The 72089-nt window shown below is 46.7% G+C and overlaps 1 protein-coding gene and 1 pseudogene across 2 annotated transcripts; both read left to right on the top strand.

The window, feature by feature from the left end:
- Window positions 1-39643: 39643 nt before the first annotated feature.
- On the top strand, window positions 39644-41425 carry LOC311070007 (trace amine-associated receptor 13c-like; the record flags this gene model as incomplete). The annotated part of the gene is made up of 2 exons (XM_084093636.1): window positions 39644-39690; window positions 40387-41425. 2 exons carry the CDS (start codon window positions 39644-39646, stop codon window positions 41423-41425), a joined length of 1086 nt encoding a protein of 361 aa, XP_083949762.1.
- A 10462-nt stretch (window positions 41426-51887) lies between these two features.
- LOC311070005 (trace amine-associated receptor 13c-like) lies at window positions 51888-54021 on the top strand (annotated as a pseudogene). The gene is made up of 3 exons: window positions 51888-52089; window positions 52183-52280; window positions 53023-54021. The product of its transcript is annotated as a trace amine-associated receptor 13c-like (transcript).
- Window positions 54022-72089: the final 18068 nt, after the last annotated feature.

Below are 72089 nucleotides of genomic sequence, written 5' to 3'. Positions count from 1 at the left end.
TTATATATATGTCATACACACAGTTCAACATTCGCAACAACAACCCCAGTCACAAGTGGAGATCGCCGGAGTGCCAGTGAAGGTCGTCATCGATTCTGGTGCAAGCGTGAATATTGTTGATGACACTACATATCGCAAAATAAAACAAAATATTGCATTAAATCCATCAGATGCAAAGATTTTCGCCTATGGCTCTTCCACTCCCATTCCACTGAAAGGAAAATTTCGAGCCAAAGTCTGCTTCAACAACACGGACATAGCAACCACGTTCTATGTGATTGATGGTCACTCAGGTTCTCTGCTGAGCTACAACACTGCAACACAACTTGGAATTCTTCAAATAGTTAGTGCAGTGTCGGACACACCAGCTGAAGCTACAGCTCCAACTGTGAATCAGTTACTTGAAGAGTATAAAGACCTTTTTGAAGGAATCGGAAAGCTAAAAGACTTTCAAGTGAAGTTACACATAGATGAGTCCGTAAAGCCTACAGTACAACCACACCGACGAATTCCATTCCATATCAGAAAGAAAGTGGAGCAAGAACTCGAAAAACTTGAACAACAAGGTATCATTGAAAAAGTCAGCGGCCCGACACCATGGGTTTCACCTATAGTTGTTGCACCAAAACCAAAAAACCCTGACAGTGTGCGCATATGCGTGGATATGAGACTGCCCAATTGCGCCATTCAAAGAGAATGACATATCACCCCAACGGTGGATGATCTGATACATGACTTAAATGGAGCTGTACTCTTCACAAAACTGGATCTGAATGCTGGATATCATCAGCTTGAACTAAATCCTGATTCCAGGTATATAACAACATTCACGACTCATGCAGGTCTCTGGAGGTACACTCGTTTGAATTTTGGGATTAGTTCAGCTGCTGAGGTGTTTCAAAACACAATTCAACAAGTCCTTCATGGCATCCCAAACGTCAAAAACATGAGTGACGACATCATAGTTTTTGGCAAATCGCGAGACGAACACAACGCCTGTCTGCAAGCGGTATTCAAACGACTTAGAGAGAAAAACCTCACCCTCAACAAAGATAAGTGTGAGTACAGTAAGACGAAACTAGACTTCTTTGGATATGTGTTTTCAGACAAAGGAATCTCTGCAGACCCAAAGAAGATAACAGCCATTAAGAACCTCCCAGCCCCACAGAATGTGTCCGAACTACGCAGTCTGCTCGGAATGACAACATACTGTTCGCGTTTCATTCAAGACTACGCAACAACCACACAGCCACTGCGTGAACTCATCCGGAAAGACCACTCATGGAATTGGGGGCCAGAACATCAAGCAGCACTGGACAAGCTTAAATCTCAACTCATCCAGCATGCTACAATGGCATACTTCGATCAAAAGAAGAAGTCCACACTACTTGTTGATGCAAGTCCGGTTGGTCTTGGTGCCATACTAAGTCAGCCAGACACAGACAGTTCCGGTAACAAAGTAATTGCGTATGCCAGTAGAGCGCTCACAGCTGTAGAACAACGCTACTCGCAAACTGAAAGAGAAGCTCTAGCAATAATCTGGGCATGTGAACATTTCCACTTATATCTCTATGGTTCACACTTCATAGTAATTACGGATCACAAACCACTGGAGCTCATTTTCAATAACCCTCGAGCATCCTCACCAGCCAGACTTGAACGCTGGAGACTGAGACTGCAACAATACACATTCACAGTCCAATATAAACCCGGGAAAGACAATCCTGCCGACTATATGTCAAGGCATCCTGTGGATGGACAGCACACAGACAACTGTTCAGAAAACACAGAACAACACGTCAACTTCATAATTGACAACACAGTCCCAAAAGCGATGACTTTAGATGAAGTACGACATGAAACGATGAAAGACTCTGTCCTACAAACAGTGATAAAAGAGTTGAAAGGTAAAGCCTGGACACATTTGAAGCAGACGATGTCAGGCGCATGCCACGCAAAACTGAAGGCATTTCATAAGCTGAGACATGAGCTCACAGTTAACACGTCACAAGACATTGTCCTCAGAGGGAATAGACTTGTTTTACCTACCTCTTTGTATCAAAAAGCCATCCAACTTGCACATGTAGGACACATGGGCATTGTGAAGACCAAACAGCTGGTCAGAGAAAAAGTATGGTTCCCTGGTATCGATGCAGAAGTGGAAAAAGCTGTGCAAGGATGCATTCCATGTCAAGCAGCCACGCTCCAGCATCACTCGGAACCCCTCAACATGTCTAATCTGCCAATAGAACCATGGTCGGAAGTCTCTGTGGATTTTACTGGTCCATTTCCCTCTGGTGACTATTTGCTGGTAGTAGTTGACGATCACTCCAGGTATCCAGAAGTGGAGATAGTCAAGTCTACGGCAGCCACTGCGGTGATCCCCAAACTGGACAAGATATTCTCAACTTTTGGCATACCCAGGACAGTCAAAACTGATAATGGCCCACCATTTAATAGTCACTGTTTTGCGGATTTCAGTTTATATCTTGGTTTCAAACACAGAAAGATAACCCCGTACTGGCCTAAAGCGAACGGTGAAGTAGAACGATTCATGAGAACACTTAAAAAGACAGTCATGACCAGCAATGTAGAAGGTAAACCATGGAAGCAGTGCCTGTATAGTTTCCTGAGAAATTACAGAGCAACACCACATGGGACCACCCAAAAACCACCAGCAGAACTACTGTTCGGAAGAAAGATTAACACCACATTACCTTCAAATCCACAGAACGCACCAAAAACTGACCTCAGCAACACTGATAATGTTGCTAAGCAACGGATGAAAAGGTATGCAGATCTTCGGAACAGAGCAAAAGAATCCAGTGTCGAGGCAGGTGATGTTGTACTCTGCCGACAACCCTCGACAGGAAAGCTGACGACTCCATATGAGATAAAACCCTACAAGGTAATCAAGGTCAAAGGGTCAATGGTGACAGCGAGTCGTTCAGGAAGATGCATTACACGTAATTCCTCATTTTTCAAAAGACTCCCATCCCATCTCTCAGTTGAGCAGAACACAATCTCTGATGACGAAGATGAGGTTAGAGGACAAGCTCCAAATTCAGACGTGTTTCAGGACAGTATACCACAAAGCACACGGCACACTACCGCCGGTCCAAGACACTATGACTTTTCACATGCCCCTCGATACGACCTGAGACCAAATCGCAGGGCACCAAGATATTTGATTGAGGAAATGTGAAATGTTGTTTTCAACATGTTTCAACCAATAGTCCACAAGTATTCACATATTTTGCTAAACGTTCCTGTTTTCAGGTTTTGACATGTTCCAACAATGACAGCATGAGGTAACTTAAGGACCTTAATCTTAGTTTGTTTTGCTTTTTCATTTTTCGTTTGATTATACATAATATGGCATACTTTAAAATCTTATGCTGTAGGTGCATCTTCATTTTGAATAAGGGAGGAATGTAGTGTTCACATGTAACTCCTGTTCCATGTTTTCTGTTTAACGTGAAACTGTGACGTAAGCACATCATGAGCATGTCATGTGGTACGGAAAAGAAAAGAAAGAAAAAACAGTAAACCGTAAGTTCGAGAACAACTCTTCCTGTGTATGAGTGTTTTTGTTCATTAAACAAAACAAGACACTACAGGCGTTATCAGAAATCTCCACTTTGGCCAGAGTTTTTAGAAATAATCGCTTTCTGTGATAAAAACTGGGTTTTTGTGTAAGTGAGAGGCCAAACCGCCGGGAAATATCTGTGTCTTCCCTTCGTGTAAACCGGGCCTTATTCTATTGTTCTAAAAATCTATTAATGCCTAAAAATAAGATGAAAGCACTATGGCAGGGGTGTCCAATTTTTCCAGCTGAGTTTATCTCCATCCCTAATTAAACACACCTGAAGCAGCTAATCAAGGTCATTAGGGTCAATGAAAACTTCCAGGCAGGGGTGTTGTAGCGGAACTCTTCATGAGTTATGGCCATTACTATAAACTATATTTCAGTTCATTTTCCATGAAACTATGTTGGATTCAAGTAACAAGTTTATCTTGAAAAATAAAAGAGCTCAGTTTTTTGTGCAATGAAAATTGTTTAAAGGGATAGTTCACCCGAATATGAAAATTCTGTCATCATTTACTCACCCTCAGGTTGTTCCAAACTTGTATGAGTTTCTTTCTTTTGATGAACACAATAAAGAATGTTGGTGACCAGACAGCTGACAGTAGCTGTTGATTTCCATAGCAGGAAAAATACTATGGATGTAGTTGAATACAAATTAGTTACATTCCTCAAATGTAATAGTGAATCAGGAATATGAATGATTACCTGATTAAGCAGAGATAAGGCACAGGATAGCATCATGTTTCAGGTCAAGTGACTACGCTGTTGACAACAACTCATTGTATAATCAATATCAGCATTATCAGGAGGGTGCTTCAACTTTTTTTAAAAATTCAATTAAATTTAAGTTTTTAAACTTCATCTGCCTTCACTCCTACTAATGGAGCAATGTGCTCTGCAAGCACTGATGGATGAAGACATGGGCTATGTGTGCAGTGTGACATTCTTGCTCATGTTCATGTCTCCTGTACTTCAAGAAATCTGTTAAATTTTATGTTAGAACTTTATTTAGGAAATTCCTAATAAACTTTACTAAAACAAGATTCAAACACTTTAATAAATGTTGTTTTAATGTATCTAATTACAGTCAGTAACAATATAAATCAATCCCAAATAACAAGCACCCAAAAGAAAAGGAACAGAGAAAAAATAAGATAGATGCACCATTGTTTGAAACTGTGCTGGAGAAGTTATGTAAGTATGTCAGGCTCTTCAACAAACTAGACTTCTGTGTAGGATGCACCTGTGTTTTCTCTCTAATGAGGATGCATCAATTAAACCACTGAGAAGTGCACATGCAAAACCAAAATGAGCGTTTACCAATCAGTGGCTAATTTCAAGCTACAACTGACGTTTTTCAACCATTTTTAACAGACTTTCTAAAATCATAAAGGCCCACCCCTAAACCAAGCCCCCAGTGGATTAGAGCAAATCGGGTAAACCGGTTGAAAATGCCCCTCGTGTTTGAAACGCCCCACTGATGTGTTCTGCAGAGATACATGCCTGAATGATCTGTGCTCATCAACTACAAATCACTGTTAGTTCAATGTCACTGTCTCCACCCATGTGTGCTGTTGACTTTCATCAAAGGCATTACATTAATCCGGATACATTTGAAAACTGTGTTTTCGTTTATAAACGCTCTCTGTCCACACTAGCATTTCAGGCGTTTTTGTTTCAGTGTGGATGAGAAAGTTTTGAAAAACGCCTGAAAACGTCTCGGGTTACGACTGTAACCCTTGTTCCCTGAGAAAGGGAATGAGAACTGCGTCGAATGACACTTTGGGGGAAACGTCCCTCAGCATAGCGCCTCTGAAGTATGAATGAAACTAAACCAATCCTGATTGGTGTTGTGTCATGACGTAATGTGTGACGGCATATGCGGAAGCTACAAAAGGACGCCGGCACACAACAGAGATAGCATTCTGTAATGAAGCAAGCGCTCCCAGGCCTCACGAGCCTGGCTAGAGTGAGCCCTCACGGCCAGAGGTGAAGGCAAATTGCGCACCTGGTAGGCCATAGATATAGCATGGACAATACAGTTGCTAATGGTCTGTTTTGAAGCAGGAAGCCCCTTCTTGGGCGACCCGAAACACACTAACAACTGGTCTGACTTCCGCCATGAGGAGGACCTCTGGATATATATTTTGAGCGCTCTGACAGGGCAGAGCAGATGAAGTCTCTCCTCATCCGCCGTCATGTGAGGTGGAGGATGAAAAGCCTGCAGAACCATAGGCCTTGCCACATTAGATGGCACCTTAGGCAAATAGCCCGGCCTAGGATGTAGGATGGCTTTGATGTTCCCTGGAGCAAACTCCAGGCACCCGTTGGAAATAGAGAGCGCCTGGAGATCTCCTACCCTCCTCAAAGAAGTAATGGCCAACAAGAAAGCCACCTTTAGAGAAAGGTTCTTGGCCTCAGCCTCAACCAACCCTTCGAGAACCACCGCCAGGTCCCAAGTGGGAATCCTGGTACGAGCCGCAGGTCTCATCCTCCAAGCCCCACGGAGGAAACGTACGACCAACTGCTGTCTCCCCAGAGGCCCATCACTCAGAGGAGCGTGGAAAGCCGAAGTGGCAGCCACGTACACCTTGAGAGTGGACGGGGTAAGACCAGCTGAGAAGCGATCTTGGAGGAACTCCAGCACTGAAGCCACCGGGCAGTTAACTGGGTCCACCTCACGCTCTCTGCACCATATGGTGAAAACATTCCATTTTAGGCTGTACAATTTCCTCTTGGAGGGAGCTCTAGAGCTGAGTATGGTCTCCACTGCTCCTGCTGACAGGCCGGCCTCTCGGTACTGTGCCCCCTCAGGGGCCAGACCCACAGTTTCCATAGTTCGGGCCGAGGGTGAAATATTGAGCCCTCTGCCTGAGTCAGCAGGTCCCTCCTGATGGGAAGCTCCCATGGAGTCTCGTCCAGGAGTAATATTATGTCTGAGAACCATACTCGGGCCGGCCACAACGGGGCTACCAATAATAGACTGATCCCGTCGCGACGAACCCTCTCTAGAACTTACGGGAGCAGAGCGATCGGGGGAAATGCATACAGACGCAGCCTCGGCCATGTCTGTACCATGGCATCCAACCCCAGTGGGACTGGATGTGTGAGGAAGAACCACAGTGAACAGTGAGTCATCTCTCGAGACGCGAATAAATCCACTTCCACAGGGCCGAACCTCTGACATATTGACTCCACCACCTCGGGATGGAGTCTCCATTCCCCGGGCCTCAGCCCCTGCCTCGACAGGATGTCTGCTCCCTGATTCTGATTCCCTGGGATGTATGTTGCTCTGAGAGACAACAATTTCCCTTGGGACCACAGGAGGATCTGATGCGCCAATCTGCATAGAGGGCGAGACCTCAGACCCCCTTGATGGTTTATATAGGCCACCACCGACATATTGTCCGTCCTCACAAGGACGTGATGACCCTTGAGGTCCGGCAGGAAGCTCCTCAGAGCTCGGGACACTGCCAACATTTCCAGGCAGTTTATATGCCAGGAGGAATGATGGTCCTGCCATAGACCTCTCGTAAAGCGGCCATCCATGACCGCACCCCAGCCCGTGAGGGAGGCGTGTGTCAAGACGGCTTTCCGGCGACATGACGCTCCCAGCAAAGGACCTTGGGACAGAAACCAAGCTTTCTTCCACAAAGAAGGCATCTGCGCGTAACCCTGATCATGCGAAATGGGTTTCCCCTCGGGGAGAACCCCTTGGTTTTCAACCACCACTGCAGGGGCCTCATCTGCAGGAGACTGAATGGAATGATATTGGATGCTGCTGCCATGAGACCTAACACTCTCTGAAAATGTTTTACAGTGATGGCCTGGCCTAGCTTTATCCTGGTCACCGTGGCCAGGATGGATTAGATCCGTGCAGGAGACAATTGTGCCCGCATCGTGACTGAATACCACACCACTCCCAGGATTGTGGTTCTCTGGGCGGGTGCCAACACGCTCTTTTTCATGTTGAGTCTCAACCCAAGGCTCTGGATGTGGGCAAGGACGACATCTCGATGCCGAACTGCCAGCTCTTGTGACTGGGCCAGAATCAGCCAATCGTCGATATAATTGAGAATCCTGATACCCTGAAGCCTCAGCGGTATTAGAGCTGCGTCCATACATTTTGTAAATGTGCGAGGGGAGAGAGCTAGGCCGAATGGAAGAACCCGATATTGGTACGCTTCGCCCCTGAAAGCGAACCTCAGGAACTTCCTGTGAGATGGAAGGATGGAAATGTGGAAGTATGCGTTCTTCAGATCTATCATGACAAACCAATCATCGGATTGAATTTGGTTCACGATGATGGGAATAGTGAGCATCTTGAACCTGAATCTCCTCAGAGACCGATTCAAGTGCCTGAGATCTATTATCGGACGCAACCCCCCATCCTTCTTGGGAACTATGAAGTAGCGACTGTAAAACCCGGACTCCCTGTCTGGAGGAGGAATATGTTCTATGGCCTCCTTTACCAGCAGGGAGTTTACTTCTTGTTCCAATACGCGACTCTGCTCTGGGTCGACTACAGTCCAGACCACCCCGTTGAACTTTGGTGGGCGGGAACCGAACTGTAGTCTGTACCGCTTTTGAATGGTGCGCAAAGCCCAAGGAGAAATATTTGTGAGATTTTTCCATGCATCGAAATACTCTACTAAGGGAACCAGCTCGAGGCTGGCTTCGGGTATTAATCGGGATTTGTTCTTGGCTCCCTGAGGCGTCCCGAAGCGCACTTGGCGGCAGGAAGTCGACATCGATTTCCTGCGGGCTTCGCGGAGGAGGCGGCCTCGATCGCTCCCCCACGGGTGGGGCCGCGGGAAGAGGACCTAGGCTGGCTAGGACCTCTTTGTTGAAGCCTTTTTCGCCTGCAGGACGGCCCTCAGGTCGCCCTGCTTAGGCTGAGGCTTCGGCTGAGAAGCGACGCTCTCTTTTTGCGCCTGTCTGTAGGCGGAGGAGCTGGCGGATGGCTGCGGCTGCCCACTGGGGGCAGGCTTCTTAGGCTTGGAGCGGTGAAGGAGATATTGCCTGAAGGTTGCAGATTGTTTCTTCGCCTCCTGAAACCTGTCGACGACGATGTTAACTGAGTCGCCGAACAGGCCAGAAGGCGAAATCGGGGCATCAAGGAGGAAAGCCCTGTCCTTCTCCTTGATGCCCGACAGATTTAACCATAGGTGCCTCTCTGAGACCACCATTGCCGCCATGGAACGGCCGATAGCACGGGCCGTCTCCTTGGTGACTCGGAGAGACAAATCTGAAGCCTTCCTCAACTCCGCAATATCTTCCGGAGTTGGACCCTCGCCCTCATCAATGTCCTTAAGAAGGTCGGCCTGGTACGCTTGTAGTACTGACATTGTATGCAGACTAGCACCAGCCCGACCTGCAGCCATATAAGCCCTGCCCACTAATGATGATGTTTCTCGACATGGTTTAGTGGGCAGCACCGGGGTTTTTAGGGATGATGCAGACTCGGGGGCTAAATAGGTGGCAAGCGGCTGTTCCACCCGAGGCATCATCCCATAACCGTTCTCTCGCGCCCCCAAGATGTTACTGTAGTTTAAAACAGGGGGGTTGGACACGCGAGATGAGTGTGGATTTTTTCATGATTTACACAACTCATTATGCAAATCAGGAAAGAACGGTAAACCCCTATGGCGAGGTTGCTCTCTGTGCTGCAGAAAACGCTCGTCCAACTTGCTTTTAATAAGCGTTTCCTGCCTCTTATGTGGCCAACTGATATTAAGACGGGCCACTGCACAAGAGACAACCTCCACCAGCTCCTCATATGCGGGGACATGGGGTGGCGAGTCATCCCCAAAATCCCCGCCAGATCCATCTGCGAGCCCCATGAAGAGCGTCCCGCACCACGGGGCTCACGAGCCTGGCCATCCTCATTGAAAATGGCCAGGCGGGAGCGCAGCACACGGATTGGTAATCTCTCACAATCCTCGAGAGCTGCCCACGCATGCTGCGCTCCCAAACAGTGTACACACATACGGTGTGTGTCCCAACCCGTAATGTAATGTGGGTAGGGATGCACACATCTCATGTAACTGCTCGCCATAATATTATATATGTGCTTGTGTTTTAGAGACAAACAACACCAAATAAGACATACAAGTTCAGACAGAGAGCGCTTTGCTGAAGAACAGAAAGCTATCTCTGTTGTGTGCCGGCGTCCTTTTGTATCTTCCTCATATGCCGTCACACATTACGTCATGACGCAACACCAATCAGGATTGGTTTAGTTTCATTAATACTTCAGAGGCGCTACGCTGAGGGGCGTTTACCCCAAAGTGTCATTCGACGCAGTTCGAGTTCCCTCGAAAGGGAACGCTAAATTCACCTTTACTATGCATGCATAAAACCCCACAAAAGATCATTGAAATGATTCAGATGGAAAAATAAATAATGAAGTTATCGCACAATTCTTCTGACAGGATTATTTTATTTAGTAAAATATCTCATTCACTGATGCGGTCCAGGTCGCACGCAGTCACCATATGTTTGGTCTAAAATGCGACTGCTCTTATGTATTGCCGCAGGACAGCAAATGTGAGTAAATTCTGTCATCTTTCCAGTGATATGAAGAGTGTGCAATGTAGAATATTTTTAGCAACAGTGTGAAAGTGAATAGCACATAACAGGCACAATACTGGTATAAACATGAATATCTATTGGTACAATATTCGTCACATGACTAAATTTACGTCATTGTTTTTAAATACCACCGGTTTCTCAGTCCACACTACAACGTGAAAACAGGGTTCCCTTTCGTTGTCACTCCGAGTTACGTCGGATGATGACGAATGGGGTTTCGCTTAGAAATCCTATCATCTTCGAGTATTAAAACACGAGCCAATGGCAAAGAAATGCCATGGGTCTGCGGAATTTGCATAGCGTAACTCCGCCCCACCCTGGGGGTATATAAGGAAGTCGCGAGCAATATGCAGATATGTTTTCGCTTCGGAGCCAAGTTGATGTACTTCACTCCACAGCCAAATCCTGAGTTTATCTCTTCATCTCTTCGAGACGAGCCTCTCTCCAGGTGTTGGTGTGACAGCGAGTTCCAGCGAGTGCACATTCCCTGCTGATCTGTGCAGTGATTTGCCAGAGTTTGTGTGTTCTCTCCCTGGTCGCTTCAACACTCTGCGGAGAAATCTCCTTTCACAAAAGAGCATTGCACGCGGCACGTCTTTTTAAAGATGCCTCGCCCGTGCACTTCTGGTTGCGGTCTATTCGTGTCTGACTCTGATGGGCACAATCGCTGTCTTGTGTGTCTGGGTGTTGAGCACGCTAAGGCAGCGTTTGTGGATGAGTCATGTTCCCACTGCGGGAACATGCCCATCGCACGGTTGAGATCGAGACTCAATGATCTTCATGTGAGAGTCCCCTCATCCGCACCCCGATCTACTGGTCCCGAGAGGGCTGGTACTTCGGCTGGCGGCCAGGGTGATCTGAGGGTTACAGTGTGGAACAAAGTGCCGACTATTCCACGCTCCACACTTCCCTCTGTTCCCGTGCAACCCGCGAGTGTCCGCGTGGAAACCGCTGTACAGTCCTCTGACTTGCCGCGAGTTTCATTCGGCGCTCCAGAGGATGACGTGATGTCGATCGCTGCATCACAAGGTGGGCAGGAGTCCTCGGGAAGTGAGGATTCGGCTGTGCTGCCACCCTCGGGTGCCCCAGCATTGTCCGAGTCTGATCCCGAGATGACGGCCATGCTTTCCCGGGCAGCCGCAGCGATCGGTCTTGAGTGGTCCCCGCCACCTGGGCCGGTTCGTTCGCGGCTGGACGATTGGTTTTTGGGTGCGGCTGCTGATCCGCGTCGGCGGCCAACCCCAATGCCTTTTTTCCCGGATGTGCATGAGGAGGTCACGAGGTCCTGGAAGGCACCATTGTCTTCCCGTGATCGCTCGGCGACCGCCTCCGCCTTGCCTCCCCTTGATCAGGCGGCTGCCAAAGGGTACACTGGGGTTCCCCAGGTTGAACGCTCTGTTGCGATGCAGTTGTGTCCTCAGAGTGCTTCTTCCCGCGGGGACCCAAAGCACCCCTCCAAGGCCTGTAGGTTCTCCTCCACCCTTGTGGCGAAGGCCTATAGAGCTGCGGGGACGGCGGCCTCCTCACTGCATGCCATGGCGACTCTGCAGGTCTACCAGGCCCAGATGTTGCGTGATATGCACGAGGGGAGGTCTGACCCAGCACTCTTTGATGAGTTGCGTGCCGCCACCGACCTTGCTCTCCGAGCGACAAAGGTGACCGCACGCTCGCTGGGTCAGGTGATGGCCACTTCGGTGGTCCAGGAGCGACACCTATGGCTAAACCTGGCTGATATGCGGGAGGCCGAGCGGACCCGGTTCCTCGACACCCCCATATCCCAGGCTGGCCTATTCGGCGGTGCAGTCGAGGACTTTGCCCAGCAGTTCTCGACTGCTCAGAAGCAGACTGAGGCTCTAAAACATGTCCTGCCCCGGCGGCCCGCTGCTTCGGCGGCGCAGCCGTCGGCACAGGTGCCTCAGCCTGCTCGCCGCCGAGGGCGCCCTCCTGCGGTTCCCGCCCCTCCCGATCGGCCCCAGCAGTCCGCTGCTCCCGGGTCGCGTCGTCGAGGAAGCCGTAGGAAGGCGCCACAGCCCTCTCCCGCCCCGCGCCCCGCTAAACGCCAGGCTAAGCGGCGCTCCTGAGACGGGCTGCTCAGAGATGGCGATGAGTTCTGCACAGGAGCCGGTAGCAGGGCCGCTCCTTCCCCCGGTGGAGGGCCGGGGGAGAATCCTTGGTTTTCCCATTCCCGCTGCTCGTCCCACGACGGGCAGCACCCTAAAATGGTTAAAGAAAGAACTCACTATCCCATCTCTGAGCACACGGAGTGTGCGGATGAGAGCACGCGCCGCCCACGGGCCACGCTCCTCTCATCCCCCTCTGTCGCCAGACCCTTGCCAGAGCACGCCCCCGTGGGACGCTGGTCCTCCACTGGCCTCCTCTGGCAGGACGCGGCTAATGACCGTGCCCCCGCACCGGGCCGCTATGCCACCCACGCCTGGGCCGGTCATTCCGCCTCGCTGCACCCCCGACGGTACGTCTGTGGTTCATATGACCCCGCTAGTGCACTTTCTGGAAGCCTGGCTAGAGCTTCCCAGACTGTCCCGCTGGGTCGCGAGAACCATCAGGCTCGGCTACGCGATTCAGTTCGCGCGATCTCCTCCCCGCTACAGCGGAGTCCGCTTCACTATGGTCGGTGGCAATGCCCCGGTCATGAGAGCGGAGGTCGCCACCCTACTGGCGAAGGGTGTGATCGAGATTGTCCCTCCAGCCGAAATGAGGTCCGGCTTCTACAGCCCTTACTTCATTGTTCCGAAGAAATCGGGGGGGTTACGACCGATCTTGGACCTGCGCGTCCTGAACCGCTCCCTTCACAGGCTGCCGTTCAGGATGCTCACGGCCAAACGCATTTTCGAGTGTGTGCGGCCACAAGATTGGTTTGCAGCGATCGACCTGAAGGACGCCTACTTCCATGTCTCCATTTTACCTCGACACAGACCGTTTCTACGGTTTGCTTTCGAGGGGCAGGCATACCAGTACGCGGTTCTCCCTTTCGGGCTAGCCCTGTCTCCTCGCGTCTTCACGAAGGTTGTCGAGGCAGCCCTTGTTCCCCTCCGGGAACATGGGGTTCGCATCCTGAACTATCTCGACGACTGGCTGATCCTAGCTCACTCTCGAGACCGGGTTTGCGAACACAGGGATCTGGTGCTCCAACACTTAGCCCGTCTGGGCCTTCGGGTCAACTGGGAAAAGAGCAAACTTTGCCCCGTGCAGAGGATCTCTTTTCTCGGTTTGGAGAACGACTCGGTCGCCATGTGCGCGCAGCTTACGAGCGAGCGCGCGCAGTCACTGCTGACTTGTCTTCGCCAATTCGAGGGCAAGAGTGCGGTTCCACTGAAATTATTTCAGAGGCTCCTGGGGCATATGGCATCCGCAGCCGCAGTAACGCCGCTCGGATTGCTTCATATGAGACCGCTTCAGCTTTGGCTTCGCGATCGAGTCCCGAGGTGGGCATGGCAACACGGCAAGCTCCGGGTCCCAGTGACTCCGACCTGCCGTCAGACCTTCACCCCGTGGTCGAACCTCAGCTTTCTACGGGCCGGTGTGCCCCTGGAACGAGTTTCCCGGCATGTTGTTGTCTCAACAGATGCCTCCACCACGGGCTGGGGCGCCATGTGCAATGGACATGCTGCCACGGGCTCCTGGACAGGACCCCAGCGCCTATGGCATGTCAATTGCCTCGAGTTGCTGGCTGTACGTCTCGCCCTGCACCGCTTCCATGCGCTGCTCAGGGGTCAGCACGTATTAGTCCGATCAGACAATACCGCGACAGTAGCGTACATCAACCATCAAGGTGGTCTGCGCTCCCGCCGTATGTCACAACTCGCCCGCCACCTCCTCATATGGAGTCAGAAGCATCTGAGGTCGCTTCGAGCCATTTATATCCCGGGACACCTGAACCAGGCGGCCGACGAGCTGTCTCGAGTTCGGCCTCTCTCTGGAGAATGGCGACTCCATCCCCAGACGGTCCAGCTGATTTGGGATCAGTTCGGCGACGCACAGGTAGACCTGTTTGCCTCCCACGACTCGTCCCATTGCGACCTGTTTTATTCCCTGTCCGAGGGCACGCTCGGCACGGATGCACTGGCGCACAGCTGGCCGCGGGGCCTCCGCAAGTATGCGTTTCCCCCAGTGAGCCTTCTTGCGCGGACCCTGCGCAAGATCAGGGAGGACGAGGAGCAGGTCATATTGGTTGCCCCATACTGGCCCAACCACACCTGGTTCTCAGAACTCATACTCCTTGCGACAGCACCTCCCTGGCCAATTCCTCTGAGGAAGGACCTCCTTTCTCAGGGACGGGGCGCCCTGTGGCACCCTCGTCCCGGTCTTTGGAACCTCCACGTGTGGCTCCTGGACGGGACGAGGCAGGTTTGAGTACCCTACCACCAGCGGTGGTGGCTACCATCACTTCCGCTAGAGCATCGTCCACGAGACATGTCTATGCGTTGAAGTGGAACCTCTTCGTCAACTGGTGTTCTTCTAAACATCAAGAACCCACAAAATGCCCCATCAGTGTCGTGCTTTCCTTCCTGCAAGAAGGGTTGGAGCGAAGGCTGTCTCCCTCCACCCTGAAAGTGTATGTTGCCGCCATTGCCGCACATCACGACGCAGTTGATGGTAAGTCCTTGGGAAAGCACGACCTGATCGTCAGGTTCCTGAGGGGAGCCAGGAGATTAAATCCTCCTCGTCCTCCCCTCGTACCCTCTTGGGACCTCTCAGTGGTTTTAACTGCCCTGCAGAGTGCTCCCTTTGAGCCTCTGCAATCAGTGGAGCTTAAGTTCCTGTCAATGAAGACAGCGCTCCTGGTTGCATTGGCCTCCATCAAGAGGGTAGGGGACCTGCAGGCATTTTCGGTTGACGAAGCGTGCCTGGAATTCGGGCCGGCTAACTCTCACGTGATCCTGAGACCCCGGCTTGGATACGTGCCCAAGGTTCCTACCACACCCTTTCGAGACCAGGTAGTGAACCTGCAAGCGCTGCCCTTGGAGGAGGCAGACCCAGCCTTGGCACTGCTCTGTCCAGTACGCGCCCTTCGTGCTTACGTAGACAGAACGCGGTGTTTCAGGACCTCAGACCAGCTCTTTGTCTGTTATGGTGGGAAGCTGAAGGGAAGGGCTCTCTCCAAGCAAAGGTTGTCTCACTGGATAGTGGACGCCATTGCTTTGGCTTACCAGCAGCAAGGTCGACCGTGCCCCCTTGGTGTGACGGCCCACTCCACTCGGAGTGTGGCATCCTCTTGGGCTCTAGCGCATGGCGCCTCGCTAACAGACATCTGCAGAGCTGCAGGCTGGGCGACACCTAACACATTCGCGAGATTCTACAATCTCCGAGTAGAGCCAGTTTCTTCTCATGTACTCGCTTCAACTAGCCGGTGCTAGATTCTGCTCAGGTGTCTTCGCTTGCTCGCCATTCCTCTCCACGGACGGGATACGTGCGATATTCCTCAGGTGAGCCTCATAAGCCCTGAGTCTCCTCCAGCACTGACGACGTCAACGCCAGAGTTATGCCACTGGCAGCTTTCGCGCTTGGCTAGGTGTCTCCATGTGCATGGTTCCCTTCGGGCGACCCCCACATGTGTATTCCACTGTAAGCCTCTTTGAGCATGTGTCTTTCCCTTGGCAAGCCACCTTGCCACCCCTGGGGTTGAAATATTCCACCTGCGGCTGGACACCCCAGTGTTGCTCCGTATGCAGCCCTTCGGGGTCATATGTGTATTCCAAGTCCCCCCCTTCGGGTTGGGCATGATTGCATATTTCCACTGGACATGCTTCCCAGTGTACCTTGGTATTCCTGTGTTAAGTAGGACTCCTTCGTCCGTGCTAGTCTCACGACAGGGAGCTCAGACTTACGCAGGGCACTGGAAGACAGTCGAGAGGTGGCGTGATTATACGGGAACCCCATTCGTCGTCATCCGACGTAACTCGGAGTGACAACGAAAGGGAACGTCTCGGTTACGTATGTAACCCTCGTTCCCTGAGTAGGGAACGGAGACGTTACGTCTCCCTGCCACTTCCGCTGTACCGCTGGAACGCCTGAGTTCAGTCTCGGCTCCTCAGCGAAGACATATCTGCATATTGCTCGCGACTTCCTTATATACCCCCAGGGTGGGGCGGAGTTACGCTATGCAAATTCCGCAGACCCATGGCATTTCTTTGCCATTGGCTCGTGTTTTAATACTCGAAGATGATAGGATTTCTAAGCGAAACCCCATTCGTCGTCATCCGACGTAACGTCTCCGTTCCCTACTCAGGGAACGAGGGTTACATACGTAACCGAGACGTTTTCAAATGTATCCACTTTGGAGTGCGTTTTCAAAAAAGCTTTGTTTTCATTAATAAAAACGCCGTCTCAGTGTGGACGTAAGGCCAAAACGGAGAGAAAAATATACGTTTACAACTGAAAATGTATTAGTGTGGACAGGGCCAAAATGTCAATGCTGATCCATCATTCTTAAAGCACTCTCTCTCGGCCCTCGGCCTCGTCCTGCTCGCCACAGTATGTTTCTCCGGAATCAACCAGCGCGAAGGACATCTATATTTATTTATTTATTTATTTATTTATTTATTTATTGCACAAGTCATACATAACTTCATTCATTCATTCATTCATTACATGCATGAACGAATAAAAGAAAAAAAAGAAAAGGAACAGGAAGAAGAAAATCTTATGGTACCTGTCGCTTATTTGTGCACATCAAAAATAAAAAACAGCTACTTTATAAATGAATCAACCCCAATCCTCACCCCAAACACCAAGTATTTTCAGTAATACCTATCTTTACACTTAATTATCATCATTTTAAGCGTGTTTAGTCATCATTTTTCTTGTAACATTCCTGTATTTTTTTCTTATACAAATTCTTACATTTACAAACACTTTTGCAGCACTTCAGTTCATTGTCCAAGGTGTTCCATAGTTTAACTCCATATATAGACACACACATCTGTTTTTGTGTAGTACGTGCAAAAAGAGTTTTAAAATGATATTGTCTTCTATGGCCATCTTCCTCTGATACAAAAGTAAATAAATTTTGTAAGACCATAGGCAAAACTCTCTGCTTAGCTTTCCACATAAAAATCAAAATCTTCAAGTCAACCAAATCTTTGAATTTTAGAAGTCGAGACTTTACAAATAAACTATTAGTGGGTTCTCTGTAGCTTGTCTTGTTGATAATCCTTAATGCTTTTTTCTGTAACAAAAACAGAGATCTTGTGTTACTAGGGTATGTATTACCCCAGACTTCTGTGCAGTATCCAAAATATGGGAGTATTAGGGAATTGTACAACATGTGCAATGAAAAACAGTCTAAAACATCTTTAACCTGATACAAGACCCCAATACTTTTACAAACTTTACTCTTAATATAAACTATGTGATCTTTCCAATTCAATTTATCATTCAAAATAACACCTAAGAATTTTATCTCATTAACTCTTTCAATTTCATTTCCTTCAATTGCTATTCTTACATTTTCATTCTTTTTACAATTACCAAAAATCATGTATTTTGTTTTCTCCCAATTTAAACATAATTTGTTTTTGTCAAACCACTTCTTAACTTTTCCCATTTCTGAATTTATATTTTCTGTAATTTCTGACAAATTATTTCCAGAATAAAAAAAATTGGTATCATCGGCAAACATCAAAAAATGTAATACTTTAGAAACTTCGCAGAGGTCATTAATAAACAAAAGAAATAGTAATGGGCCTAAAACGGACCCTTGTGGAACTCCACATATTATATCTTTTAAATCAGACCTTTGACCATTAATTTGAACAAACTGCTGTCGATTGTTAAGATAACTTTTAAGCCATTGATGAGCTGGACCCCTAATGCCATAGTTGTATGATTTTGACAATAGCAAACTGTGATTTATGGTGTCGAATGCTTTGCTTAAGTCGATGAAGACCCCCACTGTGTGTTGCTTATTCTCAGTTGCAGATGTTATTTTATCTATGAGTTCAATTAATGCCAAAGCTGTTGATCTTTTTGCTCTAAAGCCATATTGTTCCCCTTCGAGGGAACTCGCACTGCGTCGTCGTCGTGACGACACTTTGGGGAACGCCCTCAGCGTAACGCATCTGAAGCATGAATGAAATCTGTCCAATCCTGATTGGTGCTGCGTCATGACGTAGTAGATGACGGCATAACCGGAAGATACAAAGGGACGCTGGCACAAACACACATCAGCTTTTTGCTCTTCAGCAAAGCGCTCTGTGTGAAACTGTTTGTCCTATTTGGTGTTGTTTGTCCTATAAGAATTGTCCCAAATAACGTCTGCATTGCAATATAGAATCTAGTGGCTCGGATCTCGCGTTTGCCGAGGCAGCGCGTAGGTTGCGGGTCTACTGTGCAATAAAGATTCTGTGACTCGCGTTGCCGAGGCAGCGCGTAGTTTGAAGGTCTGCATTGCAATACAGAATCTATAGTGGCTCGGATCTCGCGTTTGCCGAGGCAGCGCGTAGATTACGGCTACTCTGCAATAAAGATTCTGTGACTAATCTCGCGTTTGCTGAGGCAGCGCGTAGATTATGTCTGCATTGCAATACAGAATCTATAGCTCGGGTCTCGCGCTTGCCGAGGCAGCGCGTAGATTACGGGGCTACTCTGCAATAAAGATTCTGTGTGGGTGCGAGGCATGCACAGTCAGCTCCTGAGGGTGCTGGCTGTGTGTTCATTGAGAAATATCTTGACGCACACAGCCGTGCGTTCCGGGTGTTTCAACCTCGCGCCCGTTGGCTTTCTTCTGGAGAGATGAAAGCCAAATATATTGTGAACACTCGAATCTCGCGTTTGCCGAGGCAGCGCGTAGATTACGAGTCTGCTATAAAAGGGACACACACGGTCTGTGAAATAATACTGTTTGGGTGCGAGGCATTCACAGTCAGCTCCTGAGCTGGCAGTTCATTGAGAAATATCTCGGCACGCGTGCATAGAAAAAAGCCGTGCGCTGTCGAATGTTTCAACCTCGCAATTGTTGACTTTCTTCTCGAGGGATGAAAGCCGATATATTGTGACGACGGCTCGAATCTCGCGTTTGCCGAGGCAGCGCGGAGATTACGAAACCGTTTAAATAAATATTAAACTAAACAAACAGTATTTTCTGGTGATTATGGCTGCATTTAATTCTTAATGGAATTAAATGATGGAATATTATCTGACCTTGAGAAGTTAGATATTTTAATTCAGCCTACCATCCAGACCGTGTTTCACTTATCTAGTGTTTTTGGCTGCATTTAATTTTGAGGAATTAAAATGTTGAGCCTCGCACCGACAGGTGCAGAAAGAGTGTCGCCTCCCGCGCCCCTCCCGAGGGAGCCTGGCAAAGGAGACGGCGCTCTTGCGGCAAGCCTTCTGAATATATCTACGTGGGCCCTGCGTACTGTAGAGCTGGGTTACAGACTGCAGTTCAGCTCCCCTCCCCCGAAGTTCAACGGGGTGGTCTGGACTGTGGTCGGCTCAGAGCAGGTTTGGGTTATGGAACAGGAAGTTCAATCCCTGTTGGTCAAGGAGGCCATAGAACGTGTTCCTCTGCCAGACAGGGAGTCCGGGTTCTACAGCCGGTACTTCATAGTTCCCAAGAAGGATGGGGGGTTGTGTCCAATAATAGATCTCAGGCACTTGAATCGTTCTCTGAGGAGATTCAGGTTCAAGATGCTCACAATTCCAGCCATCGCGAGTCAGATCCAGTTCGAGGACTGGTTCGTCACGATAGATCTGAAGGACGCATACTTCCATATATCCATCCTTCCATGTCACAGGAAGTTCCTGAGGTTCGCTTTCGGGGGCGAAGCGTACCAATATCGGGTTCTTCCCTTTGGTCTAGCTCTTTCCCCTCGCACCTTCACCAAGTGCATGGATGCAGCGCTGGCTCCGCTGAGACTCCAGGGCATTCGTGTACTCAATTACATCGACGACTGGCTAATATTAGCCAAGTCGTACGATATGGCAGTTCGGCATCGAGATGTCGTTCTGGCCCATATCAGGTGCTTGGGGCTGAGACTCAACACAAAGAAAAGCGTGTTGACGCCCTCCCAGAGGACTACGTTCCTGGGAGTGGTATGGGACTCCACGACGATGCGGGCACAAATGTCTCCTGCACGGGTGGAATCCATACGGGCGATGGTCTCCAGAGCAAAGCTAGGCCACAACCTCACTGTGAAGCAGTTTCAGAGACTGCTGGGGCTCATGGCAGCAGCGTCCAACATCATACCTTTTGGCCTACTGCACATGAGACCCCTACAGTGGTGGTTGAGAGCCAAGGGGTTTTCCCCGAGGGGAAATCCGTTCCGTATGATCAGGGTAATGCGCAAATGCCTTCGTTCTCTCGTCATATGGAAGAAACCTTGGTTCCTGTCCCAGGGACCGGTGCTGGGAGCATCATGTTGCCGGAAAACCGTTTCAACAGATGCCTCCCTCACTGGTTGGGGCGCGGTCATGGACGGCCGCTTTGCGAGAGGTCTGTGGGAGACCCGGCATTTTTCCTGGCACATCAACTGCCTGGAAATGCTGGCGGTCTACAAAGCTCTGAGGAGTTTTTTCCCGGACCTCCGCGGCCACCATGTCCTTATACGCTCGGACAACACTTCTGTAGTCGCGTATCTGAATCATCAGGGGGGTCTGAGGTCGCGCCCTCTATGCAGACTGGCACACCAGATCCTTCTGTGGTCCCAGGGGAAACTGTCGTCTCTCAGAGCGATGTATGTCCCCGGAGACCAAAATCAGGGAGCAGACGTCCTGTCGAGACAGGGGCTGAGGCCTGGGGAGTGGCGACTCCAAGCCATGTGCGTAAGATTCGGCCCAGTGGAAGTGGATCTGTTCGCGTCTCAAGAGACGTCCCACTGTCCACTGTGGTTCTCTCTCAGGCATCCAGCTCCGCTGGGGCTGGACGCCATGATGCAGACGTGGCCGAGGCTGCGTCTGTACGCATTTCCCCCGATCGCTCTGCTCCCGGGAGTCTTGGAGCGGATTCCGCCGGGAGGGGATCAGTCTACTTTTAGTAGCACCCCGCTGGCCGACCCGAGTATGGTTTTCGGACATTGTAGCACTGCTGGACGTCCTTCCGTGGCAGGTCCCTCTGAGGAGGGATCTGTTGTCGCAGGCAGGGGGCACAATATTTCACCCCCGGCCAGGGCTGTGGAACCTCTGGGTCTGGCCCCTGAGGGGGCCCGGTACCTAGAGGCTGGCCTGTCAGCAGGTGTTGTCGAGACCTTACTCAGCTCCAGGGCTCCTTCTACCAGGAGACTGTACAGCCTGAAGTGGAATGTGTTTTCCACTTGGTGTAGAGAGCGTGAGGTGGACCCAGTTAACTGCCCAGTGGCTTCAGTGCTGGAGTTCCTCCAAGATCGTTTCTCCGCCGGTCTTACCCCGTCCACACTTAAGGTGTATGTGGCTGCCATTGGGGCTTTCCACTCGCCTGTAGGTGATGGGCCTTTGGGGAAGCACCATCTGGTTGTACGTTTCCTCCGTGAGGCTCGGAGGATGAGGCCTGCGGCTCGCTCCAGAGTCCCAACTAATGGGACCTGGCGGTGGTACTTGAAGGGTTGGCTGAGGCCCCCTTCGAGCCACTGGAGTCGGCTGAGGCAAAGAACCTGACCCTTAAGGTTGCCTTTCTCCTTGCTATCACTTCTCTGAGGAGAGTGGGGGATCTCCAGGCCTTGGCTGTAACGCCAACTTGCCTGGAGTTTGCCCCTGGCGGAGTTAAGGCCATCTTACATCCTAGACCGGGCTATGTGCCCAAGGTGCCATCTAATGTGGCACGGTCAGTGGTTCTTCAGGCCTTCCATCCTCCACCTCACGCGACGGCGGAAGAGGGAAGACTTCACCTGCTCTGCCCAGTCAGAGCCCTTAGGGTTTATTTGGAGAAGTCTTCTCATTGGAGGAAGTCAGACCATTTGTTGGTGTGCTTTGGTTCACCCAAGAAAGGGCTGCCTGCATCTAAACAGACAATCAGCAATTGGATTGTCCAGGCTATAGCCACGGCTTATCAGGTGCGCAATTTGCCTTCACCTATGGCCGTGAGGGCTCATTCCACCAGGAGCATGTCCTCCTCGGTGGCCCTCCTTTCTGGCGTCTCGCTTCAGGATATCTGCGAGGCGGCCGGGTGGGCCACCCCGCACACCTTCATACGTTTTTACAGTCTGCAACTTCCTGTGACGCCTGGCGCCAGAGTGCTCGGTCCTAAGTATGCCTGTTCTTACAGCTTCATACTAGGGCGGGTGTGATTACGGTGTGGCATAGTGGGTATTACGTTCCCCAAAGTGTCGTCACGACGACGACGCAGTGCGAGTTCCCTCGAAGGCTGACTGTAACCCTTGTTCCCCGAGAAGGGAACGAGACACTGCGTCTCGTCGCCACACCTATCACGGTCAGAGCGCTTGCTTCATCGCAAATAGCTGATGTGTGTTTGTGCCAGCGTCCCTTTGTATCTTCCGGTTATGCCGTCATCTACTACGTCATGACGCAGCACCAATCAGGATTGGACAGATTTCATTCATGCTTCAGATGCGTTACGCTGAGGGCGTTCCCCAAAGTGTCGTCACGACGACGACGCAGTGTCTCGTTCCCTTCTCGGGGAACAAGGGTTACAGTCGTAACCCGAGACGTTTTTCAGTAATTAATTTATTTTTTTCTAAAAAAATATTTAGTTTTTGAGCAAACCACTTTTCAAGGATTTTAGAAAACTGAGAGAGCAATGACACTGGTCTGTAGTTGTTAAAATGATGTACATCTCCATTTTTGAAAAGTGGAACGACTTTAGCGACCTTCATCTTCTCAGGAAAGACACCCGAATGTATAGACAAATTAAAAATAAAAGTCAGTGGATTAATAATACAGTCAATGGTCCTTTTAACAATGGCCATGTCAAGTCCATCACTATCAGTAGAAGTTTTATTTTCACATCTACTAACAATAGATGAAATTTCATTTTCCTGAACCTCACCCAGGAACATGGACTGCATTATTCTACTTTCCATTCTACAGGTAGCATTTTGACTTTGGTTAGATATATCAATTGATTTGGCAATATTTTCCCCAATATTGATAAAAAATGAGTTAAATTCATTAGCGACATCTATGCTATTGTTCATAACAGTTTCATTGTACACAAAATATTCAGGTAACTTAATATATTGTGAGTTTGGTTTTATTATATTATTTAATATATTCCATGTTATTTTCATATTTCCTTTATTATCTTTCAATCGTTTATTGTAATAATCCCTTTTAGTTTCTCGTAAAATTGTCGTCAATTTATTTGTGTATGCTTTGTATTTGGCCTCACAATTAGATGTCCTATTTTTTACAAAGTCTTTATATAATCTATTTTTCTTTTTACATGCTTTAATTAATCCTAATGTCATCCAAGGTTTATCACTTTTAGGGGTTTTCTTTGACAGCTTTAGTGGGCAGCATTTATCATAGCTAGATATATATATGTTTAAGAAGGTTTCATATGCTGCATTCACATCATTCACATAGACACCTGACCAGTTCTGTTGTGAAAGCACACTCCTAAAGTCATTTATTGTTTTCTCGGTTCTCACTCTAAAATATGATGGTTGATGTGAACTCTTGTATATCTCAGGTTGCATGTCATATATGGTAAAAACAGGCAAATGATCGCTTAAGTCATTTATCAATAATCCACTTTGAACAATTTTTTGAACATCATTTGTGACGATATTATCAATTAATGTGGCACACGAGCTAGTGATTCTGCTAGGCTGTGTAATTAGAGAAAAAATAGATCTTGTATACAATGCTTCTAAGAAATCTGAAGTAAACTTACATTTAGATTGATTAAGAAAGTCAATATTGAAATCACCACTTATTAAAAATGTTTTGTGGTTATTCTGTGTATCAAGTAATTGTTCAAATTTGTCCTGGAAAACATCTATTTTGGATCCTTGAGCTCTGTAAATGCAAGCAGCGATCACATTCCTTTTTTTCCCCATATCGATTTCAACAGCTACACATTCAAAGATTCCCTCGATTGCAATAGACATTTTTTCAACAAGTTTGCATTTTAAATGACTATCAACATACAACGCCACACCTCCTCCTCTTTTTTCTGATCTACTTACATGGTATAGCTTGTATCCTTCTATTTCAAAGTCTACACCCTTTTCATCGCTAATCCATGTTTCAGAAAGTGCTATTATTTTAAATCGACTTGTAAATGTAGTGATATAATCCTTCAATTTGTTGAAATTTGCATAAAGACTTCTGATGTTGAAATGAACAAGCGACAGACTGTCCCTTGAATTAACGTTTAAATTAAATTCATAATCAGTATAATATTTAGAGGTGTCACATCTTTTATTCAACACATGGCTATCAGGGTCCAAGTCCTTATCAAAATCATGCATGCTTTGCTCACTATCAAATCTTGTCAGTGTTATACCTATCTAATTTTAAATAATAACAACTAAAAATCTCCATAAATTCAAAGATGTTTCCCAAAGACAGGTAGAAAACAAAATATTGGTGATTGAACATTAAACATTCCCTTCCCACTCTTCCCCCGCTCATCCCCCCCACCTCCCCTCTCTCACCTCCCCCCCACACATAAAATAAATCAGCGCTCATAATAGTTCCACTCTCCCAAGAATTTTATCAAAGTGACAGTCATTGTGACAAACCAAAAAACAAACCAAAAAGAAAAAAAAAGAAAAATATAGCTGCGAGCAGCGATTACGGGCCCAAGCCGGTGGCACCGCAACCCCGATGCCTTTAGTTACCTAAAGGCACCGGGGTGGCGGTGCCGCCGGCTTTGGCCCTTCATCGCTGCTCGCAGCTATATTTATATATATATATATATATATATATATATATATATATATATATATATATATATCTTTAATGTATTTTTATCATGTTGAAAAAGTTTGGTGTGAATAAAATAAACCACTTAGGAGGAGTAACTAAAAACTCAGAGTCTGACATATCCAAAAAATCCACATTCAAACCAAAATATCTGACTTCCTGTTGCTCGGAGCTAATGACTGTAAATTAGAAAGTTGTCCGGCTCGATGAGACCAATATGCGTACTGATTTTTGTAACTGTGGGTAAAAGTAACCCCCCCACTTTTGTCAAAAGCATTTTGAAAGTGACACACTTCCTGCTACCAGTTGGTGGCGCTATAACTTTGACTCACAATAGTTACATCCATCTGACCGGCCTCTTACCATGAACACACTGCTGAAGTTTCATCAAGATCAGTTAATGTATGCAGAAGTTATAACACTTCGTGTTTCTCTTTTCTCGCCATAAATTTGTTTCCTCGCCACGGCCAAACCGTTCGAGATATCAAAAATCCGTCCGCAATTTAGCATCCTCAATGTCTTGACTTCATGCTGACCGAGTTTGGTGGGGATCGGATGAATTCTCTAGGATGAGTGTTTCAAATTCCACAGCATGCGTTTTTCAAACAACCCATAATAGCAGACTTCCTGTTGGGCGGAGCTAATAATTTAGAGTGCGGAAGTTGTTCGGCCCGATGAGATCTATATGTGTACCGAGTTTCATATTAATTCATGCAAGCGTGTTTGATCTATGGACCAAGTTTTGGGACCCCGTTCAAGGGGGCGCTGTTGAGCCCCCCTGCCACGCCCGGGTACCAGCTTCAGCCCGTCCCTGATGGCAGGGGGTTCTGACTTTTGTGCAAAGTTTCAAGAGTTTTTGAGCACGTTAAGGACCCCAAAAGCCCCTGAAACCTTGATTAACAATATAAAAGCAATAGTCAAATCCCCCCCTCCCCTCACACACACAGAGAGAGGGAGAGAAAATTCTTCAGAAAATCCACATTCAAACCAAAATATCTCTCTTCCTGTTGGTTCGAGATAGTTAATGTAAATTAGAAAGTTGTCCGTCTTGATGAGATCAATACACATACCAAGTTTTGTTGCTGTTGATAAAACTAACCCCCCCACTTATGACTAAAGGTGGCGCTACTGAGCCCCTCACCACACCCGTTTCTGAAACTTTGCACATGTCTACGGGCTAATAAATGTGATGTGTCTGTCGAGTTTCATCCAATTTCAAGTATGTTAAGAGTCTCAAAAGCATCAAAAAAGAATATTAAAGTTTGAAGCGTTGCCATGGCAACAGTATTAAAGATATAAAAAATCCTTTCACAGGTCTACATCTGCCGTGTGTCTACATTATACACATAAAATTTGAAGCAAATCAGGTAAAAATAAGAGGGTGATTTCAAAGCATTTTGAAAGTGACACACTTCCTGCTGCCAGTTGGTGGCGCTATAATTTTGACTCACAATAGTCACATCCATGTGATCGGCCTTTTACCACGAACACACTGCTGAAGTTTCATCAAGATCAGTTAATGTATGCAGGAGTTATAACACACTTCCTGTTTTCATTATTCGCCATAAATTCGTTTCCTCGCCACGGCCAAACCGTTCGAGATATCAAAAATCCGTCCGCAATTTAGCATCCTCAATGTCTTGACTTCATGCTGACCGAGTTTGGAGGCGATTGGATCAATTCCCTAGGAGGAGTACATTAAATTCCACAGCATGCGTTTCCAAACAACCCATAATAGCCGACTTCCTGTTGGGCTGGCGTAAAACTTAGAGCACGAAAGTTGTTCGGCCCGATGAGATCTATATGTGTTCTGAGTTTCATATTATTACATGCAAGTGTGTTTGATTTATGGACAAGTGTTCGGATCCCGTTCCAGGGGGCGCTGTCGAGCCCCCCTGCCACGCCCGGGTACCAGCTTCAGCCCGGCCCTGATGGCCGTGGGTTCTGACCAATGTGCAAAGTTTCAAGAGTTTTCGAGCATGTTAAGGGCCCCAAAAGTGCCCGGAACCTTGACAAAATAATAATAATAATAATAATAATAATAATAAATATAGCTGCGAGCAGCGATTACGGGCCCAAGCCGGTGGCACCGCAACCCCGGTGCCTTTAGGCGGTGCCGCCGGCTTTGGCCCTTCATCGCTGCTCGCAGCTATATTTATATATATATGTATATAAATATCTATCTATCTATCTATCTATATATCTATCTATCTATATATATATATATATATATACACACACACACACACACGTACATATACATATACATATATATATATATATATATATACACGTGTATATATATATATAAGACAGAAAATATTACTTGTCTTACCTTATTCTGATTTTATGATACACTCAAAATATTCCACAACAAATCCTTTAAATTTAATGTAAAAATAAAAACGAAAGTAAGCAGTGTTGGTCTCACGTAACCCTCTCATTAGAATCAAAATGTTTCAATATTTGCGATGTATTTGGATGCTAAACTATTCTTTATTATAGGCTTTGTACTTCACTCGTGTTCCAATATCGATGGAAAAAATCATCCTCTTCACACGCGCAAAAATGTGCTTGGAAACATCACAGTGGAGCTCTGCTTTCTGTGAATGGTACAAATTGTACTACTGACTATTTAAACAGAGCAGTGTAATTCGTTTATGTTAGGTTGACTATTTTTATTATTATATTGTATTAGGGCTATAATGAACAGGCTGCGATGTCAAGATTGCAATTCTGGAATGTGTGTGTGTGTGTGTGACGCGGTTGCGGTTGAACAGTGGACACAAAAACATAAATAAAATGTTTTAGTTAATTCCTACATCCATAGGAATACATTGAAAATGCTCGCTCTACTACGCACCATTATCAATGTCTGTGCAGACGTCTGTATTTTACTAGTATATAGTATACTATAGTTAGCGATTTAAAAGCCCTCAGCGGTGTCACACGTCGATTAACCGGTGGGAAAATTTTATCACAGTCACATCCCTAATATATTTATATATAAATACAATAGGCCTACCTGAAAGAGAATTGTACTTGCCCGACCAGAGTATAGCCTGATTAGAACGCCAATAACAAAAAAATAACTTGGGAGTCACTAAAACGAGAGATTATTCTAATTTCATTACATTCATTTTAAGTTGCAATCAGCAGTTAAAAATGAATGTATTACTGATCAATGGTAACAAGGTTGCACTGCTGAGGCTCATGCTGCTTCTCCAGGAGAATTGTAAACAAATGAGCGCAGCACACAAAAAAGCAAACCAGTTAACAACATACTGACTATAAAAATGACAAATATGGAGTTTTTATATATTTTATAACATATGATAGAGTTAAGCAACCTCACTTGACGAGTAGGCAACTATTTCCTGAATACAATCACGATTGAAACTGTGACATTGATTTCATACAACAGGTTAATAAACAGTTACAATTAAGTCACTTACATTTTAGATGCAATATTGACTGTTTTTGTTCTGTTTCAGCAGCAAAAATAGTTAAACCAAGATCACAGCAGAACCATCGCGCATCTCACAGCAACTTGTTTTCTCATTTCTGAATGATTCAGCATTTTGAACGAATCGGTTGACTCAAAGATTCAATGACCAATCCATAAACATCTGTCTCAATCATGAATGACTCAGTCATTCGAACGAATCGTCTGAACGAATTAATTAATGACTCGCTCATTAAGACGATCGCCTGGCGACACCTAATGGCGGTTTAGTGTTATGTTTAAAAGTATCATTTTTTCCAACGTGCACCATTATCAATGTCCGTGCGGACGTCCGTTTTTTACTTTCACTTTTATATTAGCGATTTAAAAGCACCCGCTCATGTCACACGTCGATTAACCGATGGGAAAATATCCTCACAGTCATATACCTAATAAATTAATATTTAAATACAATAGGCCTACCTAGTAAAACGTTTTATATACTATTTTGATATCCTTTTGGACACAAGAGGGCAGTATAGCCCTATGTTTGCTTTTTTGTTGAACCAAATAGCACTAAATAGCCTGTTTTTAACTTTTTCATACTTCTTGAATTGCAAAAACAGAATAAAATAGGTTTAGTTCTAATATTTGTATAATTTTATATAAAAATAAATGGTGTATAATTACATTTTTAGAAGTTATGAGATGTTTCCTGCTTCCTTTTTGACATTAATTTAATCCCTCGCCATAGCAAAACCGTTTGAGATATTCAATATCCGTTTACAATTTAGCATCATTAATATATTTTTATCATGTTGAAAAAGTTTGGTGGGAATAAAATAAACCTTTTAGGAGGAGTAACTAAAAACTCAGAGGCTGATTTAACAAAAAATCCATATTCAGATCAAAATATCTGACTTCCTGTTGGTTGCAGCTAATGCCTGTAAATTAGAAAGTTGTCCGGCTCGATGAGACCAATATACATACTGATTTTTGTAATTGTGGGTAAAACTAACCCCCCCACTTTTGTCAAAAACATTTTGAAAGTGACACACTTCCTGCTGCCAGTTGGTGGCGCTATAACTTTGACTCACAATAGTCACATCCATCTGATCGGCCTCTTACCACGAACACACTGCTGAAGTTTCATCAAGATCAGTTAATGTGTGCAGAAGTTATAACACTTCGTGTTTCTCTTTTCTCGCCATAAATTCGTGTCCTCGCCACGGCCAAACCGTTCGAGATATCAAAAATCCGTCCGCAATTTAGCATCCTCAATGTCTTGACTTCATGCACACCGAGTTTGGTGGCGATTTAATTAATTCTCTAGGAGAAGTGTTTCAAATTCCACAGCAAGCGTTCTCCAAACAACCCATAATTGCTGACTTCCTGTTGGGCTGGCGTAAAATTTAGAGCACGAAAGTTGTTCGGCCCGATGAGATCTATATGTGTACCGAGTTTCATATCATTACATGCAAGTGTGTTTGATTTATGGACAAGTGTTCGGATCCCGTTCCAGGGGGCGCTGTTGAGCCCCCCTGCCACGCCCGGGTACCAGCTTCAGCCCGGCCCTGATGGCCGCGGGTTCTGACCTGTGTGCAAAGTTTCAAGAGTTTTCGAGCACGTTAAAGGCCCCAAAAGCCCCTGAAACCTTGAAAAACAGGAATTTTAAACAAATCTCACTCAAAAGACAAATCCCCCCACCCCTCACACACACAGAGACGCAGAGGCAGAGAGAGAGAGGGAGAGAATTCTCCAAAAAATCACATTCAAACCAAAATATCTCACTTCCTGTTGGTCACAGCTTATGACTATAAATTAGAAAGTTGTCCGGCTTGATGAGAACAATATACATACTGATTTTTGTGACTCTACTTAAAACTAAGCCCCCATTTTTGACTAAAGGTGGCGCTACTGAGCCCCTCACCACGCCCGTTTCTGAAACTTTGCACATGTCTACTGGATCATAAATGTGATGTGTCTGTCGAGTTTCATGCATTTTCAAGCATGTGAAGAGTCTCAAAAGCATCCGAAAAGAATATTAAAGTTTGATGCGTTGCCACGGCAACAGTATCTAAGATATCAATAATCCTTTCACAGGTCTACATCTGCCGTGTGTCTACATTATAAACATAAAGTTTGAAGCAAATCGGATAAAAATAAGAGGGTGATTTCAAAGCATTTTGAAAGTGACACACTTCCTGCTGCCAGTTGGTGGCGCTATAACTTTGACTCACAATAGTCACATCCATGTGATCGGCCTCTTACAACGAACACACTGCTGAAGTTTCATCAAGATCAGTTAATGTATGCAGAAGTTATAACACACTTCCTGTTTCCATTATTCGCCATAAATTCGTTTCCTCGCCACGGCCAAACCGTTCGAGATATCAAAAATCCCCTGGCAATTTTTCATCCTCAATGCCTTGACTTCATGCACACCGAGTTTGCTGGCGATCGGGTGAATTCCCTAGGAGAAGTGTTTCAAATACCAGACCATGCGTTTCCAAACAACCCTTAATAGCTGACTTCCTGTTGGGCTGGCGTAAAAAGTAAAAGTACGAAAGTTGTTCAGCCCGATGAGATCTATATATGTACCGAGTTTCATATTATTACATGCAAGCGTGTCTGATTTATGGACCAAGTTTTCGGACCCCGTTCAAGGGGGCGCTGTTGAGCCCCCCTGCCACGCCCGGGTACCAGCTTCAGCCCGGCCCTGATGGCCGCGGGTTCTGACCTGTGGGCAAAGTTTCAAGAGTTTTCGAGCACGTTAAGGGTTTCAAAAGTGCCCGAAAGGTTGACAGAAAAATAATAATAATAATAATAATAATAATAATAATAATAATAATAAATAATCCTACCGAAAACAATAGGGCCTTCGCCCTTTCAGGGCTTGGGCCCTAATAATCCTACCGAAAACAATAGGGCCTTCGCCCTTTCAGGGCTTGGGCCCTAAAAAGAAAGTCATCAAAAGTTCATAAGCTCAAGAAAAGAAAAATCAAACAAAATTGCCTCGTAACAGCCTTACCAAGTCACTATATTATTCCGATTGGTTGCTGGCGTTTGCCGCTGCTTGCCGCTGAACCGCGTCATAGCTCATTACCATAAAGTTGAGCTTCTTTCAACTTTCAGATTGACGCTCAAAACGCTCAAAACGCCCAAAACGCGACGCCGATGGATTTGTCGCTCCTTGCAGATGAGAGAAGCCAGCTTCCATTGAAAATGAATGACTTCCGGTAACTTTGGAAGCTCAAGTCGGCGGCGGTGTGAACGTACAGTTAGGGCCCTATTTTAAGGATCTAAAACGCAAGTATCAAGGGCGAAACGCAAGTAACTTTGTGGGCGGGTCTCGGGCGCTGTTGCTATTATACCGGCGAGATAAATGACTCTTGCCCCCAACGCAAATCTAAAATGTGTTGGTCTGAAGTAGCTTCATTACTCATAGGTGTGGTTTGGGCGTAACGTGAAATAAACCAATCAGAGCGTCATCTCACATTCCCTTTAAGAGCAGGCGCGCTTGTTCTATAAAAATAATGTATTGGTAATTTAGTGCATTTATTTAACAATATATTTACTTTTTTTATTTTTTTATTTTTTATGTTCTCTTACTACTTAGTGATATTTCAGGTCTTGGAGTCTCTACTAATGAGCTGATGGCCTAAATCAGGTCCTCTGAATCAGGTTACCTGAAGAGGGTGTGTTTGATTAGGGAATTTTCACTGTTACCAACAAGCAACGGACAGTGAATGACTTTCCTGAGGTAAATGTATCCTGACATATTGTTTTATTGATGTATTTCTATGGCTGAAACACTGAAACAAAGCATTTTCCTAAAATCCTCAGTAAAATTCTTCGCAGTTTTGTGAATAGGTTTAACTTCCTTGCTAGGAACTATTTAGAGAATTCAAAGAGAATTCAGCCCCTGATCGGCAATGTCCTCTTGGCTTTCTTATGATGTAATGATTCTGTGTTCAATCCTTTTGAGACCAATCAGCACTTTTAACTGAACCAAGCTGTTTACATGGCAAAATCTCTCCACAGGGAGTCTATTAGCACATGAAAACGTTTGTCATCAGTAATGATGTCCCATTAAACATGATGTTGAAGCCTAGCAATTAAAGGTGTTAGATGCATGAACATATGCTGATGCAACATCCATTCCCTTGGATGAAGGTTACTTATCATTAGCCCAAAATACTTTACTGCGTCTGTAGAAAACAGAAAAAAAAACGTAATGCTTTTGTTGTTTGCAGTGAAAAGAGTGGCAGTTTTAACAAATGAAAATGAACAATGCATGAATGTGAATGCTAAGTGAATGCAAGGTTTTCTGTAGATGTGTTGTTTGCAGTTATAATGTTTGCTTTAAGTTACAAGAACCATTCAGTGGAATGCCTGATTGCTGTGATACTGGCATGGAATAAAGCACCAGTTACGTCAGTTTAATTTCGGATTCTTTTGCAATCCTTTTCTCCCCTGCTCCAATTGCTTCCTTTCTCCTCTATACTGTTCTGTTCAATAAAGGCCAAACATATATCTTAATAAATACATATGAAGATGGTAATTAATAAATAATAAAATGTGAACAATTATAGGTTATACTGTTGTATAAAACAAGTAACTTGTAGTCATTTTTTATGTGTTTGTAGTCTTGTAAGTTTTTTTTCTTCTCAGTGCATTGCAGAGAGGCATATTTTCATTATATCTTTCTGTTTCATGAAACCAGCCAAAGTTATAGGATGAAAAGGCCTAAGGGCTGATCTAACTGGGAGGCCTCACGAGAGGCCTACAACCTATGAGTACTCATAGTGACCCTCAGTGAGGGGAGCACATGGTCTACCTGGTAGGTAAACCAGGCTGTAGGCTAGATAAAGAAGAGAGGTTTTGTGAGGGAACCAGTAGCAGAAAATGACCATTAGTCATACTAGGGCACAAGCTCGCCTTCAGAAGCTGCCTGCTAAGGCCAGCTGAACTGATAGCAAGCGGCCACTAGCTGCCAGAACCAAGCGTTGCTGGGAAACCACTTACAAGGAGGCCTGGGCCTACTACCTGATAACCAGAGGTCTGGCTACCTAGTGCCCGTATTTGGGAGCTCAACTTTAGGGAGGCCCAGTGAGGCCTATTACCTGGCCAGTACAGCTAGCTGGCCAGTTACTAGGCCAGTACAGAAAGGCCTGATGAGGCCTACTACCTGCCTTCAGGGAGGCCTGGAGAGGCCTACTACCTGCCTTCAGTCTTGGAGCGGCCTGTTAAAACCGGTCGCCTGAAGTTTTCTTTAGATAAGAAACTGACTGCCATGGCCAGTAAGGTTGGGGACAGAGCTACATGGTGGCCTGATAAGGCCAACCGCCTGACAGTGGTTAATCTTATTCGGCTGATCATAATCGGGGCTCGCCTCCAGAGAGGCCCACTGAAGCCAATTGTCTGATTGGCCAGCAAATTAACAGTCAAACACCCCATGATGGGGCTCAGGGTCAGGGAGGCCTTGCTAGTCAGCGCCTGACCATTAACACCACTGTTTGTATACTCTGTCATTCAAGACTCACTTAGAAAATTTGAGAGGCCTACTAGGCCTGAAGCAAGTCAGTACTGTCAGCCAAATTCATACTGATGGGGACTCACCATCAGGGAGGCCTAGTTGGGCCTACAAGCTGATAGCCAGTCTATTCTGCTACAAACATATACTGTTGGGAACCATACTACACCAACACAAATATTAAGGCCACCCACAGAAGGCCCAATAAGGCTAGCTACCTGGTCGCAGCTATAATGTATTTCCCACAATGTTAGGACTCTGTTCTGAGGAGGCCTGTTTAAGGCCTACTACCCACCAGTGAGTCTACTGCCCAAACTACTAAGGCCAACCACCTGAGGTAAGTTGGCCTACAGCGCCCTCTTGGGTGCTGCCCAGTCAAGGGGGCCTGCTGAGGCCTACTACCTAACAGCGCAGTCTTTGTTGGCAGATAAGCTGTTTACACAATGCCTACAGCATCCTGGTACCTAATCACATTGCCCATGGCAGTGTACTCAGCAAAAACGCAGCACCCTTTAAGCAAGGGGAGTATAACATACACCACTCTGCCTCAACGGAGGCCCCAGAATCAGGGGCCTACCATCTGTACGCATGGGTGTCAGCTCATGGCAATGCTCTGGCTTCACGGGAACGTACTTCGAAAACCAAAAAGAAGTGAAGGTTAGAACTTTGTGCGAGGTAGGATAATACAGAACTGAAAGTGAAGTACTCAGACCTACCCTGTATCACAGGGGAATACCACCACCTAACCCTGAGATTTAACAGGATGCAGATTTAGCGGGCTGTCAGCGGCTCTAGAGGTGACAGAATTTTTTCTGCGCCCAGCCTAGGGGAGTGGGGCTTGCTTGTAAGCCAACCACCTACAACCCGACGCTCGAGCAGTAGCTCAGCGAGGTGAGATGAGTTGAGATGAGATGAGGTGAGGTGAGGTGAGGGGAGCCTATTCTGGCGGCCCAAGTCCATATGCCAGTTCTGCACTGTGGGGTCAGGCAGACAAAAACCCAGTCTCTTCGTGAGGCGAAAGACGGCCTAACCCTGCTCAAGAAAGACCCATCGTACCAGGGAGGCCATTTTGAGGCCTATCCCAGGGACTTCATAAATCATGCCTCTGCACCAAACTGCATTGCTCTTCTTGCCCCAGAATGCAGAAAGGGGCCCTGAGTGCAGATGACGAGCCAGCGAGAACAGGCATCACCGATGGTTCTGGAGCCCAAGGCGGAGATGCAGTGACGAGTGTTCAAGATGGAGCCAGGGTGCCAGAGGACCGGAGTGGAGCCAATGGGAAGGCGGAGCCAGACGGAGCCGAAGGAGGGGAGAGACGGAGCACAGCGGATGGCTAGGAAGTTCATGGCGTAGGCAGAGTGACATCTGACCAAGGCAAAGCCGGAGGGATGAGGGAGCCTGGTGGAGTTGTAAGGATGATGGTCTTTGGTGAAGCAAAGGGAGGGAGGAGCCAAGGTTTATCATCTAGAGGCTGAGATGGAGTGACGGGATTAGTGACTGGAGGCAGAGCCGGGGGATTCTCTTTACTGGGCGGAGCTGGAGACTGGAAAACCCAAGGTGCATCCATGCAGCATATTGGAGTAAACAAAGGAGGAGCTGAGGAGCTGATGGGAACCAGTGGAGGCTGGGCCAACAGGCTAGCTCACTTTGGATGAGGAGACAGGAGAGGGTGGCTGGGTGGGATCTCTGGAGACACGGGAGACACAGGAGACTTGGAGCTTGGCAGAACCAGTGGGGACAGGAGAATAAGGGGAATATCATCTCCTTGCGAGGCGGCTGGCTGGGCTCAAACTTGTGTGAGGAATATGCACAGCGAGTGGTCTGGAAACTTCGTCAGGCACGCCAGTTGTAGAAATTTCCTGGTGTGGACATCTTGAGATTGCTGCTCTTGTTCTATGCAGAGCAGCTGGATGGCCGGTAAATCCATATCTGTTATGGTCGGTTCTTCTGTCAAGTTTACGCTGGTCAAATAGCACAACGAAGGAGATATATTTAAATAGGCTTTAATTAATCATCCAAAATCACTCATATCACAGAAATATGTTGGAGATTTATCAAGAGTTAAATGTGACGTGTAGCCAATCGGTGTACATTTCCTGCCAGTAGTGAGACTCAAACCTGCAACCTTCGGGTTACAAGTCGGACTCTCTAACCATTAGACCACAAATGTATTAACATTATAACTAAGAACAAAGGGTGAACAGAATCATATGTTTATATACAGTATTTTCCATGAGAAATCACATTTATACAACTGATTCAAATCATCAGTTTGTTACCAGAGAGCTGCTTGAACTGAACATGGTTTGTCCGATAAGGGAGACATACAAACTCTGCAGTACTGTGGCTCTCCAGGATCAGAGTTGAGAACCACTGATGTAATTGATATGCCTGGAACCTGGGGCCAGTTGCACAAGCTGTAAGTTACAACTTGCCCTAGTTGCAATATTAAAGAGCACTAAATAACAACTTGCACACTACTAAATGTGTTTTTGTTGCATCATTAAACTTTATTGAAATATAACTCATGACTCAAACCCATTGAAAACTTAAGCTAAACATATATAATATCCTCTTACCATGAGTAATGGTTAAAATGATACAGCAGATTGATTTAATAGAATTGATAAGCTCATGTTTTACCTGTCAGACCGATGAGCTAAAACATTATAACCACCTGCCTAAAATGTTGTTGATCCTCTGGATAGTGCCGAAACAGCACTGACTCGCTGAGGGATAGACTCTACAAGACCCTGAATGTGTCCTGTTGTATCTGGCACCAAGACATTAGTAGCAAATCCTTGTTCAAATAGTTCCTCAAACTATTCCCGAACAATGTGTGCAGTGTGGCAGAGTGCATTATCCTGCTGAAAGAGTCCACTTCCACCAGGGAACACCACTGTCATGAAAGGGTGTACCTGGTCCACAACAATGTTTAGATAGGTGGCATGTGTCATATTTACGTCCACATGAATGACTGGAACAAGGGTTTTCCAACAGAACATTTTCACAGAGGCTCACACTCCCTTCACCGGCTTGTTGTCATCCCACTGTGCATTCTGGTGCCATCACTTCCCCAGGCAAAAGGCGCAAACGTACACAGCCATCCATGTGATGTAAAATAAAACATGACAACCTTCTTCTACTACTCCAAGGTCCAGTTCTGATGCTTCAAGTGCCCATTGTAGGGTCATCAAAGGCACTCTGCTGCTACACAGCCCCATACGCAGCAAGTGCAATGCATTGTGTGTTGTGACACATTCCTTCCATAACCATCATTAAAATGTTGTGTGACTGGTGCCACAGTAGTCCTTCTGTTGCCTCGGACCAGACAGTTTAGCCTTCTTTGACCTTGTGAGCCTTGGGCGCCCAATACCCTGTCACTGGTTTGTGTTTGTCCCTCCTCAGACCACTGTTGGTAAATTCTCACCACTGCTGACTGGGAGCAACCCACAGTCCTTGCTGTTTCAGAGATACTCTGACCCAGTCGCTTTGCCGTAACAAAAGAGTTCGTAGGTGGAGGTCCAGAGTAGATAGGTGGAAGTCCAGAGTGGGTGGGTGGAACAAAAGTCCTGGATTCACTGGACATGGGCACTGATTGAGGACACGAAAACCGGGCAGTTCTGGGTGGAGACACATGAGGTACAGTCTTGGGAGGGACAGGTCGGGGCACAACAGGAACAGGGGTAATCGGGGAAACAACAGGGGACACAACCAATGTTGCTGCAGCAAGCAGAGGAGCCGATACAGAACCCAAAACTGGGGGTGATGCCACTCGCAACGGAGCTGGGACAGGAGTTACCACAGACGGCTCAGTGTGGACAGTCCTAGACTCCTTAGCTGGGACAGAATTGGTCTTGGTCACTCTCCCATCTTCTCAGCGTGGACCAGACTGACAGAAGCAACCTGGAGAATCGGCACGGAGCCGGGAAGGGACTGAGACGGTGAACCTGACGATCTCTTCCTCCTCCTCTTTGACCGCGGTGCAGAAGCCATAGCCGGACCTAGGATCGGTACCGAGATCCCCACAATGTCCTTAGCAAAAGCTGAAGGATCTTTCGTAGACGTCGAAGTGGCGAGAACGTGGTTGCCAAGCGTTGTCGTGGCTAGGACGCGACTCTCCGGGATCGCTGGTAATGCAGAAACTGACAACGTCCTCGTGGGGTCCTGCCGCTCCTTTCGACGCACATGGTCCACCACCTCTCGAAACGGACGTCGGATCAGACCCTGCCGTTCAGCCAGCGGAGGAGGTACATTGAACCCCGCGATGAAATAAGAGTTAGAGGACCTCCGGCGTAAAATTTATCTTCTCCTCTAGGCTCTGGGCATATCTCTCCAGGGATCTCTCTCCCTGGGGAGGAAACGGAATCTTGCCCCTCCTCATGTCCTCGATGGTCGACTGCCACCATCGCTCCTGGTCACCCAACTGGCTACTGGCAGAACAAGACATAACCTATTGTCTGCTGGGTTAAAAAATGGCTGGTTCGTTCTGTCACGTTACGCTAAATAGAACCCAAGCGCAGACAGTAACTTTCACAAAACACGGTTTATTTACACCCGGAAACAAAGACCCACGATGGGGCAAACAAACAATAACTAGACTAGACAATAAAACGGAACTGGAACTTTCACAGACAGACCACAATACTCACAGAACCGAATGTTAACAAGACGAACCAGCACTGAGGAACAAACACCGGGAGCTTACATAGAACACATAATTACAAAGGTACAGGTGACACTGATGAACATCAATACTAACGAGGGAACAAGGGACGTGGTAAGGACACATGATCACAATCACAGGTGACGCTAATACAACATTAACAACATGGAAACGAGGCAAAACACAAGACAATGCAAACACATAGTCAAAACAACCGACCATGTGTTTGCACACAAAACAAGAGACAAATACATGACACATGGCTACTCATTGGTTAACCCTCTGGGATCTGAGGTGTTTTCTGGGTCCTGGAGGTGTTCTGACATGCTCTGACATTTGTGCTTATTTCTGTTACTTGTGACATTTTCATGGCTAAAGTCTGATTACACTGTATTCAGCACAAACTCTGCTACAATAATATGTCAGCAGTATGTATGTAAAAGTTTGTAGTTTTGAGATAATGATGTTTATGCATGGTTTGTGAAAAAACAAAAAGAAAATTGTCACTGAAATAAGGTCAAGAAGCTTTATGCGAGGTGGCATGACTCATCATGAATAATCATGTGTTTAATACCTGAGAAAGACAAAGACCCTCCCATAATGGCCCTATCAGGTGCTATCAGGCTGAAAGAGTCCACTTCCACCAGGGAACACCACTGTCATGAAAGGGTGTACCTGGTCCACAACAATGTTTAGATAGGTGGCATGTGTCATATTTACGTCCACATGAATGGCTGGAACAAGGGTTTTCCAGCAGAACATGCCATCCAGTTCTCGAGCCTTGTCTTTGCTGGCTCCTTTAAGCCCTTCGAATCCTCCCTCATTGGCATCACCTAGCAACTCGGATCTGCCTGAGGCTTCCAGTTCGCAAGCTTCGCCAAAATATGTCGTTCCCCTGGCTTTATCTCAATCCTCTGAGCCCCTCACTCCACCTTGGCCCATCGACCAGTCGACTCCCCCTCGGCTCCACCTGGGATTGTCATCCTTATGGCTCCACCGGGGGCCGTCATCCTCACCCCTCCGGCTCTGCCTTGGTCCGTCCATTTTCTATTAATCCAGGGGTCTCCAGTCCTGCAAAGTTTAGCTCCAACCCCACATAAACACACCTGCTAATCATTAGGCAAATTAGAAACTACTAGGCAGGAGGGTTGAGGCAAGTTGGAGCTAAACGTTTTAGGACAGAGGGCCTCCAGGAGCAGCATTGTACAACCCTGTCTTAATCTAAGCATAGTTTAACCAAAGCTGTCAAAGGACAGATCATAGTTTATGAGGACAAATTGTGGTCATAATTCAATTTTGACTAAATGAGTTATTCTATTCTGCCTTTGCATAACAGTCTAATCATATTTCAAGGCTCCTTATTTGAGATTATTTCTAGGGACATAAATTGGTGGTAGCCCTATACTGGAGATGTGAAAATATCCAGATTCAATCTTACATTTTTATTGTATGTTAGCATGGATATTATTTTGAGTGGAATGGAAGGCGATGGATTGGACTTATTGCTTTTACAGTAGTGCACTTGCCTGCTGTTTGTTAGAACAGATGCTGTCTTACATAGGCAGAATGTAAGAGTAAACTCGCTTTGTTAGATTCGCTAATCCACTATATTGTATAGATCAGATTGATCAGGTCTATGTATATTTAACTAGTGGGTGGATTTGAGAGGTTGTATTGTTGAATGGGGTGGTCACTGTGCTTTCTGTGCCTATAAAACTGAGTCATGTCAGTGACAAGGACAAGGGGGCTAAACTAACAAGCATCCTCACACAGAATCTGAACTGGGGACTGACAAACATGGACAATCAAACAATCCAATACTGCTTTCCAAACAACAATTTGTCTTGTACCAGAAGTATCCGACCTGAAGCAGAGTACATCATTGTGTACATTTTCATCGCTGTAACATCAGTGTTCACTGTGTTTCTGAACCTGTTGGTGATCATCTCCATCTCGCACTTCAAGCAGCTCCACACTCCCACCAATGTGCTGATCTTCTCTCTGGCAGTGGCTGATCTGATCGCAGGACTGATTCTCATGCCAGTGCAGGGAATGAAATTGATTGAGCCATGCTGGTACTTTGGAGAAATATTTTGCTCAATATTTCCTCTTATTCTTTATGTTGTTGTCGTGGCATCTCTTGGTAATATGATTATTATTTCTGTGGATCGATACATTGCTGTGAACGACCCTTTGCGATATCCAATAAGAGTCAACAATAACAGAGCTGTTGTTTCTATTATTGTAAACTGGTTATTCTCCTTCTTTTATTCGTTTTATCTGTTGTATGAGTTTTTACTGTATCCAGAGAGGAACCACACATGTATTGGAGAATGCATTCTTGTTGTTACATTGGAAAATCTTCTAATAGATGCTTTTGTTTGTTTAGTGGCTCCTTGTTGCATAATTATTCCTTTATATGTGAAAATCTGCTTTGTAGCAAAACGGCAAGCTAAGCATTTAAATTTAGTCACAGAAAAAAAGGCCAAATCTGAAAAAAAGGCTGCAAGAACCTTAGGGATTGTAGTACTGGTTTATCTTCTTTTTTGGACACCGTACTACATAGTTACTCTTTCTTTTGGGCATGACGAAAATGACACTCTTATAATTAATGTAATGTATTGGATGTTATGCATGAATTCCTGTATGAATCCACTTATATATGCAATGTTTTATCAATGGTTTAGAGTGTCAGCAAAATACATTTTGACACTGAAAATATGTGAACCTTCATCAGAATACTTAAATCTGTTCCCAGAAGAGAAATGATCACTTACGCTCTTGCATGAAGCACAATTGTAAATTCCATCTGTCTATGAATGTAATAGTTAGGGTTCTTGTGTTAAGCACTTCCTTATCAAACATTAGATGACACCAGAATCTGTGCAACACCTATGTTTGTGAATATTTCAAATATTCTGCCTATTATGTATACATTGAGAACATGTACATTTGTGAGTAACAGTGAGTAACATTTTTGCTCTCTTGAAGGCCTTAAAATGACAAAAAGTCAACTACACCATTATCTTTCAATACAAAGTAATCTTTATTTTTAAGAAAACAAGACAATGAAAAATATTTAAATTGAATTGTGGCCGCAATTTTTTCTGTTGTAATGAGCTGAAATAGATATGTTCAGATATATGTTTATGTGATATGTTGGAGTAAAAACATATACAGTGTTGCCATCTTTGCCCTGTGTCTGAATTTCTGCATTTGTCCATGTTGTATGTGGTCATATTTCATAATGGTAGGTTTATGTGTGTGTATATATATATATATATATATATATATATATATATGTATATATATAGTAAATTTATAGGTAATACAGCACCGTTTACATTTGACTTATTAAAGATATAGATAAAAAAATAAAAAAAAACTTTTATTTAAACTACTAATCTTAAAAAAAGAAAACGGGTTTAAACCACCTTTAAAAAATCAGGTAATTTAATGAATGAATAAATAAACTGAACGAAGCATTTATCTAGCTCTTCTAGACACTACTGTACACTCAAAGGATCAGTCTCTCTTCTCGACCTCCACTAGATATTTATCTGTGAAGTGAATTGAAGTGCATATTCAACAGTGACCTGAGAGTCTGAACATAAACATCATCATCATCATCAAATCAATATTTGTCTTTATCCTTTATCCAACACCGGTATGAGCTTTTTGTTTCTTTTTCTTCCTCTGGTTTGCTCACTGGAGGAATAAAGGATTAAAGAATTATGGAATAACTTTCTAGTGGCTCCCTGATAAACATACTATCTCTTATCTTATCCGACAAGTAATGACTGATACTAACTGTTGCATTTACAAACATATATTTATACAATAATACTATATTAGCTGTACCTTCTCTTCGACTGTCATTTCTATCATATTCTCTCATTCTTTTTCCTCTCATTTTTTTGCTCTGTTTCTCATCCTGTTTCTCAATTGTGACTTTTTATCTACCAATTCAGACTTTTTTTTTTCTTTTTCATAAATGTGAGATGTAAACATGCAATTGTGAGAAATAAAGTCAGAATTGTGAGATATAAACAATTCTCAAAACCCAGAACAAAACCTATTGCGTTTCTTTAGTCTTGCCCACATAAAAACCAGGCATGTACACGATACACACAACTTTAATGGCTTTATCAGATTATCCGAGAGATTATGCCCATTTCAGTGTGTTTGGAATTTTAAATGAACACCGACTAGTTACTTGAAGAAAAAAAATCCTCTGTTTTTGAAAAAAGAAAATTGTCACTGAAATAAGGTCATGAAACCCATACTGATTATTGCTTCACAAGACTTTTGAAACTTGCATCACGTAGCCTAGAATATTTGCTTTAAAACTATGTGAAAACCATCCTGCCTACTCATTCAGATAAGACAATACATTGATTTAAAATTTGTAAGATGTTTTGTGTAAGAAACCTTTATGCGAGGAGGCGTGAATCATCATGAATATTGATGTGTTTCATACCTAAAAAAGACAAAGACCCTCCCATGATGGCCCTATCAGGTGCTATCAGGCCCTATCATTATGAGGAACCTTGCACAAAGAATGAGGAGAGATTTAAAAAAGAATGGCTTTTTGATTGTTTGGATTTATTTACAATACAACATAATCCAAAGATAGACAACAAAGGACAAAAAACACATTATTGAACACACAGATCTAAAGACAGAGACTTGAACAGTCACATAACTTTGTGCTATTCATGAAACATTGTTACGAACTGCTCCGAGACACGAGTGTAGAGGATCCAAAAGCGGCTTTTATTAAAGGGGTTATCCAGAATTGTAATCCAACAAGCAGAGGGTCAAGCACAGGAAGACAGTCCAAACAAACAAACAAACAAACAAACAAACCAAAACAAAACAGGCAGGGGTCAGAGGCACAAGAGTAATCTACGGGACAGGCAAGAAATCCAAAAAACCAAGAGACAAAAAAACCAGGGAAAACGCTCAGAAGTGCAGTGCAACAACATACAAAACTTCGCAGTGAGTGAATGAGCGAACATGGTATAAATAAGATGAGACTAACAGGGTGATGAGACACAGGTGAAAGCAATCAGTGATGATGAGTCCGGGCAGTGAGTTATGGGAAATGTAGTCTGTGAGGGAGTGATAATAGTCTGGTGTGGAGTACCCTCTGGTGGCTCTCAAGGGCACTCCAGCTGGTGACCGTTACAAACATAGTACATACCTGTCATTTCCAAGATGTTTGATTTTTCATTTTACCATGGTCATGTACAGAGACTCATCTGGTCCCTGTAAAAACAGAGAAACTATAGTGTGGCGAGGGGGGCGTGGTTCAGCGACGTCTGTGACAGGAGAGAGAGTCGGGAGACGAGTGGCACTTGAGTGGAAGTAGGTCAAGCGCATAATGACGTACACCTGGTTCTCTTACGAGAGGTTCTCTCGTATTGCGTAAGTATAGCTTACGCTACGGGAAAGTTCTCTTTCTTCAAGATCTGAAGCCAAAAAATGATCCTTCATTTTGTATTCATTGTCAACGCAGTGCAGCAGCCGGCAGACCATGGCAGGCTACATAAGGGTGCTCATTGGCTGCTCAGCGGCAACTGCTGGAGCCTATCAGTGAGCCCTGCGTGACATCACGCCCTGTGAGGGCGCTTCGCGCCCTCCACATCCCTCTAACCGTCAGGATGGGCATGGCTAGCGTGCATAAAAGCAGGGGTTCATAGGCTGATAAACTGATTTTCTTGTCTTCAGCGAAGCTTTTCGCATCGCTGGATCTTGAGAGCCGCCGCCGTTGAAACCAGCGACCAGCAAGCTTAGGAAAGCGCCTGAGGAAGCCGGCCGCCTTCGCCGCCTTCAGCCATCCGTGCCTGCTACGCTATCCGGCGACATATCCTTTTATTGCTGTGTGTGTTCGCCCCGCGACACACACTTTCTCTCACTCCTCTAAAAGAGCACAAGGCGTTTTTCTCAAAATGCCTCGTTTTTCCTGCAGCTTGTGCCGTGCCCCGCTCAGCGACGATGACCGCCATCTCATCTGCGCTCTCTGCCTGGGCTGCGAGCACACCGCTACCACACTCTCTACGGGCGGCTGCCCCGAGTGCGAAGAACTCTCAATGTCAACCCTGCGGGCTCGACTTGAAGTTTTCGAACAAGCTGCCCTCCCGTCAAAGGCTTGCAGGACCACTTCAGCCCTCGTCGGCCGCGCTTTCACCGCCGCCGGACAGGCTGCATCTGCTTTGCACTCGATGGCCGTGCTGCAGATCCTTCAAGCCGATCTTCTCCGCGAACTGGACGAGAGAGGCTCAGAGTCTGCCCAGGCCATAGGAAGGTGCATGGCTGCTCTGACCGTTACAGAGAGGCATCTCTGGCTCACACTCGCCGACATGAGGGAATCCGAGCGTGCGGTGGTTCTCAACGCCCCCCTCTCCCCCACGGCCCTGCGGTTAGTGGGATCGTGGACCGCTTCTCGGAGGTGCAGAAGACCACACAGGCTATGAACCTTTTTCTGCCTCGACGCTCGAGTTCAGCCACACGCCGTCCTTGTGACCAGCCTTGCAAAGCTCCGCCCAGCGTCCAGCTCAACCTCCGTCCTCGCAGCGACGACAGGGAGGCCGCCCTAGATCGCGCTCGTCCAGCCGAAACAGACCTCCTCCCCCGCGGGGACCCCGGCAGAGGATAACGATTAAACCCGAGCCTACTAAGTCCTCCTAGCCCGAGGGAGGAAAAGACGGTTAAGTCCCGCTGCGGCCGGACCACCGTCAAAGCTTCACGCCCTGTCAGTCCCCGTTGCCACGGCTACTGCAGATGTTTACCTCGCAGCCAATGAGCCGGTAAAACTACCTTCTCGTCTGCACACAACCGCCATTTTCACAGCGACCCAGAGAAATCTCAAAAAGAGTATAATGTCTGGTTGCACGGCTCACGCCGCATGTGTTTCAAGTGTAGTGAATGTGCCCACGTTTCTGTGTTCACCCCTGCACACAAGCACTATAAATCCCGTGTCTCTCACAGAGCCCACTCTCATAAAGCGGGCAAAAGCCGCTCGAGTGGTGAAAGTAGGTTCACGTGTCCACTTCCCCGTGCCCACACCTACTCGCTGCCCGCTCTGTTACACGGTCTCTCACTACCGGTCATGTTTTAAATGTAAATCCTGTGCCCGCCCTCGAGCGCTCACACATACTAACAAACATTTCGCCCCAGACGCTGCCCTCGCGCGTTGCGCCTCACACTACATGTTCCCCGTCCAAAGCTACCGGGACACTGTGTGTAAAACGGCCAGCCATCGCTGCATGCGAGCCGCCGTATTTAAGCACCGAGAGCGTGCACGCTGCGCCCGCGCCTCCGTCCCATGCTCTCAAGCCCGCGATGTGCGGCGATCAGAGCCCGGAGGCCATTCTGCCCCTAGCGGCACACGCGAAACCGTGGGAAGCTATTCCAGGCGCGTCAGAATGGGTGCTGAGCATAGTAAGAGAGGGCTATACTCTGCAGTTCGCTCGCCGGCCCCCTCGCTTCATAGCGCGAACCGAGACGAGAGTGAATGGGGAAGTAGCACATCTACTTCGAGCAGAAATAGCGACACTTCTGTGCAAATGGGCTATAGAACCGGTACCCCCTTCTCTGAGCGAGTCGGGCTTTTACAGCCGTTATTTCCTCGTTCCCAAGAAGGGCGGAGCTGTCAGACCGATTTTGGATCTGAGATATTTGAACAAAGCTCTTATGAGAAGACCGTTCAAAATGCTCACAACCAGGTAGATCCTCGCACAGATTCGCCCGAGGGACTGGTTTATCTCTCTCGATCTGAAAGACGCTTACTTTCAGATTCAGATAATACCCCGGCACAGGCCATTCTTGAGATTCGCCTTCGACGGTCAGGTTCACGAAGTGCATGGACACGGCTCTCGCTCCCGAGAGGCCGGGGAATGCGAATCCTGAACTATTTGGACGATTGGCTGATTCTAGCACAGTCAGAGGAATAGCTCATCGCTCACAGAACAGTGCTTCTCAGCCACCTGGAAAGCCTGGGCCTCTCGGTCAACTGGACCAAGAGCTCATTACTGCCCAGTCAGTCAACCTCTTTTCTGGGTTTGGATCTGGAATCTGTGGCAATGACGCACACTGTATCCAACGCCTGGCCGCGTCTTTCCAGCCAGGCAGCACCGCACCTCTCAAGACATTTCAGAGGATGCTGCGTTGTATGGCCTCAGCTGCAGCAGTGCTTCAACTGGGTCTACTGCGTATGCGCCTGCTGCAACGCTGGTTAAATGTCCGAGTGCCTCACAGAGCCTGGGCTTCCGGCGACATTCAAATCAGAGTGACTCAAGATCTGCGTTTCAGCACTGAAGCCCTGGTTAGCGGCCGACTGGTACCAGCGGGGAGTGACAATGGGAGCCGTCTCGCACCGCAAAGTTATCTCGACGGACGCATCCAACTTAGGTTGGGGCGCTCTTTTCGAGGGCAAAATGGTCCTTGGCCTGTGGTCAGACCAGGAAAGATGCCTCCACATAAACTGTTTGGAGATGATAGCAGTCGAGAATGCGCTCAATCGCTTCCTCCCTCTCATACGGGTTCACAATGTGCTAGTCCGCTCGGACAACATATCCGTGGTATCCTATGTGAACCGACAGGGCGGTGTCAGATCCAGGAACCTCTGCAAACTGACAGAACGCCTTCTCGTGTGGGCTCATCACTCACTGCACTCGCTGAGAGCCACGCATGTGCCAGGCCACCTGAACGTCGGCCCAGAGACATCATTCCCCTGGGAGAATGGTCTCTGCACCCCCAGACAGTCCAGTCACTTTGGCGCCTGTTTGGCAAAGCGGAAGTCGACCTCTTCGCGTCGAGAGACAACACTCACTGCCTGACGTTCTTATCAAAAAGCGAGGACGCGCTGGCCCAAACCTGGCCCAGCCTCCCGCTGTACGCTTTCCCTCCGATCTCCCTGTTACCACAGGTCATCAAGAGAATCAGGGAAACACACCACCCAGTGCTTCTGGTAGCCCCGCGATGGGAGAACCAAATCTGGTACCCAGAGCTAGTGAGGCTGTCGCACTTAGCCCAATGGCCGATCCCGGTGAAAAAGGATCTCCTCTCTCAAGCCGGTGGATCAATCTGGCATCCCCATCCAGAGCGCTGGTCTCTGCATGCATGGATAATCAACGGATACCCGTTGAACTGCCAGAAGGGGTCGTAAACACGATCACGCAGTCTAGAGCTCCCTCTACGAGAAAGCTCTACGAGTCTAAATGGTCTGTGTTCTCTAAATGGTGTGCCACTAAGAGCCTGGACCCACGTACGTGTGGGGTTCCACGGGTGCTCTCCTTCCTACAAGAGCTGTTGGACAAGGGCAGGTCCCCTTCCACGCTCAAAGTGTACGTTGCGGCTATTGCAGCGTTCGCGGAGACGACGCGCGGCCGTACAATAGGAAGGAACGAGCTCATCATCCGTTTCCTCAGAGGAGCTAGACGGATGAATCCCCCGTGACCCCCCTCGGTTCCTATTTGGGATCTGTCCTTGGTCCTGGAGGCCCTGAAGGCTTTTCCCTTTGAACCGCTTGAATCCGTGGATTTAAAATACCTTTCGCTCAAAACCGTTTTTCTGATAGCTCTGTCTTCAGTAAAACGCGTGGGGGATCTGCACGCGCTGTCTGTGAGCCCTGCATGTCTTGAGTTCGGACCAAATGACTCCATAGTCATCCTCAAACCGAGACACGGTTATATCCCCAAAGCGATTGGTACCCCCTTTAGGGCGCAAATCATCTCCCTGTCGGCTCTGCCAGCATCCGATAGCGAGGACGGTGATAACTTCCTATGCCCTGTCAGGGCGCTGAGGGTTTACATCACGCGCTCCGCCGCCTTCAGGCGTTCCGAGCAGCTCTTTGTTTCGTTTGGTGGGCGCACCAAGGGTTTCGCCGCCTCGAAACAGAGCCTGTCCAGGTGGATAGTGGACACGATCGCATCAGCTTACGCCTCCAAACACTTGCAGTGCCCTATGGGAATCAGAGCCCACTCCACTAGAGGCATGGCCTCATCGTGGGCCTGGTCAAGTGGGATTTCTATTCACGATATTTGCATGGCGGCGGGTTGGGCCTCCCCATCAACATTCGTGAGGTTTTAGAACCTGGAAGTTCCCGCTTTGCAGGCTAAACTGTTATCAGTATAAGTGATATGTATGTTCTGCCCAGTTGCTCATGTGTTAAGAGCATGTAAAATTAAGGATGATTTTTTGGCTTCAAATCTCGAAGAAAGAGAACTTTCCCGTAGCGTAAGCTATACTTACGCAATACTCGTTCCCTCTTCTAGAGAGAATCGAGGTTACATTAGGTAACCGAGTACGATCTCGTTGCAGTAATTGCCGTGGGGAACCAGATAAAAGCTACCTGCAAGTGTGAAGCAAAGAGAGAGAGTGGCTGTTGAATCGTGTGCACGCTGCTGGCTACAGAGAGTCAAAGAAATTGTTATCAAGAAGCTATTTGAAAGAGATTGTGTTTGGAGAGCGCTGATAGTGCGACTTTTGTTTTGAGAAATATTGCATAAAAAGGGACACACGTTCCATAGCAAGCCGACCCTGTCTCCTTCCTTCTTCCCACAACATTGAACCTTGCTACATATAGGCTGCACGATTTTGGGAATACATTTTAGATTTTTCTGGTTAAATTTGGGATTTAAAATTTACAATACACACACACACACACACACACACACACATATATATATATATATATATATATATATATATATATATATATATACATACATATATATATATATATATATATATATATATACACTTACCTAAAGGATTATTAGGAACACCTGTTCAATTTCTCATTAATGCAATTATCTAATCAACCAATCACATGGCAGTTGCTTCAATGCATTTAGGGGTGTGGTCCTGGTCAAGACAATCTCCTGAACAACAACTGAATGTCAGAATGGGAAAGAAAGGTGATTTAAGCAATTTTGAGCGTGGCATGGTTGTTGGTGCCAGACGGGGCAGTCTGAGTATTTCACAATCTGCTCAGTTACTGGGATTTTCACTCACAACCATTTCTAGGGTTTACAAAGAATGGTGTGAAAAGGGAAAAACATCCAGTATGCGGCAGTCCTGTGGGCGAAAATGCCTTGTTGATGCTAGAGGTCAGAGGAGAATGGGCCGACTGATTCAAGCTGATAGAAGAGCAACTTTGACTGAAATAACCACTTTACACGTTACAACCGAGGTATGCAGCAAAGCATTTGTGAAACCACAACACGCACAACCTTGAGGCGGATGGGCTACAACAGCAGAAGACCCCACCGGGTACCACTCATCTCCACTACAAATAGGAAAAAGAGGCTACAATTTGCACGAGCTCACCAAAATTGGACAGTTGAAGACTGGAAAAATGTTGCCTGGTCTGATGAGTCTCGATTTCTGTTGCTTTCAGCACCTTGTTGAATCAATGCCACGTAGAATTAAGGCAGTTCTGAAGGCGAAAGGGGGTCAAACACAGTATTAGTATGGTGTTCCTAATAATCCTTTAGGTGAGTGTATATATATATATATATATATATATATATATATATATGTATACATATAATGATAACCAGGTTCGTTGTGCCTTATGCATATACGTGTAGGGCTGCATAAAATAATAATAACAATAGCCTATAGCAGGTGGACTATAAATCGTTAAAAATAAACACTTAAGTAACAACTACACTAGAGAAAAATATATGGATTATCATATGTTACTTTTAATGTTTCCATTCGTTTAAATGAGATTGGAGTAAAAACATGAAGCCTAATGTTTGGCGCGTTTTGCTTTTCAAACGCACAGCGCGAGTGACTCAAACTCACAGTGCGTGCAGAGAACATTTACAGAAGCGATTGAGCCCCTCCAAACTATGAAACATTATTGTTACCATATTACACATATCTACATTTGAGCATATATCCACAAACACAGTACAGTAAACATGTGTCTAAACATTATAATATTAACCATATTAGAGTAAATACTCATATTAGCCTACTTTAAAATCATGCTGTGTTTTATTATCAAACATAAAAATATCCTTGTGTACATGTATATAAATTTAGCAATAGGCTTTATGTTTTTACTCCAATCTCATTTCATAACGTACATTTTAGTCTGGCACCAGTTTGACTAGTTGCTACAATGTAAAGTTTATATAACAATAACATGCTTACTATTACTATTATTAAAGAGGACATGTCTTACCTTAAAAATCTTTCTCATCCTCAAAACGCGTTCTTCTAATTCTTCTGAGGTAAATCCAGGTAAACAGGTCAGGACAGCACAAACACAACGTGTCTTCCAAAACTCGATGAAAAGCAGAGGAGGACTGAAGTCTCTGATTCTTTATTTAGAGGTGATGAGGGCGTTAACAGCTCTGCTTCCTTCACGTGGACTATTTGCATGTCAATCGCTCGTATGCGCGTGGGTGTGGTCACATTAGAGTTAATGAGCACAGACTGAATAAACTGTACATTTTGTTGCTTTCATACCGATTACTTAAACAGATAATATTTGTTTTTGATATAATTTACATAATTTAAAAATAGAGACTCCAAGCTTTATAAAGACATACGTCTCAAGTCTGTGTGACAAACATTCACTGAGTTACAGTTAATTTTATGTCGTGTTTCATAATGACCTTCACATTGAGAGAGATGGCAGAATGTGCATCATGTTTATTTTCTTTATTTTACGAAAAACACAACATTTTGTTTTTATTATGAGTGTATACAAATAAAAGAAGACATTTAACAGTTTTGAATGATACATAACACTTATATGTAAGATCAAAATCAAAATCAAAAGAGTATTTTGAATCTCTTTTGCACTGATAAGAAAAAAAGCGAGCTGGTATTGCCGGCGCGACCGCCGACCCCAGGGGATTCATTATGTTCACCTGCACCTCCTTGTTATCACCTCCCCCATGACATAATATTAGGGCATTGTACTGTCGGCTAGGTGGAGGACGATGGAGTAAATACACTGCACCCTTCCACTCCACTCCCTCCATCATAATCTGCACTAAGCCTATGCCCACAACGGATCTGGAACCGCAGCCCACCACAGACCCGGAGTTGATGCCTGCCACGGACCAAGAGCCTGAGCCAATGCCCACTACAGAGTCAATTCCTGCAGCCATGTCTGTCACCTGAGCCAATTCAGTCTGAGCAGGTGTGTGAGCCGATTCCTGTATCCATTCCAATGGGAATATAAACAGAATACGAAGGCATGGAGTGGAGCCCTGTCCATACTCCGGGCACTGCTGTGGATATGATGAACTTGAACCCTTGTGGGATTAAGGAATATGAAGAGATTATTTCCAAACATGCTCCCACCCAGCCTCCTACTCCCACCTCCTCTGCTTATGCCATCCAGTTCTTGAGCCTTGTCTTTGCTGGCTCCTTTCAGCCCTTCGATTCCTCCCTCATTGGCATCACCTAGCAACTCGGATCTGCCTGGGGCTTCCAGTTCGTTAGCTCCGCCAAAATATGTTATTCCCCTGGCTTTATCTCAATCCTCTGAGCCCCTCACTCCACCTTGGCCCCTCTCCCCCTCGGCTCCACCTGGGATCGTCATCCTTATGGCTTCACCGGGCCATCTCACCCCTCCGGCTCTGCCTTGGTCAGTCTATTTTCTCTTAATCCAGGGGTCTCCAGTCCTGCAAAGTATAGCTCCAACCCCACATAAGCACACCTGCTAATCAAGGTCTTACTAGGCAAATTCGAAACTAGGCAGGAGGGTTGAGGCAAGTTGGAGCTAAACTTTGTAGGACAGTGGCCCTCCAGGAGCAACATTGTACACCCCTGTCTTAATCTAAGCATAGTTTAACCAAAGCTGTCAAAGGACAGATCATAGTTTATGAGGACAAATTGTGGTCATAATTCAATTTTGACTAAATGAGTTATTCTATTCTGCCTTTGCATAACAGTCTAATCATATTTCAGTCTCCTTTCTTGAGATTTTTCCAGGGACATAAATTGGTGGTAGCCCTATACTGGAAATGTGAAAATATCCAGATTCAATCTTTCATTTTTATTGTATGTTAACATGGATATAATTTTGAGTGGAATGGAAGGCGATGGATTGGACTTATTGCTCTTACAGTAGTGCACTTGCCTGCTGTTTGTTAGAACAGATGCTGCCTTACATAGGCAGAATGTAAGAGTAAACTAGCTTTATTAGATTCGCTAATCCACTATATTGTATAGATCAGATTGATCAGGTATATAAATATTTAAGTAGTGGGTGGATTTGAGAGGTTGTATTGTTGAATGGGGTGGTCGCTGTGCTTTCTGAACGTATAAAACTGAGTCGTGTCAGTGACAAGGACCAGGGGGCTAAACTAACAAGCATCCTCACATAGAATCTATCCAACTGGGGACTGACAAACATGGAAAATCAAACAATCCAATACTGCTTTCCAAGCAACAATTTGTCTTGTACCAGAAGTATCCGACCTGAATCAGAGTACATTATTGTGTACATTTTCATCGCTGTAACATCAGTGTTCACCGTGTTTCTGAACCTGTTGGTGATCATCTCCATCTCGCACTTCAAGCAGCTCCACACTCCCACCAATGTGCTGATCTTCTCTCTGGCAGTGGCTGATCTGATCGCAGGACTGATTCTCATGCCAGTGCAGGGAATGAAACTGATTGAGCCATGCTGGTACTTTGGAGAAAGATTTTGCTCAGTATTCCTTTTTATTCTTTATGTTGTTGTCAATGCATCTCTTGGTAATATGATTATTATATCTGTGGATCGATACATTGCTGTGAATGACCCTTTGCGATATCCAATAAGAGTCAATAATAACAGAGCTGTTGTTTCTATTGTTGTAAACTGGTAATTCAATTTCTTTTATGCATTTTATCTGTTGTATGAGTTTTTACTGTATCCAGAGAGGAACCACACATGTATTGGAGAATGCATACTTGTTGTTACATTGGAAAATATTATAATAGATGCTTTTGTTTGTTTAGTGGCTCCTTGTTGCATAATTATTCCTTTATATGTGAAAATCTGCTTTGTAGCAAAACGGCAAGCTAAGCATTTAAATTCAGTCACAGAAAAAAAGGCCAAATCAGAAAAAAAGGCTGCAAGAACCTTAGGGATTGTAGTACTGGGTTATCTTCTTTTTTGGACACCGTACTACATAGTTACTCTTTCTTTTGGGCATGACGAAAATGACACTCTTATAATTAACATAATGTATTGGATGTTATGTTTGAATTCCTGTATGAATCCACTTATATATGCAATGTTTTATCAATGGTTTAGAGTGTCAGCAAAATACATTTTGACACTGAAAATATGTGAACCTTCATCGGCATACTTAAATCTGTTCCCAGAAGAGAAATGATCACTTACACTCTTGCATGAAGCACAATTGTAAATTCCGTCTGTCTATGAATGGAATAGTTAGGGTTCTTGTGTTAAGCACTTCCTTATCAAACATTAGATTACACCAGAATCTGTGCAACACCTATGTTTGTGAATAGTTTAAATATTCTGCCTATTATGTACATTGAGAACATGTACATGTGTGAGTAACAGTGAGTAACATTTTTGCTCTCTTGAAGGCCTTAAAATGACTAAGTCAACTACACCATTATCTTTAAATACAAAGTAATCTTTTTTTTTTTAAGAAAACAAGACAATGAAAAATATTTCAATTGAATTGTGGCCACAATTTTTTCTGTTGTAATGAGCTGAAATAAATATGTTCAGATATGTGTTTGTGTGATATGTTTGTGTAAAAACATATAAAGTGTTGCCATCTTTGCCCTGTGTCTGAATTTAATGTTGTATGTGGTCATATTTCATAATGGTAGGTTTATGTATATATAGACTTATTAAAGATATAGATTTAAAAAAAAAAACCTTTTATTTAAACTACTAATCTAAAAAAAAAAAAACGTGTTTAAACCACCTTTAAAAAAATCAGGGTATTTACTGAATGAATAAACTGAACAAAGCATTTATCTAGCTCTTCTAGACACTACTGTACACTCAAAGGATCAGTCTCTCTTCTCAACCTCCACTAGATATTTATCTGTGAAGTGAATTTAAGTGCATATCCAACAGTGACCTGAGAGTCTGAACATAAACATCATCATCATCATCAAATCAATATTTGTCTTTATCCTTTATCCAACACCGGTATGAGCTTTTTGTTTCTTTTTCTTCCTCTGGTTTGCTCACTGGAGGAATAAAGGATTAAAGAATTATGGATTAACTTTCTAGTGGCTCCCCGATAAACATACTATCTCTAATCTTATCCGATAAGTAATGACTGATACTAACTGTTGCATTTACAAAAATATATTTATACAATAATAGTATATTAGCTGTACCTTCTCTTCGACTGTCATTTCTATCATATTCTCTCATTCTTTTTCCTCTCATTTTCTTGCTCTGTTTCTCATCCTTTCCCAAAAAAAGCTTGTTTCTGCCACGGAATAAAAAACACAAAAGGCAATTGTGACTTTTTATCTCACGATTCAGACTTTTTTCTTTTTTTTATAAATGTGAGATGTAAACATGCAATTGTGAGAAATAAAGTCAGAAATTGTGAGATATAAACAATTCTCAAAACCCAGAACAAAACCTACTCCGTTTCTTTAGTCTCAAGTCTTGCCCACATAAAAATCAGGCGTGTGCACGATACGCACAACTTTAATGGCTTTATCAGATACAAAAAAGCACATTATTGAACACACAGATCTAAAGACAGAGACTTGAACAGTCACATAACTTTGTGCCATTCATGAAACATTGTTACGAACTGCTCCGAGACACGAGGGTAGAGGATCCAAAAGCAGCTTTTATTAAAGGTGTTATCCAGAATCGTAATCTAACAAGCAGAGGGTCAAGCACAGGAAGACAGTCCAAACAAACAAACAAACAAAACAAAACAAAACAAAACAGGCAGGGGTCAGAGGCACAAGAGTAATCCACGGGACAGGCAAGAAATCCAAAAAACCAAGAGACAAGAAAACGTACTCGGTTACCTAATGTAACCTTGGTTCTCTCTAGAAGAGGGAACGAGTATTGCGTAAGTTCCTTACGCTACGGGAAAGTTCTCTTTCTTCAAGATCTGAAGCCAAAAAATTATCCTTAATTTTGCATTTATTGTCAACGCAGTGCAGCAGACTGTATAAGCGTGCTCATTGGCTGCCAGGCGGCAACTGCTTAAGCCTACCAGTGAGCCCTGCGAGACATCACACCCAATGAGTGATGTTGACCTTCTAACCGTCAAGATGGGTGTGGCCAGTGTGTATATAAGGAGGGCTCACAGGCTGAAAATCCGGTTTTCATAGTCTGAAGCGCAAAAGCTCGTGGCGCGTCACGGCAGGTTACGCAATACTCGTTCCCTCTTCTAGAGAGAACCGAGGTTACATTAGGTAACCGAGTACGTTCTCTTACGAGAGGTTCTCTCATATTGCGTAAGTTGCTTACGCTACGGGAACCCATTGTCAACGGCGTGCGCGCCGAGCATCCAACACATGAATCCCAGGGAGACCGGGGAAAAACATCACGTTGAAACAGGTGGCCGGTCGGGCCAACACATGTACCAAGCACTTCACTTCACATATAAGATAGAGCGGCATAGCCAGTCTATATACATCAGTGTAAATGGTGCGGCCGGCAGCGCGGGCCCACACAGTGCATAAACACATATCAGGGAAAAGAAATAGAGCGGAAACACCGGTCTATCTGTGGAAAAGAATCCTTCCCCTGGTGCCAACCAGAAAATTAACCAGTATGTGGACGTAGTCTGCGCATAAGCGACTGGGCAGCATGCATGCCACTTATACTGATAACAGTTTAGCCTGCAGGGCGGGAACTTCCAGGTTATAAAACCTCACGAATGTCGATGGGGAGGCCCAGCCCGCCGCCATACAAATATCGTGAATAGAAATTCCGCTGGACCAGGCCCACGAAGAGGCCATGCCTCTAGTGGAGTGGGCTCTGACACCCAAAGGACACTGCAGGTGTTTGGAGGCGTAAGCTGCTGCAATCACGTCCACTATCCACCTGGACAGGCTCTGTTTTGAGGCGGCGAGACCCTTGGTGCGTCCGCCAAAAGAAACAAAGAGCTGCTCGGACCGTGTGATGTAAACCCTCAGCGCCCTGACAGGGCATAGGAAGTTATCACCGTCCTCGCTATCGGATGCTGGCAGAGCCGACAGGGAGATGATTTGCGCCCTAAAGGGGGTACCAATCGCTTTGGGGATATAACCGTGTCTCGGTTTGAGGATGACTATGGAGTCATTTGGTCCGAACTCAAGACATGCAGGGCTCACAGACAGCGCGTGCAGATCCCCCACGCGTTTTACTGAAGACAGAGCTATCAGAAAAACAGTTTTGAGCGAAAGGTACTTTGAATCCACAGATTAAAGCGGTTCAAAAGGAAAAGCCTTCAGGGCCTCCAGGACCAAGGACAGATCCCAAATAGGAACCGAGGGGGGCCGCGGGGGATTCATCCGCCTGGCTCCTCTGAGGAAACGGATGATGAGCTCGTTCCTTCCGATTGCCCGGCTGCGCGTCGTCTCAGCGAACGCTGCAATAGCCGCCACACACACTTTGAGCGTGGAAGGGGACCTGCCCTTATCCAACAGCTCCTGTAGGAAGGAGAGCACTTGCGGAACCCCACATGTGCGTGGGTCAAAGCTCTTAGTAGCGCACCATTTAGAGAACACAGACCATTTAGACGCATAGAGCCGTCTCGTGGAGGGAGCTCTAGACTGCGTGATCGTGTTCACGACCCCTTCTGGCAGGTCAACGGGTATCCGTTGATTACCCATGCATGCAGAGACCATCGCTCCGGATGGGGATGCCAGATCGATCCACCGGCTTGAGAGAGGAGATCCTTTCTCACCGGGATCGGCCATGGGGGTGAGTGCGACAGCCTCACTAGCTCTGGGTACCAGATTTGGTTCTCCCAGCGCGGGGCTATAAGGAGCACTGGGTGCTGTGTTTCCCTGATCCTTGTTAAAACCTTTGGTAACAAGGAGATCGGGGGAAAAGCGTACAGCGGGAGGCTGGGCCAGGTCTGGGACAGCGCATCCTCGCTTTTCGAGAAAAATATCGGGCAGTGAGCGTTGTCTTTCGATGCAAAGAGGTCGACCTCCGCTCTGCCGAATAGGCGCCAGAGGAGCTGGACTGTCTGAGGGTGCAGGGACCATTCTCCCGGGGGAATGATGTCTCTGGACTGTCTGTCTGGGCCCACATTCAGGTGGCCCGGCACGTGCGCGGCTCTCAGCGAGCACAACGAGCGGTGAGCCCACACGAGAAGGCGTTCTGTCAGTTTGCACAGGCTCTTGGATCTGACACCGCCCTGTCGGTTCACATAGGATACCACGGACATGTTGTCCGAGCGGACTAGCACATGGTGATCCCGTATGAATGGGAGAAAGCGCTTGAGCACGTTCTCGACCGCTATCATCTCCAAACAATTTATGTGGAGGCATTTCTCCTGGTCTGACCACAGGCCAAAGGCCGGCTTGCCCTCGAAAAGAGCGCCCCAACCTGAGGTGGAAGCGTCCGTCGAGATAACTTTGCGGTGCGAGACGGCTCCCATTATCACTCCCCGCTGGTACCAGTCGGCCGCTAACCAGGGCTTCAGTGCTGAAACGCAGCTCTGAGTCACTCTGATTCGAAAGCTGCCGGAATGCCCAGGCTCTGTGAGGCACTCGGGCGTTCAACCAGTGTTGTAGCGGGCGCATACGCAATAGACCCAGCTGAAGCACTGCTGCAGCTGAAGCCATGCAACCCAGCATCCTCTGAAATGTCTTGAGAGGTGCGGTGCTGCCCGGCCGGAAGGATGCGGCCAGGCGTCAAATGCAACGCGCGCGCTGTGTCGACAGACGGGCCGTCATTGCCACAGAGTCCACACTGCAAAAACTCAAAATCTTGCCAAGTATATTTTTCTAATTACTAGTCAAAATATCTCATCACACTTAATATAAGACAAAATCACCTAAAGACCAAGATTTAAGTGAGATAAAGGAGCTTGTTTTTAGACAGTGCATCTTGAATATCTTGTTAAGTTTATCTGTCTTGAAAATATCTTGTTTTGAGTCATATCTCAGATGAAACAAGCTTTTTTGACATGTCATAAGGTTTTTAAGCTGCTGTGTTGTTTGTAAAAGATGAATCGTCTTATTTCAAGAAATAGACTTGACTTGAATTGAGACAACAAATCTGCTTTATTGAAAACTGTAGGAGGTCAACATGCCAAACTCACAACTCACAATGCAGAGTACAGTGAGTACGTATAATATTTACAAATAGACAGCAAAAAAAACGTAATTTATTTACGTATAAACAACTTTACCGACGTACAAATTTGTACGTATTCCTATTTAACTTAAAATCGTGGCATTAATGTTTTACTCTATTGCATTCAATTGTCTTATTAATTACATTTTCAGTCACATTTATTAATACAGTTTAACGTTACTCATAAATAACATTTCGCTCTGTTCGTGCTTCTGCTGCAAACTCGTTTTGGAGGATTAGCCTACATGGTGTTAAACAAGAATACACTTTAAAACCTTAAAAATACCTTCTTTAATCGTTTAACCATTTTGTAATATTTGGTTTATTTACCGTGAGACACACACAAAAAAAAACATAAATTCACGTATTAAAATTCCATACGTTTGCAAGAAACAGATCCAAATGCAGCCCTTTATCCAGCGATCTTCATCATTTCTCTCAGCAGAGACCGTAAACGTCAAATCCCGGCATCCAGCGCTCGATTGAATTCAAATTCAAAAATTGCGCCCGAAGCGTTACGACATGTTTTATGGCAGCGATATCAAACGCTCATTGGCTCTCGCATGCTTCGTCACAGATTGCGACATGCCGTGTTTAAGTTTGTGTACTACATTTGAAACAGAGAAGCGTGCGCGCCTTCACAGAGCGAACAGCGAACCGAAACCGGATTAACATTTTCATGGATTAAGAATTTAAATTTTGCTCTGTAACGTTACCTCATACACAACTATTATATACTGCCAGAGAGGACTGCGACACATCGTCATGTGAACGACTTTTGGTACCGGTTTTGACATTTTCTCACTAAATAAATTATTGTGATTAAACGTTATGTCTGTTGTTTTTCTTTATAATTGTAGTTACGTAGTTTTAAGAAATGGTTAGGGGTAGGGTTAGGATTAGTGGCTCAAACTATCTTTTAATGCTATATTGTTAATAAAACTGCCATTTCCCTACACATATGTCCATTACGTTTTATCCTTTTAATATTGTCTATAAAATGGGTATGTTTAGGTGTGGGAGTAGGGTTAAGGGATCTTACATTTATGATCTATATAATGTTCTACTATGTTTTCATATTGCAGTTCCATAAATACTGTGAGCCAAAATGTTGAGAAAAATGAAGCTATTTCCCTTTTATGCAGTCCTCTGGGACTTTTTGCTGTTTAAATAAAAAAAAAAATGGTTAAATGCAAGTCTATTTTTCACTTTTTCTGTCTAGTAAACAGTAGTTAATGTCTTGAATCTAGTAGGTAAAATGTCTTGAATCTAGAACAGTATTACTTTTGTTGAGCTTACAATAAGTTAAATACACTTAAGATGATGTCAGGAAATTATGGCTTATTATGGTACAAGAGCACTGCCTAATACGAGTCAGTAATGCTAACTTCAAGACATTTTGTCTAAAAAATGCAGTTTCCAATCTTATTTAAAGTTGGTGGTGACTTAAATCTAGAACAGTGTAATAATTATAGAACTAAAAATTAGTCAAAAAAAAAAAGCTACTTTTGAGGGGAAAATACTATTTTTGAGCATGACAAGCTTATTATGAGACACAAAACATCACAATACTAGTAAAATATAGCTAAAAATGAGTTTTCCCAGCTAATTTCAAGATCACTCATATCTTGTAAGGCTTAAATATAATGTTTTATTTCAAGAAATCTTACCAAGAGAATTTTCACTTGGTCCATTGGCAGATTTTTTTGCTTATTACAAGCAAAAATATCTTGTATTAATTTTTTTTTTGCTTATTTTTGGAGTGGCCTTTTTTCCAGTGCAGGTCCAAACCCAGAAAGGAGGTTGATCGACTGGGCACTAATGAGCTCTTGGTCCAGTTGACCGTAAGCCCCAGGCTTTCCAGGTGGCTGAGAAGCACTGTTCTGTGAGCAATGAGCTCGGCCTCTGACTGTGCTAGGATCAGCCAATCGTCCAAATAGTTCAAAATTCGCATTCCCCGACCTCTCAGGGGAGCGAGAGCCGTGTTCATGCACTTCGTGAATGTACGGGGTGCTAAAGACAGGCCGAACGGCAGGACGGTGTATTGATATACCTGACCGTCGAAGGCGGATCTCAAGAATGGCCTGTGACGGGGTATTATCTGGATCTGAAAGTATGCGTTTTTTAGATCGAGAGAGATAAACCAGTCCCTCGGGCGAATTTGCGCGAGGATCTGCCTGGTCATGTGCATTTTGAACGGTCTTCTCATAAGAGCTTTGTTCAAATATCTCAGATCCAAAATCGGTCTGAGAGCTCCGTCCTTCTTGGGAACGAGGAAATAACGGCTGTAAAAGCCCGACTCGCTCATAGAAGGGGGAACCGGTTCTATAGCCCCTTTGCACAGAAGTGTCGCTATTTCTGCTCGAAGTAGATGTGGTACTTCTCCATTCACTCTCGTCTCGGTACGCGGCTGAAAGCGTGGGGGGTGGCGAGCGAACTGCAGAGTATAGCCCTGTTTTACTGTGTTTAGCACCCATTCTGATGCGCCTGGGATAGCTTCCCATGCTTCTGCGTGTGCAGCCAGGGGCAGGATGGCCTCCGGGCTCTGATTGCCGCGCATCGCGGGCTCGAGAGCACGAAACGGAGGGGCGGGCGCAGCGCGCGCGCTCTCGGTGCTTAGATACGGCGGATCGCACACAGCGATAGCTGGCCGTTTTACACGTGGTGTCCCGGTGGCTTTGGACGGGGAACATATAGCGTGAGGCGCGACGCGCGAGGTCGGCGTCGGGGGCGAAATGTTCGTTAGTGTGTGTGAGCGCAGGGGAGCGGGCACAGCACTTGTATTTCGAACATGACCGGTTGTGAATGGCCGTGTGACAGAGCGGGCAGTGAGTAGGCGAGGGCACTGTGAGGTGGACACGTGACCTACTTTCAACACTCGAGTGGATTCTACCCGCTTTATGAGAGTGGGCTCTGTGAGAGACACGGGATTTATAGTGCTTGTGTGCAGGGGTGAACACAGAAATGTGGGCACATTTACTGCATTTGAAACACATACGGCGTGAGCCGTGCAACCAGACATAATGCTCTTTTTGAGATTTCTCTGGGTTGCCGTGAGAACGGCGGTTGTATGCAGGCGAGAGGGTGGATTTACCGGCTCGTTGGCTGCGAAATGAGTGTCCGCAGTGACCGTGGCAACGGGGACTGACAGGACATGAAGCTTCAACGGCGGTCCGGCCGCAGCGGGACACAGCCGTCGCTTCTCTCCTCAGGCTAGGAGGTTTTTGCGGGCTCAGGTTTCACCGTAATCCTCTGCCGGGGTCCCCGGGGAGGAGGCGGTCTGTTTCGGCTGGAAGAGCGCGATCTAGGGCGGCCGCCCTGTCGTCGCTGCGAGGGCTGAGGTCGAGCTGGATGCTGGGTGGAACTTTGCGCAGGCTGTTCGCGAGGATGGCGTGCGGCAGAGCTAGAGCGTCGAGGCAGAAAGAGATTCATAGCCTGTGTAGTCTTCTGTACCTCCGAGAAGCGGTCCACGATCCCACTAACCGCAGGGCCGAACAGGCCGGTGGGGGAGAGAGGGGCGTTCAGAAACACTGCACGCTCAGACTCCCTCATGTCGGCGAACGTCAACCAGAGATGCCTCTCTATAACAGTCAGAGAAGCCATGCACCGTCCGATGGCCTGGGCAGCGGATTTCGTAGCGTGAAGGGAAAGGTCTGTCGCCTTCGTAGATCCGTAACGGAAGCAGATTCCAGACCTTTCTCGTCCAGATCACGGAGGAGATTGGCTTGGAGAATCTGCAGTACGGCCATAGAGTGAAGGACAGAAGCAGCTTGACCGGCGGCGGAGAAAGCGCGGCCGACAAGGGCTGATGTAGTCCTGCAGGGCTTAGACGGGAGGGCAGCCTTTGAGCACCAACGAGAAGGCGGGCAAAGGTGCGCTGCTACCGCCTCTTCTACAGGGGGAATGGCATTATACCCCTTCTCAGCGGCGCCGTCAACCTGTGAGAGCGTCGATGAGGCGTGTGAAGAGACCCTCGCGGAGACCGGTGCATTCCACGACTTAGAAAGCTCGCTGTGGAGCTCAGACAGGAAAGGCGTGGTTCTGGACGCTGGCGATCGGCGGCGGCGATGAAGGAAGCAGCCGTCGAGTCTGTTCGGCGCTGGCTCCTTAGGAGGAGACCACTCGAGGCCTAGCTGGTCAACAGCCCGGGTAAGGAGGCGCAAAAGCTCCGCGTCCTCGCCCGCTAGGGAACGGCCAGAATCCTGGACTGTAGAGGAGGCGGTGGACCAGTCCTCGCTGTCAGAAGCCAGGATGGAACAGCTGTCAGCGGCGCGTTCATCAAACTCATCTGCCTCATCCCCTGAAACGGCGGCAGCGCGGGCGAGAGCCGGCGGTTGAGCGGCCGGGAGGGGGGGCGGAGAGGGCGAGAGAGAAGCTCGAGGGTGAGGTTCCGGCGAGCTTCTAAGCGGCTCATCGGTCTCCGGTGGTCGTTGCGAGCGGCGCTTTTTCTTACGCGGCCCGGCAGGGACATGCGGAGCGACAGCTTGGTCAAAAGTTCTTCGCACTCGGGGCAGCCGCCTGTAGAGAGTGCGGTGGCGGCGTGGTCGCGGCCCAGGCAGAGAGCGCAGATGAGATGGCGGTCTCCGTTGCTGAGCGGGGCGCGGCACGAACCGCAGGAAAAACGAGGCATCTTGACAAAAACGCCTCGTGCTCTTTTAGAATGAGAAAGTGTGTGTCGCAGGGCGAACACACACAGCAGAAATTAAGCAATAGAAAAAGGATATGTCGCCGGATAACGTAGCAGGCACGGATGGCTGAAGGTGGCCGGCTTCCTCAGGCGCTGTCCTAAGCTTGCTGGTCGCTGGTTTCGACGGCGGCGGCTTCTCAAGATCCAGCAATGCGAAGAGCTTCGCTGAAGACAAGAAAATCGGATTTTCAGCCTGTGAGCCCTCCTTATATACACACTGGCCACACACATCTTGACGGTTAGAAAGGTGTGGAGGGCGCGAAGCATTGGGTGTGACGTCTTGGGACATTGGGTGTGACGTCTCGCAGGGCTCACTGGTAGGCTTAAGCAGTTGCCGCCTGGCAGCCAATGAGCACGCTTATACAGCTTGCTATGGTCTGCCGGCTGCTGCACTGCATTGACAATAAATGCAAAATTAAGGATAATTTTTTGGCTTCAGATCTCGAAGAAAGAGAACTTTCCCGTAGCGTAAGCAACTTACGCAATACGAGAAAACCTCTCGTAAGAGAACCAGGGAAAACGCTCAGAAGTGCAGTGCATCAACATACAAAACTTTGCAGTGAGTGAATGAGTGAACATGGTATAAATAAGCTGAGACTAACAGGGTGATGAGACACAGGTGAATGCAATCAGTGATGATGAGTCCGGCAGTGAATTATGGGAAATGTAGTTTGTGAGGGAGTGATAATAGTCTGGTGTGGAGTACCCTCTGGTGGCTCTCAAGGGCACTCCAGCTGGTGACCGTTACATAGCCCCCCCTCAAAGGAGCGGCTTCCAGACGCTCTAAAATTGTCCAGGAGGGAGGTGGAGCAGAGGCGGACCCGGGGACGGGATGGAGGGCCAGGCCCGTGGAGCAGAAGAGGACCTGGAGACTGCAGCAAGACGGGAGGCCAGGGCGAAGCAGGCAGTGCAAGCGACCAGGGCGAAGCAGGCAGTGCAGGTGACCAGGGCGGAGCAGGCAGTGGAGGCGACCAGGGCGGAGCAGGCAGTGCAGGCGACCAGGGCGGAGGAGGAGGTGCAGGCAACCAGGACGGAGCAGGCAGTGCAGGCAACCAGGGCGGAGGAGGAGGTGCAGGCAACCAGGGCGGAGCAGGCAGTGCAGGTGACCAGGGCGGAGCAGGCAGTGCAGGCGACCAGGGCGGAGGAGGAGGTGCAGGCAACCAGGGCGGAGCAGGCAGTGTAGGTGACCAGGGCGGAGGAGACGACCCTTCAGGCAGCCAGGGAGGAGACGACCCTTCAGGAGGCCAGGGAGGAGACGACCCTTCAGAAGGCCAGGGAGGAGCAGGCTGTGCAGACGGCCAGGGAGGAGACGACCCTTCAGGAGGCCAGGGAGTAGACGACCCTTCAGGCAGCCAGGGCGTAGCAGACGGTTCAGGGGGACCAAGCGGACCTGGCGGTTCAGGGCTACAGGGCGGACCAGACAGTTCAGGAGACCATGGCGGTGCGGCTTCCATGGTCTTAACAAGGGACCTCCTGCTCGGCAGCGGCCATCTTGTCCGGAGACACTGGCTCAGCGGCGGCCATCTTGTCCGGAGACACTGGCTCGGCGGTGGCCATCTTGTCCGGAGACACTGGCTCGGCAGGTGTGAGGTGAGCAGTCTCTGGATTGGCGGCGGCCATCTTGTCCGGAGACACTGGCTCGACAGACGTGACATGAACAGTCTCTGGCTTGCAGTGTTTGGAATAACGCCGTTTAAAAGAACGGCGTTAGGTAACGACGTTATATTTTCAGTAACGGGGTAATCTAACTAATTACTTTTCCCGTCGTTACAATGCCGTTAACATTACTGGACGTTAAATGTGGTGCGCTACTGTGCATTGATTGAATAATAAACTGTGTAATCCGAACGCACCCCTGGCTCGCACAGCTAGTGAGGAGGTGGGTTAATAACGAGGTAAGCGATTATGATTGGCTAAGGCAGAGTCATGTGTTTCATGGTAGCCAATCAGAGCCAGTGTTTTTACACACATGCCAGCACACGCGCCACACACACACACACACACCAGCTAAACAGAGATGTGTGTGAGAGAGAGAGAGAGAGAGGGAGAGGGAGAGAGAGGCGCGGGCGCGATCGAAAAGTCACAAAGTTCTTACATTTGTGTGCGTGCGTGTGTGTGTGTGTGTGTGTGTGTGTGTGTGTGTGTGTGTGTGTGGAGCGGACGCGATCGAACAGTGGAAACATAAAAACGTGTGTGTGTGGCGCGGACGCGATCGAACAGTGGAAACATAAAAACATACTCCGTAATTTTGTTTATACAGGACATTCAAACTGCAAAGTGTTTAAGATACTGTTAATTAAAATTTTAAGGAAAACAAATATATTAATCTGAAATGTAGCAAATTAATTTTCAATTCATTCAGGTACAATTACCAAACATATCTCAAGGTCTTTTTGTCTTTTTATTAATTTAATTAATAAACTAATTATATAAAACTATTGTCAGTGCACTACAAATAAACTGGTTCTATGCCTTTACTTTATTAATAAAACTTTTAATAAAAAGTTGAGGGAGGTTGATTTAATTTGCTAGAGTTAAATGCACTTTATATGGTGTAACTGTTTACTTTTCTTACAAAGATAATGCTTGAAGTGCAGGATAAACCTCTTGCTGTCTGTCGACATGCAATAAATATCGAAAGTTATGTACAAACACCTGCTGTTCTAATCATTTCAACTGACTTGTGAAAACTGCTCAAAGAAATCCAAATTCTTTGACATATAGCAACTTTTTTTTTTAACAGTAACGCAAATAGTTACTTTCCCTGGTAACGAGTTACTTTTATTATAGAGTAACTGAGTTACTAACTCAGTTACTTTTTTGAACAAGTAGTGAGTAACTATAACTAATTACCTTTTTAAAGTAACGTTCCCAACACTGCTGGCTTGGCAGACGTGACGTGAACAGTCTCTGGCTCGGCAGACGTGACGTGAACAGTCTCTGGCTCGGCAAACGTGACGTGAACAGTCTCTGGATCGGCAGAAGTGACGTGAAGCTCAGGCTCGGCAGGGCTGACGTGAAGATCTGGCTGAGGGGATACTGTCGATTTGCGAGGCTCCTCTGCAAAACCTAAGGTGAGAGGTGAACCGGCCAGCAAAAGAGCATTGACAATATACTGTTTAAGACTCCAGCTAGGGTGATGAAGTGGCATAAGGGAGCTGAGCGGCTCAGATGGTCCTCCACGGAAAAATATCATTAGGCAAACTTCATCAAAAGATGTTTAATGTGCCAGCTTAATAAAGTCAATGATATATTCCTCAATGGGCCGGGCTCCCTGACGGAGTCAACACATAATCTGTGCTGCTGGATTCATCTTGGTGAGTTCTCGGCTGCTGGATCTATGTTCGGCGAAGTTTTCTTACGAGAGGTTCTCTCGTACTGCGTAAGTATCTTACGCTATGGGGAAATCTCTTTTCCACGAGATATTGAAGCCAAAAATTATCCTTAATTTTGTAATAATGTAAAACGCGTTGCGGCAGCACGCAGACATAGGCGAGACAGCTTGCGCGCCTATTGGCTGCTCTGCGGCAACTGCAGCAGCCTATCGACAAGGCCCTGTCGTGACGTCAGCTCCAATGAGCTGAAACGGGCGTGGCCTTGGGCTATAAACATAGCTCGGGAGGCTGATATAGCTGATTTTCATCTCTTCAAGCGGAGCTCACACATCGCTGGATCCTGAGAGAAGAAGCCGCGCCGTCAGAAAAAGCCTTTTCAGCGGGACGAGCCTTGCATCTGAAGCCGCTGGCCGCGCCGCCTTCAGCCACCGTTCCTGCTGCGTTATCCGGCGTTATATCCTTTTCTCTGCTACTGTGTTTTGTGTGTGTGTGTGTGTGTGTTCGCCGCCGCGACACACACTCTCATTGCACTAAAAGAGCTGGGCGTCTTTTTCAAGATACCCCTTTCCTGCCTGGGTGAGGTTAACGCAGCTCTCGCGAACTACTGCCTATAGCGACTCTGAGGACTCGCCTGGCATCTTTTCTGAGACTGCACCTCTGCCCGCCACGGTACTGCGCCGTAAAAAGCGCCGTGCTCGGAACCTCCCCCAACCCGGTTCACCCGCCTGCTTCGCTAGAGTCTCTTCCTGATGGACAGCGTGGGCCTGATGGACGCTTTCCGTCGTGGATATCGACCAGGAAGCCGCGTCTGTGGGGGATGATACCTGCTCTCCCTCTGTTCGAGCCGCACAAACTGCGCCGTTCACAGAGAGGTCGGGAGCGGACGGTCCTGGGGCTAGTTTTTCTTTACTGTACAAGAAAGCTACCCCGCCCTCATTCACGCATCACTCACCGGCGTAAGAAGAAGAGAGAGTTTTTAGTCCCGCCGAGGCCGGTCTAACCTCCATTTCTCACACATTTCTCAGTCCCCTCTTAAGTCAGGCGACTGGAAATATCAATATTGCATTAAACGAGCCTGTTATAATACACGCACGCCTGCAAACAAACACAGAAGCAAAACATGATGACGCTCTCTCTTCCCGCTCTCTCTCCCTTTGCTCGTGCCGCGCAATCTGCGCCGTTCGCAAGGGATGTCAGAAATGGACGGTCACTGGGCTAGTTTTCTTTACATGCAAGAAAGCTACCTCGCGCCCATTCGCGTGCTTCGCCGGTGAAAGGATAAAGAGAGTGTTTTTAGTCCCGCAGAGGCCGGACCAACCTCCTTTCTCTCACACATTTCTCAGTCCCCTCTGAATCAGGTGACAGGAAATGTCAATAATGCAGTAAACGAGCCTGTTATAATACATGCACGCCTGCAAACAAACGGCGTCACAAGACGTGTTGATGCTCTCTTATATGCTTGCGCTAACTGAAAGCTTATGTGTTCCCCCCCTGTGGCTCAGTGGCGGATTCTTAGGATTTCGCGCCAGAGACCCGTGTTCGAATCCTGGGTCTGCCGGCAGACAAAATTATGCGTCAAGGCTTTCACTCTGTCAAGTTCCCTTAAAAGGCAACTGCAGATGTGTATTTTGCAGCCAACGAGCGCGTTGTCCTACCCGCCCGCCTGCACCCAAACACCGTTTCTAAAACGAGGCCTCAAAGTCTTCCTAGCCCACCTAGGAAAGCGACAGTGTTCAAGTCCCGCTGCGGCCAGACATTCACCAAAACTTCCCGCTCGTTCAGTTCCAGAAAATGCGACTGTCCCAGTGTATTTTGCAGAAACAAACCGGTACCACAGCCCGTTTGCCTGCACAAACGCCGTTTTCACGTCAGCCCAGATAAATCTCATAAGAGTGTATTTCTGGTTTTCCGCCCACGGCCGATGGTGTTATGAGTGTAGTAAAATGCCCACGCCCAGTGCTCATTCCTACACACAAACACAGCCCACCACATTTCAGGGCTCGCACACATGAAATCGACCCATGTCGATTGTGCATTAAATGTAGTGTAGGTGCCCACGACCCAGTGCCCACATACACTGCACACTGCATGCCTCACGGTTTCTGTAAAACGAAACCAACGCACATACAGTCGGCTCAAGCCAATGGCGTTCTCAGTGTAGTAAATGTGCCCGCTGTTCTGCGCCCACATTCACTCACAGACATGACAAACCCCACGGGGTTCCCCCCGCTCGCTCTCTCTCAGCTATCCGCCCAAAGAGAGTCGAGCGCGGACAGGCTGCCCGCTGTGATCAGCGAGCTCCCCGCCTCAAACGCTGCAAGGACGGCGTCTATGTTACAGCATACCGAAGCTCTCCGGCCGCCACTATGTTACGGCCAGAGCCCAGATCTCATTCAACCCCTAGCTATTCATGCGAATGCATGGGCAAAGCTTCCCGGGGTATCAGAATGGGTGCTGAACGTTATAGAAAGAGGCTATTTCTGGTTAAAAGCACGAGTGCCATGCCGAACATGGACCTCCGGTCTTTTTCGCCTCAAGGTCGATCAGAAATGTGTCTCAGCTCTGAAACCTTGGGAAGCGATCGACTGGTACCAGTCAGGTGTAAGCCTGGGGACTTCCTCGAGTGTGAAGGTGGTGTCTACGGATGCCTCCACCTCGGGATGGGGAGCGCTGCTCGAGTCCCGAAACCTTTACAGGCTGACGGAACGCCTCCTGGTCTGGGCCCAGCACAATCTGCGCTCGCTGAGAGCAGCGCACGTGCCCGGCCACCTGAATGCGGGACCAGACAGACTGTCCAGGAACAATGTTCCAGCAGGAGAATGGTCTTTACACCCACAGACAGTCCAGCTGCTGTGGGAGGCATTCGGCAGAGCGGAAGTAGACCTGTTAGCGTCTCAAGAAAACGCTCACTGTCCGAAATTTTTCTCCAAGAGCAAGGATGCGCTGGCCCACGTCTGGCCCCGCTGCCCACTCTATGCTTTTCCCCCCGTCGCGCTCCTACCTCAGGTTTTAGAGTGGATCAGGGGAAACGGATGCTCAGTGCTACTAGTAGCTCCGTTCTGTAAGAACCAGGCCTGGTTCCCAGTTCTGATTCAGCTGACAAGCACTGCCCCACGGCCGATACCAGTGAGGAGGGACCTCCTCTCTCAAGCCAGGGGCTAGATCTGGCATCCTCGCCCGGAGCTTGGTCCCTACATGCGTGGGCCATCAACGGGTACCCGCTAGCCTCCCGGAGGGGGTGTTAAACACGATCACGCAGGCTAGAGCCCCCTCTACGAGACGGCTCTATTCCTCAAAATGGTCTGTGTTCTCTAGCTGGTGCACAGCCCGTGGCATATCACCCCCAGATTGTGGGGTGACGGAGGTTCTTTCCTTCCTGCAAGAGCTACTGGATAAGGGCAGGACCCCATCCATGCTCAAGGTTTACGTGGCGGCTATAGCAGCGTTTGCTAAATGAACGCTTGGCCAGTCACTTGGAAGGAACGATCTGGTCATTCGCTTCCTCAGAGGAGCTAAGAGGCTAAATCCTCCCAGACCTCCCTCAGTTCCCATATGGGACCTTTCCCATATGGGCCCCGGGCACCTGCCCTTGGGACTTTGGTACTGGATCTCAGCACGCACAGCGTTTTACACTGTGTTCCCCATAGCATAAGATACTTACGCAGTACGAGAGAACCTCTCGTAAGAGAACATACTCGGTTACTAATGTATTCTCGGTTCTCTCTAGAGAGGGAACGAGTACTGCGTATCTTGCCGTGCCTGCAACACGCTCTGGTTCGCTCCAGCGATGAAAACCAGCTATATCAGCCTCCCGAGCTATGTTTAAAACCCAAGGCCACGCCCGTTTCGGCGAGACGTGACGCAGTGGGCGCAAAGCGCCCTCATTGGAGCTGACGTCACGACAGGGCCTTGACGATAGGCTGCTGCAGTTGCCGCAGAGCAGCCAATAGGCGCGCGAGCTGTCTCGCCTATGTCTGCGTGCTGCCGCAACGCGTTTTACATTATTACAAAATTAAGGATAATTTTTGGCTTCAATATCTCGTGGAAAAAAGATTTCCCCATAGCGTAAGATACTTACGCAGTACTCGTTCCCTCTCTAGAGTTACGTTAGTAACCGAGTACGTTTTCTGTTACGAGCTGCTCCGAGACACGTAATCGTACCAGAATCGTAATCCAACAAGCAGAGGGTCAAGCACAGAAAGACAGTCCAAACAAACAAACAAACAAACAAACAAACAAAACAAAACAAAACAGGCAGGGGTCAGAGGCACAAGAGTAATCCACTGGACAGGCAAGAAATCCAAAAAAACAAGAGACAAGAAAACCAGGGAAAACGCTCAGAAGTGCAGTGCATCAACATACAAAACTTTGCAGTGAGTGAATGAGTGAACATGGTATAAATAAGCTGAGACTAACAGGGTGATGAGACACAGGTGAATGCAATCAGTGATGATGAGTCCGGGCAGTGAGTTATGGGAAATGTAGTTTGTGAGGGAGTGATAATAGTCTGGTGTGGAGTACCCTCTGGTGGCTCTCAAGGGCACTCCAGCTGGTGACCGTTACAAACATAGTACATACCTGTCATTTCCAAGATGTTTCATTTTTCATTTGACCATGGTCATGTACAGAGACTCATCTGGTCCCTGTAAAAAAAGAGAAACTATAGTGTGGCGAGGGGGGCATGGTTCAGTGACGTCTGTGACAGGAGAGAGAGTCGGGAGACGAGTGGCACTTAAGTAGGTCAAGCGCATAATGATGTACACCTGGATCTTGTTGGATAAAAGCTACCTGGAAGTGTGAAGCAAAGAGAGAGAGTGGCTGTGGAATCGTGTGCACGCTGCTGGCTACAGAAAGAAATTGTTATCAAGAAGCTATTTGAAAGAGATTGTGTTTGGAGAGCGCTGAGAGTGCGACTTTTGTTTTGAGAAATATTGCATAAAAAGGGACACACGTTCCACAGCAAGCCGACCCTGTCTCCTTCCTTCTTCCCACAACATTGAACCTTGCTACATATAGGCTGCACGATTTTGGGAAAACATTTTATATTTTTCTGGTTAAATTTGGTATTTAAAATTTACAAAATACACACACACACACACACACACACACATATATATATAT

This window comes from Abramis brama (genome assembly GCF_963993115.1).
Source record: "Abramis brama genome assembly, chromosome: 19".
Taxonomy (NCBI): Eukaryota; Metazoa; Chordata; class Actinopteri; order Cypriniformes; family Leuciscidae; genus Abramis; species Abramis brama.
This window is presented reverse-complemented; position numbering and strand designations above follow the sequence as displayed.